Source organism: Pinus tabuliformis, chromosome 8, assembly GCF_031772625.1.
Source record: "Pinus tabuliformis cultivar Carrire ecotype Pingquan chromosome 8, CPIR1, whole genome shotgun sequence".
Lineage (NCBI taxonomy): Eukaryota > Viridiplantae > Streptophyta > Pinopsida > Pinales > Pinaceae > Pinus > Pinus tabuliformis.
The window spans coordinates 1,321,761,666-1,321,833,754 of record NC_142294.1 but is presented as its reverse complement, the minus strand read 5'-3'; positions in this window follow the sequence as shown (position 1 = coordinate 1,321,833,754).

Below are 72,089 nucleotides of genomic sequence, written 5' to 3'. Positions count from 1 at the left end.
CTGGGAGTATACGAGCTCATCCATTACATAAAGTTTATGGGGGAGCTAGATGTTTCATTTAGTGGCTTAAGTATTGCAATTGTATATATGTATATCTATTTTTAACCTTATGGTATTTTTGGTGTATTGGATAAATTTAAGTGAATTTGGCAATGTGTTAGACAATATTACTGCAGGGTATTTCGTATGGTTCTATTCCTTCTTGATTTTGATTGGAAGTTGCAGAGGGTGCACTAACACAGTTTTGACGATTTAGTGAATTTGGCAATTTGTCAAACAATATTACTTCAAGGTGTTTCTTATGGTTCTGTTCCTTCTTGACTTTGATTGGAAGTTGAAGACAATACGCTAACATGGTTTTCAGGTAATGCTATGCATCTCTTCTATTAGCAGAGAAATGAACCTTCGTTTCTGTATGGAAGGGCAGGTTTCTGCCTTGTCTTGCTGTGGTTTTCGGATAATTATATGTTGAAGTTTCTCTTGATTATAGCCATACTCAAGTCATTGTTTGACTGATTTGGTGAATATATAGTATTTGGGTAAATCTCTAGTAAATGGTCTTTCACTTCATTTTTGGACTTCTAGGTTCTATATTAGACCATGTGAAAGGAGGTAGAACACCATGTAATTCTTACTTCCAAATGTCAATGATGGACATACAAGTCCCATCATCAAACATTTATCTCAAATTCAGAAATAGCATGATGACACGTTGCTAATAAAACAATGTAACTGTATTTTTCTGCTTTGGCAGTCTTTTTGTCATTCTTGGAGGCAATTAAAAGACAATGAATCATTCTTCTGTGTTTTAAATTTCTAAACTATGTTCCTGTTTGTTATAACAAGTTAGCTTGCCAATTGCAGTGATGGAAACAACCACATTGCTAACTGCCAATTGCAGTGATGGAAACAAGTACATTGCTAACTCTTGGTTTGCTCAACCTGCTCCAAAAGATCATCCATGGTGCTCCATGCTAAACCATGCTATGACACCCCATATCTCTGGGACTACAATAGATGGCCGGTGTCTGATTTCATCCAATTTCACCCCTTTGTTTCTAGCAATTTCTTTGATTGACAAACGTACCTCATAAATAATTCAAAAAAAAAGTCAATTATATTGCATCATGGTCCATTGCACAAAGCTTTCATGCTGTCATTAATTCATCATTTTTGTCATCTTTGGAAGTAGAAAATAGGAATCATAAAAAGTACATAAATATTTTTGAGAGTTTTCTGATTAATTATTCATAAAATCTCTACTTCAGATAATGTATGCAGCTGGAACACAGGATATTCTAAACATATACTTCAAGGGAGAAGATTTTCCTTCGCAGAATTATATTGTGGGGGAAAGAAAGCTGGCTAGTCAATACCTATAAACAATTCATGTTGGATGCTAAAGCAGATGATTCATCCTGTTGAAGGCTACTTTATCTGGAATAACAAGCAAGAGCCCGAGAAGAGCTTGCTTTTCTCAAATAAAACAATGCATCAAATATTGGACTCTCAAATACATTCCTGAGACCAATGATGGTTCAAAGAATTATGCAGGAATGAATGATAGAAGATTAGCATGAAGCTCATTCCATCTTATTGATTTTATAGGTTAGTAGTTTTGAAATAAACAAAATCTAAAATAGAGTGAAGTCAGCGCTTTAGTCCCTTGTGGCTATTGATGCATGAAGTTGGCTCACAGATATTTCCCTTCACGGAATTATATTGTGAAGCAAGGAAAGTTGTCGAGTCAATACCTATAAACAATTCATGTTGGATGCTAAAGCAGATGATTCATCCTGTTGAAGGCTGCTTTATCTAGAATAACAAGCAAGAGCTAGAGCAGAGCTCTCTTCCCTCGAATAAAACAATGCATCAAATATTGAACTATCAAATACATTCCTGAAACCAATGATGCGTCAAAGCATTATGTAGGAATGAATAATAGAATATTAGCATGAAGCTCATTCCATATGATTGATTTTATAGGATAGTAGTTTTGAAATAAACAAAATCTAAAATAGAGTGAAGTCAACGCTTTAGTCCTTTGTGGCTATTGATGCATGAAGTTGGCTCATAGATTCAGGTAATGCTATGCATCTTTTCTACTAGCAGAGCAATGAACCTTTGTTCGTGTATGGAAGGGCAGGTTTCTCCCTTGCCTTGGTGTGGTTTTCAGATAATTCTTGGTCATTGTCTTTTCTTGGTATTTATTTTTTAGTGTTTATGTTGCAGTGTGATCTGTATAGAGGTTTGGTTTTTTCTTTAATATTTGAAATACTTTAAATTCTGGATGGCTTAGCTGACTTGCAGCCTCTACGTTATGAAATATTGTATATCATGATGGCTAAGATCAATTGTAGCCTCTAGGTTTCCATGCATGACATGCGTTTCTATCTATTCAGCAGAGGAGCACTCTATGTATAATTGTTTTGTTTACAATAAATATAAATAGTTGGCATTTGAATTTATGTTTTAGTTAGAAGTTTTCTTTTGTTATGGAATTTTCTTGAGGGACCAACATTGCCATTGTTGTAAATTTAGTTTCACTATTAAGAAGAAAACAATGGAAATGGGCTCAATTTCTTAATATCTTGATATATGATTTTTTTCATCCAAGTACTTTGAAAGAAGAATGGAAGTATCAAAACATTGGGAAATCACTGTATAGAGAAGGGATGAAAGAAGATTGGAAGTATCAAAATACTAGGAAATCATTGTATAGAGAAGGGAAGAATATTGGGATTATCACAATATTGGGAGTCACTGTATAGAGAGGCGAATTGCATTTTTTAATTTGGGACTTTTGGAATTGCATTTTTTTATTTTTTTATTTTATTTTTATTTTTATTTTTTTTTTACCTTTTATTGGCGTGTCATTGTTTTCTTTGTAGGGAATTGCATTTTTTAATTTGGGACTTTTGGAATTGCATTTTTTTTTCTTTTTTTTTCTCTTTTTAACTTGTACCAGGGGATTTGAACATTAAATCTCTTAATTTACACAATACTTCAAATTTATTTAAACTGCACCCTAAAAACAAAATATAAATAAGTTTTAATAAATGAAAAACAAATATAAAATTATATATATAAGTTCAATTTTATCTTAATTTTAAATAGTAACTCTAAATAGTTTTTACTTAAGAAATCAAAAGAAGACATGAAATATTTTCATTTGTTTAGTTGGGCCAACATGAAACATCTATTTGTGGTTGCACAAAGAGGGATCAAAATGTTGGTGCTAGAATCTAGGCTCCATTACTAACTGTATAGTGTTGTTTCTCAAGGTTTTCCTCTGCCACTTAAGGTCCACTAGGGTAGTCTTACATGTGTTTAGTTCTTTTTATGATGGAGAGAAACCCATTTTGAAATCACACAACTTCTCTTCTATGCTATTATTTCTTATGCATTGTATAAAATGTTGACTTCTTTTTCCTATACTATTATTTCTTATGCCATTGCCTTACAGCGTTTCCTTTGCAACATATGTTGCAAATGCTAGTTATGTATCTCCAGAACTTGAGTTGTTTTATGTAATTGTTATGATATAGACTAGCTCCTATGATGAATTAATGTAATGATTATTTGTAATAAATGGTTTAACTTTGTCTGCAAATAAATTCTAAGAAATTGACAGAATGAACATGTAATAATTGGTCATACATAGCATGAAGTATTACTGAAAAGATTTTATGTTAGGCAAATCTGAATAATTATAAGGAACATGTTAGTTCCAAATTGAACAAGCAGAATTTTGTCACTGGAAGAGTACATGTTCCTACATATGTATGTATACATGTCTTTAGAAGGAAGTATCTGATTAATCTTTCATCCTAGGCAGTGGATATCTATAGTCGGGAACTGTTATGAGACATTCTTTACAACTTGAGTCCTGTGAAAAGTCAATGAATGTTGTCCTAAACTTTCAAATTAATTGTCTATTAATAAAATTATTAAAAGACATATTACAACGCGAGTTTGTAACAACCATAAATGCCCAAAAATGTATATATATTCTAAAACGGCTACGGACTTAAAAAAAAAAACTAAGAACCTATCTTGGCACAAATTAAATATGTAACTATTTATACATTGCAAGTTGTACATATAACAATCAGTTACAGAGAGCTAGGCTGCCCAGACAAGTGAACCTACCAAAAGAGGAAGATATTATGCTGTAGAAGGAAGATACTGTAGCTAAAATATAGTGGTATTTCGAACTATATAGAATGAAAAAAAATCATGTTCCAAAATAAAAGAAAAAAAAAATAAAAAAAAAATATGTGTTAATATAGAGTCGGGTGGTAGCCCTATGTGCGTAGAAATTATAATTTTTTTTGTGAAATCTAATTCCACTTTTAAGGAATCCAATTGATGAACAATAATGTAAATAGTTCAAAATGACAAACACACTGGGTTGGACGAAAAAACCCTAGCAAACTCTAAAGCTCGAATCCCTTGTGCCAGATCTCCAATACAAGAATCAGACATATCAAGAATGGATTAACCTGTTGTGAGTTAGATAAATGTTGAAATTGAAGGTAAATCCATTTCCACAACTGGAACATTGCACACCTAGAAGGAAAATGCCAATGTATACATATTTTGGCTGGTGTAAGAATGAAGCAGAGTAATTGGGAACAAAGAAGGATTAATCACCTTAGATATTTCTTCTGGTAAAAAACATTAGATACCGCCCTAGAATAAGAAAGAGATCATGCCTTTAGTCGAAAGCTACTGCAAAAGGAGTATTCATTGTTAACCAGTGTAGAGTTTTTTTTATAGGACGACAATAAAATTTAACCCTTTAATTACCATAAAAATTGAGTGCAAAGGACTCAATTTATGTGATAATGCTAAGGGGAAACCTGTTCAGTCATGGGGTACCCACTTTGTAGCCAAAATTATTAGAAAAATTATAGATAAAACATATATATAAAAAATTAAGGCTGAGGGAAACAAAATATGAAGCCTATAATGAGACTACACTTACCTAACGAAACCTGAGCATCAATGTTGGCTTTACCAACTCTATTGTTGGTCCAGGTATAATGACATTTCTTAGGTTTATGGTTTAGAAGGTCCCATTTGAGATTCAGAGACTCCACAAAGACATGGAAGGGATATTTACCACTTACTCCACCTTTTTTCTCTTGTGGGTCTAGAGTGATGTTGAGATCCCCTATTAGAATGATGTTTTGGGGGGCATAGATTTCTAGGAAGTCTGAGAGCGAATTCCAGTAGTCCTTCTTTTCCAAAAAATTAACAGCAACATAAAGATTGAAGAGAGCTAGAGAAATCTTACTTGGGAGGTGAAGAAGATCTATATATATCCAGTGCTGGGTTGCAAAAGAGTTTTTAAGCTGGAACATATCCTCTGACCATAGGGTTGCAAGGCCCCCTGAAGTACCTCTGGCACTAACCACTTTCCCGGAGTTCTTTTTCCATTTGGTTCAACTTAGAGATAGAAGAGCATCTTCTTCTATCTTTGTCTCTTGGAGCAAGAGAATGTCTGAGGTTTCAATTTTTAATAAGTCTTTTACTGCTTCAGCTTTCAGAGGGTTTCCTAGATCCCTGCAATTCCAAGAGACAATCTGCATTATTTACTAGAGGGGGGCGGTGCAGACCCACCATTTGGGGGTCTGGTCCTTGTGTTCCTGCCTAGTGACATTTCGATTGTGGACTGGCTACCTTGTATCTTTGATCGCTCTACCTCTTCTTCTCTGATCTCCTTGCAAGACTTATTTCCTGCATTTTTGTTGGATTGCTCAAGAGGTTCATCTTTGGAAGAACGAGGACTATCTATCAGTTTTTTCTTTTTGGTCATTTCTGCATAAGAGGGTGGGGAAGTGGCGCCTACTATAGGGCCTTGATTTTCCTATTGGATTGCATCAATACAAGGATTTTCTGAAATGGCTTCTACAGTCTATTAAGATCCTGAGTTTAGTTCTGCATGTACAGTCTGTTCCATATTCTATTGCACCTCTCCCTCTTCAAGTTTTGGCTGGTCTTCTGGAGGGTTTAAAGCAGCAAAAGGGTTTGTTGAGATGGTGGCATTTGCAGTGGCATGATCTTTGGTTAAACTCTTAGAGGGTCCTTCGGTCTTTGGATTCCCTCCTTTCCTTTTTGCTATGATGGTATATTTAGTAGTGGTGGTTTTTTTGGCTTGTGTCCATTGTTTGCCCTTTTATTTTTCATATTCTTCCTCAATTTTCTTCTTGCAGTATTGAGCGAAACGACCATAGCCATGACAATGTCAGCACTTGAAGGGGAGCTATTCATAATCTAGTTCCTGAATGTGAGACCAGCCAGCTATGGTCAACTTGATTGCCTTAGGAAATCCTACCTCCAAATCGACTTCAACACATATTCTGGCACACGAATATTGTTCTCTCCTTTCAGCCCTATCAATGTATTTTCCTAATTTGTTCCAGATTGTTTCCATAGATTCCGGGTTCTAGAAATGAAGAGGAAGATGAGGTAACCTTACCCAAAAAGGGACGGCTGAAGGAGTGTCCTGGGAAGGGTCAAATTCTGACATCCATTTATTTGGATAGAGCCCTTGGGGGCCCATGAAATGTGGACCGTTTTAGAAAATGAGATCTCAATCTTCTGCTAATTTGAAAACAAAAACATAATAGCCTCTTCCTACCATGTGGCTTCGTATTTCTTTAGAGACAAGAGGCCTCCAATTTTGCTGGACACATCCATCAGTAGCTTTGGGAGAGGGCCATTGACCCATGAATTTTCCTATGAGCCCTCGTTTAGCTAGGTTTAGCGCAGTCCGGCACGAGTGTTTCGCAAGCAGCTCTACTAAAGGGATGGATTTGGCTTTCTTAACAAATTTTTGTTGGTTTGTGTTTGCTTTCCTCTTGCCACAGGAGGCTACCAATCTCTTGATGGCATCAATCTCAGGATGGGGGGAAGGGGGTCCCCCTCGAGCATCCATACTGGTTGGACTCAAAATTTTGATGAAAAGACTCCCTGTGCAAAGTTGTCTCCATCCATTGGTTGGTCTCAGCAGTGGCAGGCTTCCGAGAGAGCTCTGCAGGAGCAACGATGGCTAGGTGGGCGTGCTCCAGAGCCAAACCCTAGGCGAAGTGCATAACTTGTCGAGCCTTCATGATATAATATCATTAAATACCAAACATTATGAACACATTTTGATGAGATTTTTATCATCGAAAAATTCCATAAGTTCTTTAATACATTATTTGTTATTGATATAACCATTTAATATTATTTATTGAATATTTTCAAATAATACAATATGCATTAAACTTAATGTTTCTACACATAGTCTTAAATTTTAAAGAATATTTCATAGAGAAATCACCCTTATTATTTGATATCCCCATTTTTCAATGGAACTTGAGTAGAATCATTATGGATGGATAGTGAGTGATCTACTAACAACCATGTTCCATAGCTAATTTAGCTTAAAATGTGTTCCTTCTAGTAATTTAATATGATGAATTCTAGTATTATGTTTGCGGTTTTGAAATTTGGCTTTGAAAGTTATTTGATGGTAGTAATTATTTGTTTATGGTTTTTATTTACTTCGTCTAATAGAAAAACAAATCTAAAGAATCTAATTGTTCATAAAATTTGCATTGCTTAAGTATCTAGTTAATTAGATATTGGATAATAATGAAATTTAAGATTTATAACCATTCACAAATTATGAGTTCTTTGATTTTAACCATTTTTCTATATGGTTTGGACATGTCACTCGCTATCTTTTAGAAGAGAAATATAATATACATACAGTAAGAGAATATCTACTCATAATCCAAGAATATACTCAGAAATTTAATTTTATATTTTAGAAAATTCTCATTTCTCACTAATAAGTAAGACGATAATTCTTACAATAATACACTAGAGTTCTTGAACACATTTTTCAATGCATCATGACCCACATTAAAACAATCTAAAATGTATTATCAAGAGAACCTTGATCCAATATAAGAGTGGCTGGAAATTATGAAATAGGTTTGGATATAATGGGGAAATTTTTCAAATTTTAAGAAGCATTTCTTGAAGTTTTTGGAAACTGACAAATTATTATAAAATTGGTATTTAAATTCTTATAGATACTAGCATACACAACTTTCATTCTAGGCATAATCAACATTTTCTTATAGTAAAATAAAGAAAATCAATCTAGGCATAATCAACATGTTCTTATAATAAAATAGAAAAAATTATGTTTTCCTTTGGGCTGACTTAGAGTGGAAGAATGCATTATATTAAATAAAATAGAGTCTCTATTAATTTACAAAAATTTGGAAGTTCTAGGATAATCAAAATTTGAAGTCAAGGTGTAATCCTTTAAGTGAAGTGAACCATACAATCATTTGATACAAAAAACTTAAAGTGGGCATGAGATTTCCATCTAACTAGTACAATTAATGTTTTACATTCAAACACTATATGGTCAAACTAAAAAATTTGATAATATATGGGGAGCCACCAAAAAAAAAAAAACATTATATACACCCAAACATTGATATATATAGAGAAGTGATGTTGATCTATGTAGGCAATTGATAGAGTCCATAAAATAGTATTTTGGTGCTGTTGGGAGATAAATCCTTTATCCAACACCTTTCTTTGTCCCAAACAATGGACATAACAACAACTCCCATAATTCCAATCCCCACTCCCATCCCTAATGTTGTCAAAGATACTTTTTCATGTACATAGCTTAACCAACTTGTTTTATCATTACTCTCATTATCATTATTTCTATCCATTTTTTTCTTTTAACTATCCTTTTTCTTTCATGGTGGTAGAGAAATCCCACAGAAGCATTTATTCTTCTGAAATGAAGTCATAGTGGAAGTGTAAAATTGTGTGTTTGTTGGGATTGGCCAACATAGATTATTAGATGAAAGATTTAGAGAAGCCAACAATGATAATTTACAGAATCTTGAGGAATGTCTCCATGTAATTTATTATTAGACATGTTCAACTCTTCTAGAGTAGATATGTCACCAAGACTTGTATGTATTTTCCCCTCCAATTGGTTCAAAGATAAATTAAACAATCACAATATATTCGTACTTGTTATGCTTGCAGGGGATTTCCCAATAAGAATATTCATAGACAAATCAAATATCCCATCAATTTTCCATACATATGCCATAATATATTCAATCACTTTTATGTCAACTTCCATTTCATATTCATACTTAAACCCTTGTGAATATTTATTTATTGCAAATCCCTGAAGTCTATCAAGATCAGATGGAATTTCTCCACTAAATTTATTATTGGATAAATCCAACATAAACAACTTGCTAAGATCTATAATCCACTAAGGAATACCACCATGAAGGTTATTATAACCAACATTTAAAACTTGCAAGTCACCAAAATTTTCGAAGTATGGAGGAAGTTCACCTATAAACCCATTGTGTCTTAAATTTAGTACCAAAAGTTTGGTCCAATTGGCCAATGATGAGGGAAAAGTTCCAGAATATTTGTTGGAAGAAGTAGAGAAAATAATTAAATAAGTATAATGATATATTATTTCTGTAGGAATTGATCCCTTTAATTTTTTTCTAAGAAATTTAATTCCCGAAGTGAAACTAAACCATTGATATTGTTAGGAATGCTCCCAAAAAACCTATTATTATAGAGATAAAGTATACACAGGGATTTTAATTTACCTAAGCTATGGAATTTGAATAGTTAATTTGTTTGAATACAAAGATAAAATTTCCAATGATTGAGGTTTTCCTATTGTACTTGGAATTACCCCCATTAAACTATTGTTTGAGAGAAAGAGGTATTCAAGTTTTCTTGAATTTCCTATTGTACTTCAAATTACCCCAGTAAAACTATTGTTTGAGAAGATAAGGTATTCAAGTTTTCTTAAATGCGTAATGGATTCAGAAATTTGACCAACTAATTTATTTGAAGATAAACTTAAGAAAGTAAATGAATACAATTTTCCTATAAAATTTGGAATTGTCCCTATCAAACTGTAATGTGTAAGAGCTAAAAGAGTTAATTGATTCGAAGTTACTAGGGTTATAGGAATATTACAAGTTAATTTATTATATTCAAGATTTAAAGAAGTTAAGTTAATCAAATTGGCCAGAGTTGCAAAAATATTATTTGTAAGCATATTGGAATACAAAGATAAAGAGGTTAATTTAGTCAAGTTGGCAATGTGTTTAGGTGTATTCGTAAGCCTTCTCAAAGACAAATCTAAATTATTTCAGGCATATTCATAAGTGTATTTAAAGACAAATCTAAATTTGTTAATTTGGTCAAGTTGGAAATGCTTTGTGGAATTTTTCTAAGTATATTGGAATACAAATCCAAAGATGTTAATTTGGTGAAGTTGGAAATTCTTTGAGGCAAATTCGTAAGCATACTAGAAGACAAACCTAAATATGTTAATTTGGTCAATTTGGCAATGCTTTGAGGAAAATTTAAAAGCACATTTAAATACGAATATAAATATGTTAATTTGGTCAAGCTGGAAATGCTTAACATGGTCAAATTGATAATCGTCGTTGGTATGCTCCTTCCTATGAGGTTAAGACTAAGAATTAGAGAGGAGAGGGTAGAAAAAATATTTTTGAAGGAATAGAACCAGGAGTTAGAAAAATAAAAATAAATAAATAAATGAGTTAATAAAATATTTACAATCTTTCTTGGATATAGGTGTAGAGGGGAAATAAACACTTTCAAGGGGATAGTAGTTTCCACCAATGAATGAAGTGTTGGATCCATGTTTAACAATGAAAGGTACACATTATTACAAGGTCTCAATTTAGCCAATGAATTGAAAATAAGGAAGCTAATAGTGCTTGGAGACTCTAATATGATTATTAAGCACATGGTCTCAAATTATTCACCATTAGATATTCAATTGCCTCTTACTTGGCCAAGGTCCAACACATTTATGTAAAATTTGAAAAGTTGGAATGCTATCATACTCTTTGTGAACTCAACAGACTCCCTGTTCTAGATGGCCATAAAGATTTAAGGAAAAGCTAGGGGTTCTTTCCATTTATGGCCATCATTATGATCAATATATTCCTTAATTCTACCTTGCATCACTCATATTTAAATCATATCAACAAATGGAACTACCCAATGCAAACAACTCTCACACAACAAAGACAATGATGACAAGACAAGTATGTTTATGTTCCATGATATGATTTAATGCCATCTTATCTAATGAATGCCTCAAGGATTTTATCAGGAGTAGTGATAGCATAAACATTAATTGAAATTTAGTTTCAAACTAACCATCCTTGGACCCTTGTTTGGAATTTAGGAATGGATTCTAGATGCAACATAAATGACAAATGTAGTACTTTTATCTATCTCTTTGACAATCTTTCTTCCACCATTCCAAGCTAGTTCCAATCTTCCCTTAGTCGAACTTCCCTCCATTATTTTTCTCTTCATTTTTGACTTAACTGTATCCTTAGTGGAGATCAAGTTCCATGTGGGAACATTTTCAAAGAAAAAAGGTCCTCCACTTGGATTCTATGAATAATTCATCCATCCCTCTACTTATATTGTTCTATAAAAAACCTCAGTGGACAAACTTTGATGAACCCATGCAAACTTCCACCTATCCCTTTAGTGACATGAATTTTTCGTCACTAATATATCATGCTCCTTCAATTTATCTTGGATACTTTTATCAAGTACTAATTTGGCTCTACTTTCAAGCATGAAATCGCAATGGGAATTCGAATGCAACCATAAAAGAGGTTCAATTCATTGCAAAATAAGGTTCAAGAATTAACAAAGGGTCAAGTCCCAACATCAATATGACTATTTGGAAAATAAATTCTAGCTTCATTTGCAACCAACCCCCATTGTTTCAATTATTGTTTTCTCCCCCATCATTGAGTCGAGATCAAGATTAGACCTTTGAATCACTAAGAACCAAGCATAATCTTGGTGAAGGAAAAACAAAATTAGAAGAAACATTACTTCTAAATTAAATATGGATACATAATACCTAGTTTAATTCATGTGGTATGAGGCACTAGCCATGGACCTCTTCAAATTTATATAATAGGTAGGGGCCTCTTTTGTACTCTTAGCCTCAACTAGAATCTTGTTATTTAATAAAAATTTCCGTGTTTGTGAAAAAAAAATAAAAATTATGATCTTTATTTATTTTTTATTTCTTGGTACTTAATAGATTAACTTCTTAATAGATATTACATCAATTTTATCACATATGTTGTAAATTTTGACACATTTCTTTTACTTTTAATTTTTTTAATGAAAACCCCCTTAAAGTAGGATTATAGAAGTGAATTAATACGAATCAATAAAGCCATGTTCCTAACCAATTATTGAAAAAATGGCACACCTAATTTTTTTGTCTATATTGCTCAAGTGGATTCCATATTTAATTGTAACTATGTCATATTTCTAACTCTATCATAATCTTTGTTTTTCTATCTGTGAAAGTCAAAAAGTTAGAAAAAAGTTAAAGCCTCATAATATGGTAATGTTCCCTTTTATGAAAAAACTTCTCCAATTTTTATCCACTCTTGAGTCAAGTCAATACAAATAGAAAATAGCTCACATGTATTGAACTAAATTTAAAAAATTCCTCTATTTCTTTTGTCCATATTCCCCACTCAGCTCAACTCAATATGTACATATTTGATATTTTTCCTTTTTATTTTCCTTAACCCTTCCAACATTTTAACGCCATCACTATCTTTCAATTTCAAAAATTTGATTTATTTCCAACCTTTCAAGTCCATCACTATCTTTCATTTTTGGAGATTTGTTTTGTCTTTCTAACTCATAACCTCTAAGGGACAATGAACTTTGATAATATTCCTCTAATTATGTTTTCCTCTATATCCCACTCAACTCAAGTCAATATGTACATGTTTGATCTCTTTCCTTTGTATTATCCTTAACCCTTCCAACCTTTCAACTCCATCACTATCTTTCAATTTCCAAAATTTATTTTCTTTCCAACTTTTCAACTATATCACCATCTTTCATTTTTGGAGATTTGATTTTTCTTTCTAACTCATAATCTCTAAGGGACAATGAACTTTGATAATATACCTCTAATTTGTTTTCCCCTATACCCCACTCAACTCAAGTCAATATCTACATCTTTGATCTATTTCATTTGTATTTTCCTTAACCCTTTCTACTTTTCAACTCCATTACCATCTTTCAATTTCCAAAATTTGTTTTCTTTCCAAATTTTCAACTTAATTGCATCTTTCAGTTTCCAATTTTTTTTTTTTTTTTTTTTTAATTCATAATCTCCAAGAGACAATGAATTTGATAATATATCATTTTTTCCTTTTATCTATATGGATGAGTTATATATCATTAATATTTATAATTAAAAAAGTTATAATAAAAAATATTCCAGATTTTAATAAAATAAATAAACATATGAAATAAAATTTAGAATAATTTTTTTTATATTAAAAATTAAATTAGAATTTTTAATAATAAAAAAGAAATTATAATGTAATATTAAGACGAGTGAGATGCATGTCAAAGAAATAATTGATAGTAATAATTAAAAAATAATTTAAATATAATACGATAGACGTAAGTTTTGTTGATTGTGGTATTAGAATATTTTTATATTTATCTTTTTAATAAAATGATAAATGAAAAAATTAAGCTTTAATAAAATATATTTTTTTTAACTAATGGGAAACTTATATTTTTATTAACTAATGGGAAACTTATATTTATACTTCTTTTTAATTGATTTCATGAAATAGAGTGATAGAATTAAATAAATATTAACTATTAAAGTTAAAATTTTAATAAATTATTAAAAAAATATTCACTTATTTATTTTGTTTATATTTTTCAAGTAAAATTAAACATTTTTTTTTCATAATAACTGTCCCATATTTTATAATTCTATTAACATCTTTATGTCTTCTCACTCTTTCTCTCCAATTTACAAAATTAGAAGGGAACTTAGAACTATGATAATATTCTTTCTATAAACAAAATTCCCATTTCTTTGCCCCACTAAAATAAAATTAACATAAATAGCTTGCATGCTTTGCTATATATTAAAGATAAACTTTTATGATTTGTTTGTTGGCTTGATGGGCCCTAACCCAGTTTCATCCTTAATTAGTCAATCGAATCCCTACACTATTGGCCCTTTTGGCATCAATCCACGGAGCACAGACTGCAGTCTAACCCGAAGCAGTATGGGGGGATGCAGGAACCAAGTTTCGGCACCCAGAGATGGTAGTGATGTCATTTTATACCCTAGACATTCCTTCGTGCAGGTTCATAATCCTTTTAGGGCTTATCGATATACTCCTCTTAGTCGTCCTCTAAACCTCCACGAAGGTCTACGGTTGTCCTTCACGTACCATATATAGGTGGATCAGAGACTTACGTGCCTATGAAATTATCCTTACTTTTGTTTTACCTATATTATCTTAAGTATTGAATAACTTCAACATGCATTAAGATGATCTTCACGTAAACAAATATTCTCACTTGCGTTCATATAACAAACCAAAATATATGGATTCGTGCATCAATACAACATTAAAAAATAATCCCAATATTCATCAAAACATAATAATATGAATTTATAATAGACATAAAATAGTTCATACATAGATAATTCCAGAATAATTCCCTTTATTGATGCTTCAAATCTTCTTTATAGACTGCAACTACCCTGTTCACATAGTTGCAGGGGTCCACACACTCAGTCGTGGACTTCTACCCTAGGCCTCTACGCACACAGCTGCAGAGCCTCTTTCCTATGCCAAGACTCTTCCCTCTTAGCTCTCGCATACCCATTACATTCACCAATGACTCAAAACATGAATGAATTGCCTTAGACTCCTCTAAGAATCTCCTTTTATACAATCCCATGGTCTGCGGACCATGGGTGGATCTCTTAAAGCCGACATGACTTACAAAAACTAAGGGTGGAAACCCTTGATTACTCTTTACATATTCACACTCCACGGCCACAAAATGTGGAGAATTTAAATTGTTTATACAAAACTTGGGCTTTTAACCCCAAAAATGACCCTAAGGGACCCGTTCCCAACAGGTCTATTGGCATTATGACACAAATTTGGCACTATGACAGAGGTGTTGTCCTTGATGGCAACTCACTCAGATGAAAAATTACAGTTCAAACTCACAGATTGAAAAAAGAGAGCTATAAGCAGGTTCCCCATTGACCAAGCCACATGTACATGTGGGTTAGCAGACCAAAAGGAGTGTATAGCATACACATGCACTTTCACATAAGGAAAGGCGCATACATTTTGAAAAACTAAGTTTTCATCCGTGGTATTGGTCCAAGCTATCTGGTCCGAAGTGTTGACCCTAGGTATTTGGTCCAAGGTATTGGTCCTAAGTGGTTTTGGTCCATGGTATTGAGTAAGCCCTAAGATTATAAAAGGAGGAGAAAATCGTTAGGCAAAAGCACTCAAGTATTGAATATCCGATGAAGAGAAAAATCTAGAATACAGGTTGTTAGGTTATGGTGCATAGCTGGATCTGAATCAAGGACGAACCTTAGCGATTGATAAAGGATAAGATCTAATGATGGGTCAAGATCTTAAGGCTTGAAGTGAAGTATCTTTGTGTGGTTTTGATCTTTTATCTAAATAACTGGTGCATGTTGTAGTCTGTAAATATGATGATCTGGGTATAACTGAAGTCTGGAATTGTTGTAAAGTTTAAATCATCATTTACAGATCTCTACGCAGGTTCACTTTAGAAAAGGAGCGTATACACGCTGGTTCTGCATATCAAAACAACGTATAGATCTTAAATTTGATTTGCAGATCTGTACACAGTTTTGCCTTGAGAAAAGACCGTATGCACATAGGTTCGACACATGGAAGTAGCATATACCTCATAAAATATGTTTCAGCTACTATAACATTCTGAGTTCTGGTTACTGTGCTCTGGTTACTGTATTCTGGTTACAACATTCTAAAAAGTGGTTGATTGATTCAGTTATGGTTGGTGCAAAAGAGATTGGTTGATGCAGATATGTTTGATGTTTGAATGATGTTATTAATGGATCCAATCTAAAAATTTATGAAATGTGGTCCATGGAAGAAAAGACAAGGTTGTAGCCTTCTGTAGGTAGGCACCTATGTACTAGTAAACATATCAGCTAGTACAAGAGCTAGGGGGTTGTCGCTCCCTTCCTGGAGAAGCTGGAGAATGGGAGAAGGTTGTAGCCTTCTGCAGGTAGAAGCCTGCATACTGGTATAATACTGAACCAGTACAAAAATTGTAAAAAGAAGTTTCTTATTAAAAAAAAGATAGAGACGATTGCAGTAAGTGGTTTTCACCCACATTGGGTTTCCACCTTATATCTTGTGTTCATGTGTGTGATTGTCTGTTCTATTTTTACTGCACCTGGTTACTGCTTATATGGTTCTGATGCACTGATTAAAGATCAACATATGATGAATTAACTGAATCATAGGTTTGTAGGATATACATTAGTTGCCTTAAATACAGTTGTGTATACATGCAAGTTCCATTAACTGAAGTAGCATATATGAATCTGATTATGGAAATGAAATATTATTGACTTGCTAATATTGATTCACGCCCTCCTCTCAGTATTATTTCCAACAAGGTCCCCAACACAAATATGGTGACTCGACCCCAAGTCACTCTGCTGGCATAGAGATCTTGTCGCAAAGACCTCCTAGCTCCACTTGGACTACTGCAACTTCAGTGCACACTACGTTTCCACCTTCTTAGCTTGCTCTACCAGCTACTCCATTGTTGGTCCTATGCTATCTGCCTATATTTACTATTGTTTTTCTTGCAGACTAGCCAATTTTCCTTCAATGGTGGTCATGAGCACATAGGATTCATCTAGCCAAGGCCCAAATCTGGCCTTCAGTATTGCCTCCCTACGCTATCATGCGTCCACATGTTCCTTTAGTGCCTTTTCTTCCTACAGCTTTGTGAACCTCTATGTGATGGTGACAGTGTATGTCGTCTATCTGACCTCATCATACCTTTGTAGTAGTTCCCTTACCTCGGTCTCTAATGTTCATAGGTTGTCATCTTCTGGAAAATTAGTAACTACCTCAAGCGACTACTCAAAAAGCGCAGTGGAATCCTTCACTATGGCATCTAAAGCTACCACTTCATCTCTGATAGTTGCCTTGCACTATTGTCTGACTTCTGGTGTAATCAAAGGCTGGGCCTTCAACTCAAGCTTTGTGATCTTAAGGTTCAGCTCAAATTAAACCTTAGCCAGCTCTATCCTTGCATCATGCACTCCTGTAGCAAGCTTCTAAATTCTGGCGTCGGCCGGCATATCTTCTGGGATATACAACTCTCGAACGTGTCTGCATCCTTCAGCTACCACGTTTGTGGTGCGCTCATTCTTCTCCTTAATCTTCTTAAGGAGATCAATTTCGGAAGTCTTCTCTATAAACATCTCGGCATTATTAACCTTCTGTTCAATGATCACATTTAGTGGACTTCTCTTAGGCTCAAAGTTCCACGATCACACCATCTTGCAGGGTCTGAAGGGCTTCACTTGGAAGTGCAGCCAAGTTCAACCTAACCTTCTTGAGAGTGTTGACGGTGACCCTGTCAGCTTCCACTTCTGCAGTCAAAGCTCCATTGAGAAACATGATAGCTTGGGGATCCATAGATTGAACCATCTCCACTACTTCTAAGGTTCTAGGCTCCAAGCTAGTTGATGTCACGTTGTGCTACCCTACCTTGCTCTACATTTGAGTAGTCTGGATCTGCAGCTCACGCAGACTCGTACAAATAGTGACCAAGGCTTGTTTTTGTTGCTGCTCAAACTGTTACAACAGTTCCATGGTCGCATCCCATATTGTGTCCCCGATGTCATTCAAATCACCTTCTGTCAAAGTGATTGGGTTGAGTGATGATTTTCTAGCCTTGGAATTCTTCCATGACCCTTCCTTTTCCTGCTCCCTAGTGCGCTTAACCCAGAATGGAGTGGTCTTTGGGTCTGCACCACCCTGTCTTGATTATTTTTCTTCTTCCTCCATCTGCAGTGAAGGATACTTCTGACTTCTTTCAGAGTCCCAATCTTCCTCAACTTCCTTCTCTTCCGCCTACATCTTAGTAGCACGCTTTGTTTTATCTTTCTCCTCAGCCTTGTTTTTCCTTTTGTCAGCCAACTATTGCATCTTCAGCTAGGCATCTTCATTCTTCTTCTTTCCTTTTGACTTACTCAACCCAGCTGAAACATTTGAGGCTGTGCGACACTCTACTGGCCAATGCTCAAGGAATGCTACAATTGCATCATCTATCGCAAGGTATGGGAGATCATACCACTTCTGCTCAAGGTCCTTTCATGCCTGCATGGAGACACAGTGGAAGTCTCCCTTGAACTGCACATATCATGACAACTGCTCAAAGACAGTTGGTGATAATCGCGGCATGCGATTTATCGTGGCGTGGATTCTTTCTTCCATCAGCACCCAAAATATCTTACTATCCTTGACCCTTTTGGGGTCCTTTGTGGCCTAGAGTGAAGCGAACTTCACTGCTTCTGGTAGATCTAATGCAATCAGAGGAAATTGACTATCCTTTGGTAATTCCCATGCGACCAGTACGATTGATAGTAGAAGCCATGCATAATGGAAGGTCTTACTCTTGTCTTGTGCTTCTCTGCAATTTGCAAGGAACTCGCTACAGAGGTAGCACACCTAATTGAATTGTACGCCCTCCACACACTGGGCCGCTAATGACACAACTGTTGCCGACACTTCATATGCGTGACACTTCCTCATTATTTTTCCAGCCAAGATCTGGGTGGCTACCTTAACCATGGGGTTGGTTATGCTAGAAATTGAGTAGCTATGCGGCTTCTTGGCAAGCTTAAACTTGTCCTTCATTCTCTTGGCGAGGTCTCACTCGCCTGTATTTCCACCAAATTCTCTGTTCAGATTTAACCGTGAGTGTGGTAGCAATGTGATCCTATGGATCAACATATCGGTGATTGATATCGGTTCTCCTAACCATAGGCACCCTTTGTGCACCAAGAAAAACAATTGTTTGGTCACTATCAAAGTGATGGGCATGTGGTTGTAATGTGGCACCCATAGTAGGTTCAATAGTCCTGCCTTGTCCACTGCTTTAATCCACTACCTCGGCTCCAATGTAGTGACACCACAATCCTTATAGAAGATGCGAGCCATAAATATATCAGTTGCCAAGTGGGGGAATCACTCCGTGTCTACCAAGTCCCAATCCTCTAGCTTGAGATGGTGGATGGATGCCAAGTGTGGGCCTTCAAAGGTGATCTAGTCTGGCAGCAACAGGATATTCAACATAAGGTTTCCCTCATTTGGGTCCTTCGGGACTTTCACCTTGCCTTAGTGCGGCGAGGATGTATTTTGGTAGTTTGGAGATGGGATCTATCCCCTTGATGTTAATATCCTCAACGCCCATATTAGTGTCTTCCACACCCTCAATGGATTCTAGGTCCACCACCTTGCTTTTGTCCTGCACAGTGGACTTCTCTTTCTTCTCGTGCTTCCTTGGCGACTCGCGCATTGGCTGTGTTGCTTTCTGCTTATCCTTCTTTGTCTTTGGACCCTCTTTGGTTGACATAGTCCTCAACCTCGGTGACCTCAGTGATTTTGGTACTTTTGCAGGCACCTATACACTTGCAATCTTAGGGGCATCTCCCTCAGATACCATCAATCCTCCAGCACTGGTGGTTTTGACAGGCACCGACATGAGTCTAGTAAGAAGCTCTTGGTTTCCTTAGGCAAGTTGTCAAACATGGAACTCACTACCCAAACCTCGAAACTCTCAAGGTTCATGTGTGCCTCATAGCTCAACACCTTAATTATCAAAATGCAAAGTGTTTTTCATTGGGCAGCCATCTATAATTTATAGGAAAATTTGAATTCGAATCCAAACATTCCCCCCAAAATCCTCTCATGAATGCTAGATTGGCGGTAGATTTTCAAACATCTCACACTTAAATTCTGACTTAAATGTCGCCCCCTACTCCACGTAGCTATTTTCTCACTGTCAAATCATGAACAACGACCATAATGGTCACTTTTTGGCTGCCTATGCCATCTCCCCTTCAATAGCACAACTCCCCTCATGCTTTTGCTGATACCATGACGTTCCTCCTTTCCGCATAGTCCCTACAACCCGTGCAATGTATTTTATAGTCATGCACCTCCTTTCAATTGCCTGGAGCGCTAATACTATGCTTCCACCATATATTCATCTACCTGGATCCCTGGTGTATGGATTCAATCCGCTGCCATTTACCTTCCCTAGAAATGGATCTCCTTGATGACATAGGGCCCCAGCCAATGCATCTGAAATTTTCCTGGAAATTTATCAAAATTGTTGTCATATAATAATACTAAGTCATTTACCTTGAAGGTGCGTAGTTTGATGTGTTGATCGTGCCATGACTTTTCACGCTCCTTTTGAATTTGCTGGTGGAATCCATCCAAAAATCTATCCTCCTCCAGCTTTTTCAGTTGCGAAAGTCTCTCTTCTAGGGCATTGTGATTCACCATTCCTATGAATGCCATTATGCACAGACTAGGTACAATGTACTCCATCGTCATCACATCTTCTACACCATAAACTAGCCTGAAACGCATTTATCCAGTCATCTTTTTGCAAGTCATTCTGTAAGCCCATAGTACCACGGGTACATGCACATCCCAGTCATTCCTTTTTGCATTAGAAAACTTTGTTAGTGCATTCTCAAATATATTATTAAACACTTCCACTGTCCCATTAGTCTGTGGGTGATATGGCGTACTCTTCTAATGATAAACCTAGAATTCCTCCATCAGTGTCCTGATTGTTTCATTAAGGAAATTCATGTCGTGATTGCTCATCAAAATATTTGAGAAACCAAACCTAGTTAGCACATACTCAAAGATGAATTTTTTTGTTGTTGCCCCTGTACAGTCCTTCACCAGCTGTGCCTCCACCCATCTAGTCAAATACTTAGTTGCAGTGATGATGTACTACGCACTTGTCTTCTTTCTTGGAGACTCAATTGGTCCTACAAAGTCAATCTCCCACTTTTTGAATGGCTGCAATGACATCTACAGATTCAGGGGAAGATCATGCCTCTGTGATGGCTTATCCATCCTCTGATGTGCATCACATGCCTTACAATAAACCTTGGAATCCTTATGCACTGTCGACGACCACAACCCAATGCATAAAATATTTTGCGTTGTTGCTTTCCCTACATAATGTTGTCCCACACCTCCTCCATGAGCTTCAGTGAGGATTTTGTTTCATTCAAACTCAGGCACATAGCATCACAGTATTTCAACCGATCCCATTTTATACAAATGTCTTGCAATGACAAAAACGTTTGTCGTGCACACCACCAACTCCTTTTGTTGGCTAGTGTACTCTTCTGGAGCCATTCCCATCATTAGGAAGTGTATAATATCTTCAAAGTGGTTGTCCACAATGTGCACAACAAATAACTGCACGTCCGACATACCTTCCTCCATATTAGTAGGCTCCTCTCCTGTTTCAATGTGCAACAGATGATTTGTTCCAGAATTCAATCATCCTGGCTTCACAGTAACTTCGAAATCATATTCCTAAAATAGTAGCAGCCATCTGCATATCTTCACCCACAACAAAGGCTTTCTAACCAGGTATGTCAATGCAGAATGGTATGTACACATCTTGAAGTCTCTACCTAACAAGTAATGTCTGAACTTTTGGACCGCATACACCATAGCCAACCATTCGCACTCTGTCGTTGAATAGTTCTTCTAAGCTTTAGACAATTTTCTACTTGCAAATGCTGTAGGGTGATCCAAATCTCCCTCGTTGGCCTACATCAGTACTTCCCCCAGTGCAATACATGATGTGTCCACATGTACATGAAATTCCTTCTTCCAATCTGGGAAGACTAGGATCGATGTGGTGACCAAACAGACTAATATTTGTTGACACTCTTCATTCTAACAGAACATAGGATCCTTCTTTAGTGGCTTCTCCATCAGCATGGTAATTTGGGCATAGCTCTTAATGAACTTTCTATGCAGTTGTTTCGCACTTCTTGGTGCCTCAAAATTAATTATGACCACGATCTTGGCAAGGTATACCATCAAGCCTTGTCTTCATAACACGTGACCCAACAAGATCCCAAAAGGGACACAGAACAACCATTTCTTCAAATTGAGCGTGATCTGATACCTCCACCATGTATCCAACATCAGGCGTAGATTATCTATGTGGTCCTTTACCAACCTAAACACCATCCAATCATCGAATTATACCTCCAAATACTTGTGAATGAAGTCCTTGAATGCTGTGATGACTACATGAGAAAAGATAACCAATGCATTGTTAAGTCCAAAAGGCATTACAGCATACTAAAAGCATCCCATTCAATCGTGAAGGTCATCTTACTTCTATCCTCTGGCATGATCTTGATTTGATGGTACCTAGAGAACCCATTAGGCAATGAACACGCTCCCTGACCACCAACATTATCCAGCACTTCATCGATGAATGGAGTCGGAAAGGGATCATGTATGTAGGCATCATTCAACTTCCTAACATCTACTCATATCCTTATTTCATCATTTTGATTCTTTTCCTAAACTACTATTGGGCTCACCCAATCAAACTCTTTAACCGGTTCAATAATACCTGTAGAAAGCATTTTATCCAACTCTAAGAAAACCTTCTCTTTATACTTGGGGTTGAGGTGATAAAGCCTTTTCTTGATCAGCTTCATGTCTAGTTTTAATGTGATTTTCATGACTCCTAGGTCCCCTATTATCCCTTTCAAATATGAAAAATTCGTAGGGAATAATTCCTGATATTCGTGGAGCAATTCAGCAACCTTATCTACTGTTACATCATCCAAGTAGTCCAAAATATTTTCAAATTTCGGCTCCACTTCCATCCCAATGTTCACTTGTCTCGTTTTCAGTGGGGTGGTGATATTTGGATTCACAATTTGCGGTCCTTCAACTTCACGGTGACATTCATTCTCTAGGATATTAATGTTCCTCGGGTCCTCGTCCTCCTCTTTAGCAGTCACATTTTAGCACTCCAGCGCGTGGCACAACTAGGTGGTCTATTAAGGGATAAATTCCCCTAGGGTCTTGGGATGATACCCTAGCAGATTGGAGGTTATCTACAGAGAAAAGCACACATTCCACATAGCCATGATGCTAATAGAAACAAACTATATGAAGAGAGGTGCACCTGGGGGTCCTTCGTTTGGGAAGATCCAGCTAGTGTCCAAACCCTCTTGGAGTTCCTTTTAGTCCCTCAATTTGCAAAACAATCAATTCTAGAAAGTACAGTAGTATATTGACCAAGCATCATAAAGAAATCATCTTCATAGCATATTGAAAGGTAGTTAGTTATATAATTAAAACAACCATTCATATGTGAATCATAACATGGATATCATAAACATGAAGAAGATTTATATCGGGAACAAGACAAGTGTTTCTTTTGTTATAGATAACTAAAGTACGGAAAGGAATGATTTCACCTAAGTCTTCCTTTCGCAAGATCCAAGTGGAAACGTCCTCCAGATTCGTCCAGTCTCAAGCCTTCAAAAAACTCCTTCCATGACTTACTCCAAGATATCTCAAGTAGTAGAAAGACATCATAACACAAGGAAACAAAGGTTTCCTGTAATGGGGGAAGTGTTGGAAGCACAAGGATCTTCAGACCTAGTCAGGGATAATCTCAGCAGAGTGATCTTTCTCTCTCTCTTCTCCTCCTTTAGGCCTTCCCATTGAAGCCTTTTATACTTCTCCCAAAGTAGTTTTTTAGTTGAGAATTCGTTGGGAACAGTTGGGCCACGAGCACTAATAGGTAATCAACAGGTAAAACCCATGATCTCCACATGAAATTAAGGAGATTTAATTTTTTAAAGTGTTTTAAGACATATACACGGGTTGGGTATACAAAGACCCGCGTACACACACGTTTAGATCAAGTCAATGTCACGTATAGGGAGTAAAACATTGTTTTTCAAATATTTGGACTAGGTCTGGAAGGAGGGGTTGCCCTAGGCCATGAGTGCAGCATCACAAATGTCAAGAGTGAGATTTGGATCTATAACAGATGCCCCCTAATATATGAGGTCATAAGTGGTACATGATGGTCGAAATGTATTAAGCAAGTGCATGGAAAGGAAATCTATCAAAAACTGAGAAGGACTTCACCAGAGTTCAGCTTGCCAAGCCACAAAAGGAGATCAGAAAGAAAGAATGTCTGAGGCAGCCATACCCATGCTCAGAGAAAGTAAAGCATGTCTTCATATCAAGTACAAGCGGATCCACTATGTATACAAGTATAAACACCAGAAAATACATAATGGATCGTCTGATCATGATCGAACAAGTACATATCTGAATATCACATATAAGAATGTCAATGATGTTGAAGGATGAAGTGAATCAATGATATCAAAGACTAATCCCAAAAAGTACCAAATGAACATGATGGAGTAAGATAGTACTACACTACAAACTCAAGTGCCAGCATATAGAATGTCGCCATGAATGACCACAACATATAAGGTGGAGTGTTATCAACTAGTGCTGATGCAACTTGATGTCTTCACCGAAAACTGTGGTACATTTCTACACCATGGGAATAAATGATCTGAAGTCGACCATGTGAACAATCATTTGATTATCGGTCATTAATGTATACCGTTAACAAACACGAGACTACTCACCAATAATGATAATGAGCGTCAAGGTACCCAGTACAATCTAACAAGTGTGAATAGATGAGCTAAAGTCGAACACCTGTAAGAATCTATTGATCAGAAGATGATGATGGTTTCCCACTATTGATAGTGAAGGATCTGCCACTAATGACTGCAAACCCCAAGGTACTACCAAATGTACTCTAGATCTTTGCCCTAGAGCAATGAGTCATAGTTTATAGGGAAATATCTGCTAGAAGGAAGGCATTAAGGCATCCTTCATCAATCTAGCGTGAGTGTAACCCGTAGGCCAATAATGTGGAGGGAATCAGATGAAAAAATATGTAGTAACCCGACTGAAGCACGTTTGCAACATACATAGGATGTGGCTAGCGCATGATAGAAACCCTCTGAACCAACCAATAATGAAAGCTAGCACAAAGGCGAGGTATCCACCAATAGGGTCAAATGGAAACCAAGGTACTTCAAGAATCCCAATGTGTGATAGTGTAGGCTGACGTCAAACACAAGGGAAACCACTCAGTCAAAGACCCATGATACTAATTGATGCTGAGAACAAGGTGACCTATCAACAATGAAAATATGGCAAGGGTGTAGCTCTAGGCCTGTCCTCAGAGCAAGCTGTCGTCATCGATAAGGACAAGACCCGTCGGCAAGAATTTAATGGAGACCTTCTCAAACGGGCACGAGTAAAGGACCAATATAACTGATGTGAAGATAGAAAAGACACTGACAACCAAGGATGGCCAACTGATAAATGAGTCAAGAGACACCGCAGAGAGGCCGAATAAAGCTAACTTCCCTTGAACAAAATCATGACTCAATGTGACTATGTGGCAGCATATGATGACTCTATATAAGTTTATCATGCAGGAAGCACAAACAAACCCTCCATATGATTGGAAGAGATAACCAATCAGGGGAGAACTGACTCAATAACAAGGTTAAGGCATACCTTAGTCAAACTGAATCCCTCCCAAATGGATGAGACTTTGTTTTGAGTGCTTTGTTCAAGGGCGACATGACTGACTCTAGCTGCCAACAATAAATGGAAATGTTGTCCCGTTCCCGCTCTTTTTGGAATATATAACTTTTTTGTCTTTTTCTTTAAGCTAGAAAAAGAATAAAAGAATGCTATAGTAGAATGCAAATAATGAGTGTTGGTGAAACAGATGATCTAGTTCCTAGGATTGGAACAATCCTATGCTCAATGCAGGGAGGTGAAAACTAGTCAAAGGCACTCAATGGTGTGTTCCTTCCATGGATCAAGGTGTGTCAAGTTGCAGAAGTCAAGGGCATGCAAGTTTGATTTTGCAGTCGTCATGGTCAAAAGTTGGCTAAAACATGAGTCCAAGTGAAGCTAGCTCAAGGCCAAAAGGTGAAAATGGTCAAAATGCAATAGTACAACTCAACACAAAGGAGCCTCTAGGGTATAAGGTCAGAACAAAGCGAAGAAGCAAAGAGGAATAAGTCTTCAACGCATAAGTCATGGCGAGACTAAAGAGGACTCCTGAGCCTAGGGACAAAAAATTAGCATGAGTGCCAAGTGACAACAAAGAACTAACTAGCGCACCCATGATAAGGTAGGCTCTACCACCCAAGTCATGATACGTCTAATCAATGAGAAGGTTCCACACCATAACTTGGTGGGGTCGATCCTAAGGCCAAAATGGGAAAGGAAACTGATAAGTGCACAATGCAGGTGGAAAAACCTAACCTATATTCCAGTTTCGAGAACCAATACCTGTCAGAATGGACCAACCATAACAATTTCCAAAGGAGAAATCTTCCAAGTTTTGTATACATAAATAGGAACACTAGACAAGAAGTTAATACATCCCACATATAAACTTCATACAAAATCTTGTTTTATAGAATACAAAACTTGAAAATGCGTACCTTATATATACAATATGGTACAGGGAACCACGCAACCTTGCAGCTTATGCATAACAGTTCTTATGAACAAACCCCTTGGAGGGCTCAGGCCAAGGATTCCTTTGGTAGTCAAAACTCATGGCTTCAAAGAGTTCCTCCTGTGAAGGTAATACAAGTTCTGATAAATCATGAGAACTATAAGGATCAAAAGAGGGAATTAAAGGGTCCCATGTCCCTATAGGAAGAATCTCTTGGTCAACTACTAGGACGAAGTCCCAAGAAGGAGAAATAATAGTTCAAAGGATCCTTCTCAAAAGCGATTGAACATTGAGGATTCACTACCACATAATTGACCCGTGGCGGGGTAGAGTCTACTTGAACACTCGGAACAAACCAAGGGGTATTCTGTAGTAAAGTCGAATTAGGGTGGTAATTATCAGATGCAAGCTGATCAATAGTGACAATATTCCCATTATGAGGAAAGCAAATTAGTCGAAAGAGTGAAGACACCACAGCATTCATAGCATAGACATAATCACGCCAAAGTAGCATATTAAAGTCTAAAGGGCTATCAACATATCGATGAAGACAGTCTTCCCACCTAAAGTGATAGGCAATTGAGGAAGAACACCCATAGATTCACCAGGTCTTCTATCATAGGCTAACAACTAACTCTGAGCTGTCAATAACTTTGGGGAACCCAAAGCTTTCCAAGTCAAAGAGGATATAATACTTGCAGAGGATCCTTCATCCACCATACATCGATAGACATTTGTGGAATTAACTTTGACCTTTATTTGGAAAGGTGTAGTGGAAGGAAGAAGAGGCTTGACAAGACTATCCCAATCAAAGGAAACATTCCTAGAACTTGGAGGGGGAACATTCGAAGAAACCAGAATGCCCCCTATACTAGAAGACTCTGTACTAGAAATCAAGCAGACTCTTTTATTAGGCACTTCACCCCCCAAAAGAGGAGTGTAATCAGCCAGCGATTGCACTGGCTCAACCACATTATCAACTAATGGTTGATGGGATTGATGAGAAACCATATCAGATCTAGGAGTAGAAGTACTTTCAGACTCGGACCATATCCTTTGAACCTCTGGAATACCAAGGCATAAATGAGTAAGATGGTCTCCCTTGCATATCTTACAAGGGAACTCAGGTTTAAAACTTCTACGTCCAAGTTTCTTATCAATTTCCATTCCACCAACATGACTAGCAGTGGTTTGTGGAGAGTCTTGAACATGACTTGCAGGGGATCCTGACTCTTTGCTAGTATGACTTGTAGTGACTAGATGTGTGCCCCCAGCATGACTAGCAGCGATTGAAGGCTCATCTCCAACATGACTAGTAGAGGTTGAAGATGAAGTGCTAGTATGACTTGCAATGAATAGACTTATGCCCCCAGCATGACTAGCAGTAGCTGAAGGCTCATCTCCAACATGACTAGTAGAGGTTGATAATGAGGTGCTAGTATGACTTTCAGTGACTAGACTTGTGCCCCCAGCATGACTAGCAGTGGCTAAAGGCTCATCTCCAACATGACTAGCAGAGGTTGATGATGAAGGGACAAAATTATTCTTCTTCTTTGACTTCCTCTTTATCCTCGTTTTAGATTTCTTATTACAAGAAGGAGGAGAAAAAGGAATCCCAGATTTCTCTTTGAAAGAATATGAACAATTAGCACCCATGTAATGCCCCTAAAATAAAGCATTCAACTGAGAAGCTTCAAGAGCAGTAGGAATATTCGGAGTGGACCACAGCCAAACTGGTAGTCCAACATTCAATCCAGGAATATTCAAAGTGGCCATCAAGGGAGTACCAACATTTCCAAAGAAAGGAAAAGCACAAGGATCTCCTTTTGGAAAGGTACCTTGGTTGGTTTCCACAGGAATATTAGCCATATCTAACTGATTCGCAGACCCTTCCCTTACGGGAATGTAGAAATAACTTTTCAAGGAAGATAGATAGGTAATCAAAACCTTTGCCCTTGAGGAGGCAACTCCACAACTTCTGAAAGAACGACCAAAAGCATTTCAAGATCGGCAGAGCGGCAAGTCAGTCACTTAGGATACAAAGTCCAACAAGTGACTAGACAAAAATACCTAAAGCCAACTATATACAAGGAGCAAAGATCACTCACTAAAAAGTCCCTAAAAGAAGTCAGCCAGTCAAACAACTTCCAAGTATTTCCACTCTTGGTGATTAAGACCGGACACCAAAATATAAGAAAGTGAAGTAAGGGGCCTTCCGAAGATAGTCTGGGATAATGATGGCCCAGTCCTACAAGTGAAGGTAACAGAGGAAGTTACACTGACCTCTTAATAACTGCCTACGCCGAAGCAAGCCCCCAAGCTTCGCAAGGGTGCCATCCAGTAGTACCATTGAGAGTGATACAATGTCAACCTCAGGTGCCACGGGATTCCCCTCCACAACCACCTATGTAGATCCCTAGGAGAAGAAACTAAGGTTACCTACTCGTGTCACAAGCCAGGCATAACAATCTTGAGGTAAGATTGGACAAGTAGGAGAGGGGGTATCTCTCTTCCTTATCTTCAAAAACCCTTGTGCTTAACTCCCAGATCTGGAGCTTTCCTTGTCTCCCTAATGCTATCGGATTTTCACTCACTATTTAAACTCCTATGTTTGACATTTTAAATGGCATTTGAGAGTTTTCTCTCCACTCACCTAATCCAAGGCCCTAAAATATCCTAAAACTTGTTGGTGTGTCTAACTTGACAATTCTAAAAAAGTTTTAGTGTATTTTAATTAGCGCTTATTTTTAAATGGGTTGTTCTTAAGTCGAGCGATAAGCAGAAATGAAACTTGTGGTGTTTTGATGCAAAAGAAATTAATAAAAACCAAACTATATGCAAATGCACTCGTTTTGTTCTTCGATGAAAGAAATTTCTACTAGGTTCAGAGGAACTTCAAAGAAAGCAACAAATTTTTCTTTTCTTTTCTTTTACTCAAGCTTCACACTCACAAAAATTAACAAAACTATGGATGTCCTAAAAAATCCACAAATTTATCCTAATGCAATGAGTACATGCTGATGCAAAACTTAAGACTACTGTAAATCAAGAAATGAAAGTAACTTGTTTATCAATTCTAATTTGCCACTTAAGATGTTTAGATAGAATATAAGTTGCTAATGCTCATTTTCGTCCAAACACTAAAAGCAAGTTTCAAGACAAACAAAAATTCACTTTCACTCAGAAAAAGAAACTAAATCAAAACAAAGTTCAAGAAAGCAAAACCAAGTTTTCAAGAAGTTTTCTTCAAAAGCAAAAACAAAAATGACTTTTCAAAAGTACTCTAAACAAGACTAAAACCTTATGATCGAAGAATACGCAACAAAACACTTTGCAAGTTGACAACACAAAACGAGTGAAAGCTCATAAAAAAAATGTGTTTCAAGATGCTCTTAACAATCAAAAAGCAGCAACAAGAGCTTGGCAATAAAGACCAAAAGATTGAAAAGACAACTTTCAAGAAAGTGTGAATCAACAACTTTCGGAAAGTAAGAAAAACTGATGGTCATAAAGATGTAGTTTTGACATGCAAAAAAAAAGTCACCAAAACAAGATTTGACACAAAGATTGAGATCAATCTTTCTACCCTAGAAGACCAGAGAAGCCAAGATTCCCAGCAAGAAATCTTGTGTGCTTAAACAAAAAAGATGACGCTTGCAACAAAACAAAACAAGACCAACACTTTCCACAATCGGAGAGAGTTTGAAATCATGTACTTGTTGTAAAAATAAAGACTGACACAGAAAAGTAACTGTTCAAGACTGATTTAGACTAGCAGATAGATCTACAGACACAACAATATTTGAAAAATCTTGAAAATTTTAGAGTATACGCAACTATGTTAGTGCACAGCTGCATGTATACACTATTCAGCCTAAGGAAACCTGCGTATACGCAGGTTGACTTAAGGAAACTTGTGTATATACACTTCTGTAAATTGGAAAAATAGCATATATAAAATATTACAATAAAAAACAAAAAGCAGTCTAAAGAAATTGATCAAACTTACAATTCAAGTTCCTACAGGAATAGACTACACAGTAACAACATGCAATAGACAGCTGAGCCCTGATTGGCTTGAATAAACCCAAACTAGTAACAACAATACTGTTGTCCCCAGTGGAGTCATCAATTCTGTTAAGGGATAAATTCTCCTAGGTTCTTGGGTTGATACCCTAGCAGATCGGAGGTTTTCTACAAAGAAAAGCACACATTCCACACAACCATGATGCTAATATAAACAAACTATACGAAGAGAGGTGCAGCTGGGTTTCCTTCATTTGGGAAGATACAGCTAGGGTTCAAACCCTCTTGGAGTTCCTTTTAGTCCTTCAATATGAAAAACAATCAATTCCAGAAAGTACAGCAGTATATTGACCAAGCATCATAAAGAAATCATCCTCATAGCATATTGAAAGGTAGTTAGTTATACAATTAAAACAACCATTCATATGTGAATCATAACATTGATATCATAAACATGAAGAACATTTATATTGGGAACAAGACAAGTGTTTCTTTTATTATAGATAACTAAAGTACAGAAAGAAATGATTTCACTTGAGTCTTCCTTTCACAGGCTCCAAGCAGAACTGTCCTCTGGATTCGTCCAGTCTCAAGCCTTCAACAAAATCCTTCCATGACTTACTCCAAGATATCTCAAGTAGTAGAAAGACATCATAACACAAGGAAACAAGGGTTTCCTGTAATGGGGGAAGTGTTGGAAGCACAAGGATCTTTAGACCTGGTCAAGGATAATCTCAGTAGAGTGATCTTTCTCTCTCTCTTCTCCTCCTTTAGGCCTTCCCATTGAAGCCTTTTATACTTCTCCCAAAGTAGTTTTTTAGTTGGGAATTCATTGGGAATAGTTGGGCCACAGGCACTAATAGGTAATCAACAGGTAAAACCCATGATCTCCACCCGAAATTAAGGAGATTTAATTTTTTTAAGTGTTTTAAGACATATACGTAGGTTGGGTATACAAAGACCCGCGTACACACGCGTTTAGCTCAGGGAAATGTCACATATAGGGAGTAAAACACTGTTTTTTAAATATTTGGACCAATTCTGGAAGGAGGGGTTGCCCTAGGCCATGAGTGTAGCATCACAAACATCAAGCTGGGATTTGGAGCTATAACATGGTCCAATCTAGTTGAATTACATCCAAGGGTTCCTGTGGAATCTTGAAGATCACTGCATTGACTTCCTGCAACGCCTCATCAATACATTCAAATCCATCCTCAAAGCTAAACATCATCAAGAACCCCTATTGTAAAATGTCCCATTCTTCAATGTCGTGGTGGAGCTCTATTTTTAGGTACCAGTTCACCGGTATTACATCCAAAGTATGAGAAAACAGATGCACCCATTCAGGCTGAGGCTCCACTCCATAAACCTTAGTCATTTGGCCACGTGATCATGTAGATCATCCCTTCCATCATATTTCTTTGTTAGCTGCGCTTGTAGGTGACCAAACCACATTCTCATAATCTTTTTGTACATGCACCAATCATCAAAACTGTCTTTGTGTGTAGCCCACCAGCTTGAGGCATATCATGCAACACCCAATCCAAGGCCTAGAAGCGATGCTTCTCTAGCACTTCCCTCTGAAATACATCTAAAAATTTATCAACATCAATTAAACCATTGATAATCATATTACAAAAGAAAATTTTAAAGGTGGAAAATTGTCTTGAAGTTTAATAACGTTGGCGAATCTCTCTAATCCCAAATATGAAAACTATAAAAAAAATTATTGATATATTTGTAAAAATTTTCAAATTTATAATGATTTTATATATAGTCTCTATATAATGTTGGCAATTTCTAAGGTAAAATAATTTTATATTCTAAAATATGGGCAAATCGTCTTTTATAAATATTCGAAATTGGTAAATATTTTTTGTGGAAAAATCATGGAAAATTAACCCATTAGGCGAACATTAGCACCTAAAATTTTCCATCCATTTACAGTGCAACATGGATACTTCATGCAATCAGTTCTGCCAGTGTTCCAACTTCTCATCTGAATCTGAAGTGCAAGAACTTTCGCGGTCCCATGCAATACATCTATCCACTTTCAAATACACATCATCTTGGTTTCATGTCGTTATCTTATAAATATGGTCCAAAGCATCATCTCTTTCATAATCATGGATAGGTTCAGTATAGCACGGTCCTTCTACAAGGTCTAGGGGCACTACTATACTAAGTTATTTCTTCTCAAATATCATCTTCCCCTTCTTCAAATTGATTACCCCATTCATGTAAGTGGCCCAATCAATCCCAAGGAGTGCAGGGTAGGGATGGTTGTCATCCACAATATCTATCACTTTAAAGTCAGCTAATGCGCGCGTGCCCTCAATATTTGATTGTCACTCCCTGCAATCTTCCCATGGGGATGATCTTCTATTGCTTTTCCATTCTTAATTGAATTGGAGACCACTATAGCGTAGGTCTCTCCATCCTTTCCCATGCCTATTTAGGCAAAACATTCTTGTCTAACCCCTGATCCAGAATCAATTAATCCATCTCATGTTCTCCTATCTGTGCAGTGAGCCTCATCTCACACCCCGTTCTTGCCTTGTGTTTACCAATCTTCCTAACTATGCACGGTCCGTCAGGAGCGTTTTATTTTTTGGTGCACTTATTTATCAGCTCCTGCAGTCCCTTCACAGCCTTGCTATCGCGCAACAACATCATATGAGATTCCAAGAAAGTAGTAAGCATGGAAGGGTCCATCTCTTCAGCTAACTTATCCTAACATCCTGTGGTAGAGGCCTCAGTGAAGCTTTTATTTTCTTCCATAAATGTTTACTATGCAGGCTCCAGATAAAACTCGACCTCCCTTTCTGGAGCTTTTCAGACCCATTCACTTTCTTCAGATTGCTTCCCCTATCTTCTTTAGTCGTCATTTCACTTCGCAGAACAATATTTACCTTAGGATCCTCTTCATGAGGCTCAACCATCATCATCTGCAGGTTTTGAGTCAGCTATGGAGGCTGCACCCCCTTTTGACATATCTTAGCTAGCAACACCAGGAAATATTTAGTCGTGTGGTGAAACTGAGTACAATATCGACATGAAATATGCATTGGGTTTGTGCATTCTTGTGCATAGTGTCCCAGTCCTCAATAATTGTAATAAATGTCTTGTCCCCAACCTTTACCAGGTCCTCCCCCACCTCAGCCGTATTTGTGCCCCTGATATTCACCTCGCACTCCCCCAGTACCTTGGTCAAGAGGCCGAATTTCTTTCTGTACCCTATATGCAGGCGTTTTATCAATCATTAGCTCATAACTACAACAATTATGGTCATCATGACCCACCGATTGACATAAGTTACAGAAGAGATGTTTCAGTGTTTATACAAATTTCTATAGCAAATGGAAATTGTTTGTAGCATTTTTTCCAGCTACCTGACAGATAGCACACCATAGCATGGGCCCTTTACTTGGCCCTGCTTGATATTTCGGCATCAGAGGCATCGGTCCCCCTACTGCAACATAATTCGTGAAGCTTGGACATTGATATTTTTCATGTCCTTGACTTTTTCATTTCAGGCACCAAATTTCTTCGTGCACCTTCAGCTGAACTCTCCTATCTTTCTTCAAATTTTGAAACTCTAGGCACAAGTTTTGAAAATATGCATGAATCTTCTGAACCGACAAATTAGCATCTTGCATAGGAGTCTCGTGCAATCTCATTGCAATATCCGGGGCTTCTGCCTGGGTCCTAATCTTTTGCTGTGATAAAGCAACCCTTAGATGAGGCAAAAGAAAATCCACAAACCATTCGCAGTGATGCCCATTCGTAAGGTTGATGTTGGCTTCATGGATTGTGCACTTCAACCTCTGATCCAAATCCTAGGGTGTCTTGCCAGGCTTCATCATGATCTCCTTAAATCCCATAATTTATTTCTCTTAAGACTTACGCCTATTAAATGCCTTATTTAGTGCGGTATGAATATCTACTAATGAAGCCATCAAATTATCAACGCAATATTTAATGTACCATGTTAGCGCGTGTTCTTACAAAGAAGTAACTAGCATTTATTTCTTCATCTGATCATATGTAATACCCTGAGCTTCCCATAGAGCCTTCCTGATGAACTGAAATTTGTCCGAGTCCTCAGTTCTTGATCGCTTGAACATGGAAAAGTTTACCTAATTTTCCATATTGGATGGTGGCATAGGTGGTGGTGTTGTGGGTGAAGGTGTATGCGGTGGAGGTGAAGATGGAGGTGGTGTGGGTGGATCTGGTATTCACGGGAACCCTTGTCTTATCAGTTGAATAATGATCTACGAAGAAGCCTGTGTTGCTTCCTCATCATCACTCAGAGGAGGTTCAATCAGCGAGCTCTATTCAGGGCATGTTTTCCCTCTATCCCTGAAGATTTTTCCACTTCGTGTAGCTCCAAACATCAAGGTGATGAGCCTCTAAATTAGAGATAAATTCAGGCCCATTCCTCTAAATTAAAACATAAATTAAGGCCTATGGCCATCCTTCAGCATATTAAACCTCTCTTTATGAATTAGATTATTTATTCTTAACTTTAATATATTCATTAGGAAGGTTTATGAATAATTGGATATTTGTGCCTAATAATTTTTTATTTTTGTGGAATATTATGAGAATATTGGGCAGATTATGAAGATTTGGAGGAGGAGATAATTTAGGGACTTGTTCCCTTCTATAGGAGGATCGATAATAAATAATAAATAAACAAGATATTATGGAATTATGGCATAGATTGTGGAACTCCAATGATTGAGAAAATCTAGGAATGTGTTCCACTAATCAAAGGACCAGATCCACTAATCAAGGGACCAGATCCACTAATCAAGGGATTTTGGTGGGAAAAGATTCCTCCATTCACGGGGAATGATTCCTAATCATTTTGTATAAGTACCAAGTCGAATTTGCCTCTAGAGGGAGATTTTCATTAGTGTTATTGTGGAGAGAGCTTGTATTTTTGCAGCTCCATTGTATTTTCTTGCAAGGATGTTATTCTATTGATGAAAACATTGAATATTGGTGCCATGTTCAGCTTTTAAATCTTTTTCTCCTCCATAGGTCTCTAATTTTCCTTGGGCTTGGCCATCCTAGGAACCTCAGAGCCCTTTTGTATCATTTTCTTTCCTTCTTTTCATTGCTTATTCACATGCATCTCTTGTTTTTATTTCTTTCTATTTCTGCATTTAGTATTAATGATTTTTTGTTGTAGGATTGAGTTAAGTGGTTGATGTAAGTTCTTTTGCAGGATCACAAGCATTATTTGATCCTTATAAAAATTTTGGAAGATCATAGTAATCATTGAGCAGCTTGGATTAGTCTTCTTATTCCCAAATCTAGATTGTTGGACCTCCTTTTTAGCAAAGAACATTAAATTTCTACTATTTTTTAGAGCATGCTAACAAGATTCAATCAATTTGGTTCTACTTGCATTAGATCACAAAAACATTATAGTTCATAACAAAAATTACCCCGTTGCATTTTCACTTGATTTGGTTAGGAATTGTTTAGATTTACTATCTCACTAATTCTTGAATTTATAGATTTTCAACTAGTAATGTTTTTATATTTTTTTGCATGGGTTAACATAGGTCTTTTTGAGTGATTACACTTGGAATGGGAATCTAAGACAGCCTAGTTAATAATTTTTTTTTCCATTGAATTTGGATTTGATTTTCTTGGTCATTCGATGAATTATAGTAAATTTGTACATCCTATAGTAAATCATTGTAGCATCCTATAGGAAACCCTGTTTTGAGCTTGAATTGAGAGAAAACATCATTGAAGCTGGGATCAGGCCTCTAATTGACCTCCATGTGATCAAGACCATTTTAACCCTCTTTCTCTGCACTTAGGTTAGCATTTTTCTAGTTTTGAAGAGTAGGATTTGATTTCCATTTCTTATATCTTCAGTCTTACATTAGATCTCATGAATGTTTTGTATCATTCTACAAAGCTTTCCTCACGCATGAAGTAGACATCTAGCTCATGAAATTCTGTTTCCTTTATATAATTGAAATTTTTCTTGTTTGCATGATTTTTGGGTAAATGTCAATGTTTGATGCAGTGCAAGTGTTTTAGGAGTACAGAGATATTTCATAGTCAACAACTTCGTCCCAACTTCATCCACCCATGGTCCTCACTTTCTTTCACTAAAATCCTCACCAATTTCATCATTTCACAAGGAAACTTCTCCAAGATTTTTGAGAAAATCCAACCATCTCCCAACTTCAGTTTTGAGTTTTGAAGTGGTCCTAGGCACTTTCTTGCCTCATTCCATCCACCAACCACCTTCCCTAAGCTTTCCATCACCTTCAACATCCATCCTTTTTCTCTCGGCTGTATCTTGTAGGATTTCAGGGGATCCTGTAGGTTTTCCTGTAGTGGCCCATTTTGAGGCCGAATTGAGGAAAAAGCCTCTAGGAAGCTAGCAAAGGGTCCCTACTTGTCTCCCAAGACTTCTAACCATTCACCATAATCTCCAAGCCACCTACCACAACACCAAAAGAGATTAGATTTCACACTCTCACATGAGAAAAGGCAAAAAGAAAAATAGATTTATTTTATTCATTTACATGCACAGCAGCAGAAGGTTTGATGCTTTGAATCTGCATGCTTAGGAAAGTAGGATTTCATACATGTTAACTTATCATTCTTCTGAAGAAAAGCCTCTAAGAATTTAGTTAGAAAATGGTGTGTTTTAGCATTTGATTTCAGTCTCTCATACTTTATTTCTTGAAATAGGTTAAGGTTCCATTTCGAACATTTCATTCTCTGCAATTAGTTTAGCATTTTGCTTCAGTACATGCACTCCATTACATCATTATAGCAAAGGAAGGACACATTGTACGCCGCACATGTAGTGTCGATACGTCTTAAGTTTGTATGAACCTCGGGTTGATAATTAAGGTTGATAGCCTTGGGAGTTGCTGCATTCTTGTTGCAATACTGAGGCTCATCACTTTTTGGTGCCGTTGTTGTGGAGGTCTCAAAGTATGCATTGTTTTCTTCCCTAGTTGATTCATTTCTTTTTACTTTTTGCAAAAAATAAAAAATAAATAAAAAAATTTCATTAGGCATATTTCATTTAAAAAATAGGATAGTGCATTGCATTAATGTTTTCATTCAATCATAAAAACAAAAAATCTCCATCACCAACCACCCCCCCCTCATTTGATCACGTGGAGCAGTAAGATCCACATCACTGTTCACTTTTGTACGTAGAAGAAGAAGATGGTAAAGAACGTAGAATAAATGGATGGAGATGATGATAATGAGGAAGATCCTCTTGGATTTCCCATTCAAGATACTGATGGTAGATTGCACATGAAAAACATCCCTCCCTCTTTTCTTCCAAAATTTCATGGTCTAAGGTCAGAGGATCTAGAAACCTTTCTCTTTGAATTTTAAATTGTTTGTAGATCTTATGGTTACTTATTAAAAACTCAAAAACTGAGACTATTTCCAGCAACATTGAAGGATATAGCTCTTAAATGGTTCATGAGTTTAGGGACTAATTCAATAAGATCATGGAATGATATGCAAAAGATATTTCTATAAAAATATAAAGATCATGATCTTAAAGAATAAATTTTTAGAATGAGTCAACTAGAAGATGAGAGCCTTGAGGATCTAATAGAAAGGTTCATGTACAATGTTAAGAGGGGAAAACTACATCATTTAGGATGTGACACACTAAAAACCCTCTTACTTAGAACAATTAGGGATGAGTGCATTGATCTCCTTGATCTCATGAGTAGAGGTGATGTATATCAATTATCATTTGAGGAAATTTGTGAAACATGCAAACACATATCAGGAGGAAAAGCAAGAGTAGGTAAATCACCATCAAGATTGGTAAGTCAAGATAAACTTGGAAATTTGTTTGATGACTTTAAAACATAAATTCTTAGCAATCTAACCGAGCAAGTAGAAATGTTAAGAATAAAAAATGAGAAAAAAGAAGATGTTTGTGTTGTCCATGCTGAATCACATGATGTTAAATGTTGCTCCTTATTACCAAGGTTGAAGGAAGTTCAACAAGAGGACAATGGAGCAAGTCAATTTCCAATGCAACTATGTTATGTAGCTCCAAGAGGACCATGGTGGCCTATTTAGGCTGATATGATGCAAGAGCGTAATTCAAAATTTCAAGATTATGCATATCCACATAAAAGTAATTGGAACACACTTTTTCCTTCGCAACATTGGGCACAACCCCAAAACCAATCTTGGCAAAAATGTTGGCAAGGAACTTATGGGAGCCATCCACAATATCCTCAGTATTTTCCTCAATATCCTCCATACCCAACTCCATGTTATCCCTGTCATTCATCTCCACCAAAAGAATAACTTTCGAATTGGAATGTGGTATATGAACACTTCCAAATGGGAAACCATAAAAAGAAGTTGATCCACTCATCATGGATGTAGAGACGGCTGATGGTATATTCAAAGGAACCAAAGGAAGACCTTGAGAGGGCATTCCATAAGGGAAAGATCCAAAAATGGATGCATTAGCTTGAGAACTTCCACTCGTCGATAGAATGGAAGTAGACCCAAATATAGTTGTGTTGGGAGTATTAGAAGGGATGGAAATAATTCCTCCCCCTTGTACAGATATGGGAGTCTGCATGCTTGCAACAGTTGTTGTGGATGCCATGCTTCCAACAGTGGTCATCGAAGGGATAGATGTATGTAAACCTGAGATCGAAGGCAGTTATACAACGAATTGACCTCCTCATCAACTCAGAAGGGAAAGACATGATAGCTGAAGCAAAGACCACAATCACAAGCCTTGATTCCACACCTATGCTGGCTTAACAACCTACTTTATCAAGCTTGTCTGCATGCCTAAAGCTGTGTTAGTGACCCTACTAAGCCAAGTTTCTAGTAAGGGAACAGTGTTAGTGAAACTTGGTGAAGTTCGAAGGGTCAAAGGAATGAATTGAATCATAAATATCTAGATATTTTTTCCTAAAAATACTCAAGAAAATCAAGGAAACATCCAAAATCGACCTATTTGGAGGATTTCTAATCCGAAAGAAGGAGGAAAATGGGAAAGAGATGAAAAGCATGGAAACTTAATTTCTCTTAACGTAGGGAACCCAAGGAGGAACTTGGCAACGCTAACTCAATTGCTGCAAAGTTAACACTATGGTGATAGAGGTCAGAGCATTTGAAAGGATAGCATTCTTGGCTGTTGAGCATTGTCTCAAATCATAAGATGTTGGCAAGAAGGGAGAGAGAGAAGTTGGAGGGGTAAAGGAAGTTTGATGCAACAGATGGTTGTAATCACTCTTCCAACATTAATATAGAACTGTAGTTGTACTGTCTACTCTGTCGTGTTGGTACTATCTGTTAGCACCTAAATCTTCCTTAGGCTAAAGGAAGGCGAAATTCAGGGTAACCACAAACCACGCTCAGTCTGGTAGCTAGCCCTACTAGAACACGAGAGGGCTCTCTCCGAGTCACACTCAGCAAATAAGTAAACGGAATGGTCTGAGATGACTAATAGTGAAATATTGATCTTAGGCTAGTAAGTAAATATGGATACAAGAAGCAATTTTTTATGAATGACTGAGTTTCTGGGATGCTATGGGACCAACGGACAGCAATGAGCAGAGAATTTAATACAGAGGCATAGATTACTTCGTGAGGAAAGGCAGGTGGAAAGCCTAGCAATTTAGTTTGAAATAACGCAGAATGGAGGAATTGCTTAGGAGGGTGAAAAGGCATAAGTACATGAATCCTTTTCAACAGAAGAAGAACACTGAACATGAAATTTTCCCATAGGCAGAGCAATAAAAATGAATTCTACCTTATCTAACTTAGAAAATTTCACTGGAAATGAATATGAAATGAACTATGAAACATTACGAAATACATATGAAACATAAGAGACACATTTGCTACACTCACAACCACATGAATGTCATGAAACAGAGTTGTTGCCTTTCATCAATCCTTTGTCAAAATATACAATGAAGAACTGAGTTTCTCTCCCATAGTCTCCTAGAAATTACAAGCCAACCCTTTGCAAATGGTTTGCATATAATAAATAGACTATGCCATGAGGAAATCGAACGACCAAGAGTTGGGGAGTTTTTCGAATCATTACAAAGTGGAAGTGGAAAGCCAACCATTATTTATAGGTGCAGCATTACAAAAATGACAAATGGATTGGGTGACTGCTTGTCTTCCTTTGCCACTTAGATAGAAGCCAACCTTTAGTGGAAATACTTTAAATTTTTCCTTAGGTGCTGAAAAAAGTGTAGTGTATATGAGCGGGCCCACTTGGAGAAAGTCACGAATCGAAATTTCGCGAAGCGGGCGCGATTTTGGCCTTTTTCTCTATATGCGCCGCACCCAAATCTATACACACCGTGCCACTTTGGAGGTGATTTTGAGGTACCTTCTGGAGTCCAAATTGTGCCCAAGTGTGCTTGTTGGAAAGCCTGGCCTGTCTACTTTCCAACCCAAGTGGAATTTCTGAATTTGGTGCTCATTTGCCCCTCCAAAACTTCATTCTCCCAAGACTGCTTCCTGTGTGTCAAAATAGGGGCAGAGAGGTCATTTTTTGAGTGTTTTTGACCTCCTGGGGACTCAAATCATGCCCAAATTTCTTGTCCATGCACCAGCAGGCACGATTTTTCATGCTGAATCCAAAAATGCAAGCCATTTGTGATTTTGAGCTCCCAATCCTATGTGTCGCGCCAGTGGCGCGACACACAGGGAGAAAAACCTTGTTTTTTGCACAAAAATGTCTAGGTCCGCACTTTTTCTTGACATTACCTGCGGTCCTGCACCTAATGGTCATGGATCCTATGGACCTGACCGCACTTTTTCTTTGTGATAGGTGCGGACCCCTGAGTGCGCCACGCCTTTCTGAAGATGACTTTTGGAGGCCTTCCCGGTGTCCAAATTAGGTGCAGGATAGCTCATTGGAAAGTTATTTGAGTCTACTTTCCAACCCAACTAGAAGTTTTCAATTTTCAGTTCATTTTCCCTATCAAAAGTCAAATCTCCCCAGACTGGTCAAAATGTGCAGAATGAGTCTGCCTCAAGGCAGAGTGATGTTGCAGTCAACTTTGAAGGTCTTCCTCAACTCCAAATTGAGCTCATGATAGCTCATTGGAAAGATATTTGTGTCTAGTCATCGTTTGACTCATCAAGTAAGTCATTTGGCCAACCAAGCTAGGATAGAACTTGATTTTCACAAGGTCACTCCAAAGGTGCATTCAATTCCTTGAGGCAACGATATTTTTGACATTTCTCTGAAACCATGACACCTGTGTAAAAAGTGAAGGATTTTTTTCTTCCTTGGCCTGTTTTGGACAAAAACCTCTCTCAATTTTCCAAAATGAATCTTTTCTTGCTTGGAAACATCATTTGAGTGAAACCTATCCTGATGTGTGGAACAGGGGATTTGTCGAAATGAAGCGAAACGAAGGGGATAGGGGGCTTATAGATTCTTGAGGAAATTTTGCTAGGTGGGGAGGTATATTAGGAAGCAGGGGAAAGTGGAATTTCAGAGATTGAGTGAGGGGAAGGGGTCCAAAAGGGCGAAACACAGGCCTAACCTAGAAAATTGCCAAGTTGTAGCAAGAAACTAGGGTTTGTGCAAAAATGAGGAATTTGGGGGATCTCAGTGACGGGAAGTGTTTAATAAGGTACATTAAGGATAGGGGAAGGTGTATGAACATTAGGATACAAGTTTTGTCGATGATTTGACCGTCCAAAAGAAATTTCGTTCAAAACCCTAGGAGAAGGAAATGACCTTACCTAGATTCAATTGAAGCATGAACAAGGTGTAAAATGACCCAATGGAACTTGACATGATAAAGACAACCCTTTGAATGATGGCACACTCATCTGAATGGTGACATGAACCGAAATTTGGACAACTTTGACAAAAGTAAGAGCAAACCCTAGACCTAATACCTAGTGACCAAATTTTGCTTGAAGACTTACTGAAATGACAAAATTTGACCTTGACACTCTGAGACCACTTTGTAAGAGCATATTTGATCACTGGAGGAAGGTTGCAAATACTGACACTAACACTATCATTCATTCAGTTGTTTTTCCAATACCTTTTAGCATGAGTAGCTTAGTTATATGTAAGTAGATGTTTTTTTATGTGTTCATGTATTAGTTATTAGAGTTGTATGTTGTTATTATGCTTGTATCTTCTATGTGTAGGACTTGATCTGGAGCTAGCTCAAGGGACTTCCACCAAGCTACATTGTGCTCTCTGGAAAATTTACATGGAGGCTTGAGGTAATCTCCTTCTCCTACTTTGATAGTTAGTTATTGTTTATGAACATGCATGTAACTTTCTGACAGTTGTAGATAATCTTATAGCCTGTCGAAGGTCCTAGGAAGACCTTTGAGGGTATCTTCATTCTCCATACACCGTGCATTTTATCTTATAACAGAATTCATGACTTGACTAGGGACTATACATCTAGTTCTCGGTTTTCCCAGACAGTTCACGATTTTCTCCTCCTTCTAGTAGCTCCCCATACTTCTGCAATCCTTTTCTGACCCACCAAAAATATTGCTACATCTTGCCTACATGTATTCATCTCTGAATATGATCTAGAAAGCCCTATTTTTTACTGATTTCCGACACTAACGTAGGTTAGCATACTACATAGTGCTTTATAAAGCACTATGTTTGCTCACATGGAGCATTAGTGGACCTATTAACTCTCGGTGGCCACTGCTACAGAGCATTAGTCTCCCAAAACATTGATTTCCATTTGTGTCTGTAAGCCAAAAGGGATAGGAAGCCTTCTCATGGACTGAAAGAAAATCTATTACTGCATTTTGCTAGCAAAATAGGTGTCCTAAAAAGTTTCTTTTGGCAAATAAGTTTTGTTTTTATTTCGTAGAAGCATTTTTTACGAAAGAAAGATCCACATTTTTTATTCATCCTTCTCTTTAGTTGGTTAAAAGTTGCTCTATTTTTTGTTTCAAGTAGTTGTTAAGAAACAGTGGAAAGAATTCCTTTGGTTATGCATGTGTTAAATGACTAAGATGCACAGAAATAATATGAATATGTGAAAAACTCTAACCTATAGAATACAACTTGTTTTCATCAAATCAAAATTTTTTAAAGCATTGTCTTGTGCATGATTTATTGAGTCTAAGTCTCATAACATTTCATACGTCAACTCCCCTACCGAAGACAAGAATCAAGTACACATAAAATTGAACTAAAATCAATCAGTAACTCTTTATTGAGCAAACAAACATTAGTGTAGGCTAGGATCTTGGGATAGGCAATGTGAGTAAACTACCCAAGCTCAAAAAACAAACTAGTGTCATTAAAAGAGATAAAAATTCCTTCTGCACTCATACTACGAGGAACACTCTAGAAAAAGCATAGCAAAATACGAGACAACATCAGACTGTAAGTGAGGTAGATCACCTTCTCTTACAACTGCTTTAGGTATTCTATGTATTGGGGATCCCTTCTGGGATTCAGGGACTCAGGTATCCTGCCCACATAGCGTACTATTTGTGACTATGTCCCCCCCGGTGGTGTCTATGATCTGAGGTATCTTTAGTGGCCAAACTTTTAGGGTCTTACACAAGGTTACTGGGATGGGCCGTCTTGGTACCTAACACAGATGGATCTACTCTATCTTCAGTTTTTGGGAGGGTGGTCATCTTCACGAGAGTACTTGGCCCCTCAATCTAAGGTTCAGGTGAAGCTCTAAAGTAACAATAACTGTACATTTGGCCAACCTTCTTTGTTATTCATTGAGATGTTGGGTTTCATCTCCAGTGATCGGTGCTTATCAAATAGGGTAATTTCCCTCTATTTGTTGATTGATCAAATTAGTGTATTTTTTATATTTTTTTAGGCACCCAAGTGTTATCATTTTAAGACTTTAACAAATATCACGATAAAATTTATTGATAAAAATTAACAATCACGTGGCTACATTTGGTCCTCGTCATAAATCTAGATGATTGCTAGGACTTCCTCCACTCATTATGAAGATTCACCGAGCTCCAATGAACCGGATTCCCCATCTTCATGGAATTACTCTCCCAAATCGTACACGGAATCTGTTTGGACCACCAACGATTCAAGTTTTCCGAAAAATTTCTTTACCAAAGTATTCCTTCCTCCCTTAAACCCTCTGCTTAGAATTCTTCGGACCCAATCTTGGCTCCCGTGGTATCTGTACTTCCTGCTTCGGTATTTGGAACATTTCCATCTATCCTGTCGATAACTAATAGGTCGTGGGACTCTAGGAACACTTTTGGTCCTCCACCACTTCCCCAGTCGAGAGTCACCACAACACCCTCGATGGCAAACCCTACTATCCCATTTGTCCTAGGTACGACCACTCACATGACACCCTCTACGAGTGGAACCTAGTTGATGTCGGGTTCCACCCCTTTAGTGTCAACCTACATACCTTCGAAAAGTGCTACATACAACGCTCCCTATAATGCTCAATATAGCAATATGGGCATGGTTCCCATCCACCAACAATATTGTTGGCCGCCATTGTGCAGTTGAAACCCCCAGACTCTAGTATCTAGGGGCATTCCCAATATGCACATGCTAGTAGGGAACATAACAGTTCCCCCTCCGTTCTCAGGCATGCATGGTTAGTCACTAATTGTCATGAGCATTCCTTATGTCAATGAAGGACAAATGGTTAGTTTTGTGATGGGTGGGAATCATCAAGGAGGTCCCAACCAATCCATGGGGTCACCCTACTCACAAATTCTAGTGAGTCAAGCGGGCACCACTTATCCTGGGGGAAATTATATACCCCCAGTATCAAAATACCCATGGAAATCCACACTAAAATGGGACTCAAATGATGGGAGAAGCGCAAGCCTCCTCAAGTCAATTGTCATTGCCCCAGTCTGACTTGGGGGCTCCACACTCTCTGCCTTTCTTGGCAACATTGGATATACCTGAGTTGTACAAACTCACAAATGACCCCATCTACCACAACTTACCTTGGTTTCTGATCCCGCATAAGAAACCAATGGACATCCCCAAGTTTAAAGGCAAGCAAGGGGAGGATCTAGTCACCCATATCAGCACCTACCATCTTTGGTGCATTCCAAATTCTATGGTGGATGATAGTGTCTGACGTCTTTTTCCTCGCACCCTCATTGGCAATGGAACTAAATGGTACATTGAGTTACCACACGTGTCAGTAAACACCTTCGACACTCTAGCGATGGAATTCCTAAAGAACTTCCAGATACCCCTCCATTATGAGACTAGGATAGAGCTCCTCACTTCATTACATCAGGATACCTCCACCCACATCTTCGATCATATACATGAATGGAGATGTAGGCGGAAGCTATTCAAAGCTCGCCTCCTAGAATATCTCTTAGAGGACTGGTTCTGCAAGTCCTTACTCCCGTAAATCACTAAAGATGTCACTTTAGGTGGTGCAGTCATACAAGACCAATCCCCAATATATTCATAGTCTGTCACTCTTTACGACATAATCCCCAATGCTCCTCGTAACTCCGATGTCTCCGCTACTCAGCACCCTCGAGCGCATGCCGATGGGATTGTCAATGCAACCTCTAGGGCTACTGTAAAACAACTTAGTGGTCACATTGCCCAGATGACAATGGACCCCTCTACCAAATTGATTGCTCTTCCTACCACCGGTATGAACAAGAAGAATAAGAAAAAGACCGCTCCTTTTGAGGAGCAATCAACAAAGCAGCCAAACCCAAAATAGAAGACCGCTACGCCTCCTCACGATGAAATGAATAAACCTGCCAGATTTCCCTGCAAAATCTGTGTTTAAGACCACATGACCTATCGGTGTCCACGTCTTCAGGAATTCACTGAATACATTACTAAAAGGGATACTGACTGAACCTCGCTGTCCTCAAAAATCCTTTTCCTGCTTAGCAATAGAAAAACCTTATTGCCAACCAACCTCAACCCTCGCAAGGGGACAATGATGGTTCGAAACATCCTTCAGCTGGTGAAGGATATTCTACCATTTACACATTTGAAACGGTAGATCTACAAACATGAGCCAAATCTTATGGAGCTCCTATCACTCATGTAGAGGAACCTTCCTCAAGTCCAAACCCACCACCACCTAATGATTTCTAAAGGCCAGTTGTGGACCTTGTAATTCGCCCCCCCAAAGGGGCACTTCGACACACAATGCACAATACATCTGCATGTGCCACCCAAAACTACAAAATTGTAGAAGACTTGGCGTAGACGCCGTCAGCTATGTTGGCACTCAAAGTATTACAAACATGCCTAGCACAAATGAAAGCTTGCTTTCGACTATTGGTGGTATTGACCCACAGGATTCCATGCCTACAATTTTCAACATGGAAAAGTGTAAACCTCCCCTTTCTCACCAACTTGCATTTCAAGTGAAAATTTCTTCGAAAGGTAAAAGCATACATAGAACTGTCATTCACAAAGGTGCTTCTACCTGCATCATGTCAGCTTCATGTTGGCTTGCCCTCGATTCTCCAACCCTATCCCCACCATTGAACTCCCTTAAAGCTTTCGATGCCCACACTTTCATCCCAAAAGGTTACCTGGCTAGCTACCACATCACTTTGTATGGGAAAATGGTAATGGTGGACATAGAAGTCGTAGACAAAAAACTCAACTATAATCTCTTGCTGGGTTGCAGTTGGACATATGCCATGACGGCCATTGTATCTACTGTCTTTCGCATCATCCAATTTACATTGGATGGAAAGGTAGTTACAGTAGATCAGTTGTCTTTCTACACCCCTGATTATTCACCATTACCAAGTACCTCCATACCCCTAGTAGTTGGTGTACCTGACTCTTACATTAGTCTCAGTACTGGTCTATTAAAGGCTTCTTCCATCATGGGTTGTTTTCCTCTCCAGCCGCTCAAGGTTTCATAGATGGTCAACATGCTTTCATCTATTCCTCATGAACAGACTGATCCATGGGTCCTACCGGCTCCTTAAAAGCTTAACACATATGGATACCAAATGCCATTGTCACTAGCTGAATTGGCCTACCAAGCCATTCAATCTACATCCGCATCTCTAGTCACATTGGTTATGGCCAACAGTACCACTGCCCCTCCCACAAACACGTCTTATTTCGATCTACTCGATCAAGTGCTACCTACAGACGAAGCTATTTGATAAATCATGAGTTTAGGAGAGAGACCTTGGGAGGATTGGCACCGTCATGTTTCGATAACTGATTCGGACATGATGCCTCTTCAAATCCTATCCATTGATATACAATAAATCATTTCCTCACTCTATACGACCATCCAAACTTTGGAGGTAGAAGGAAACATGGGAAATATTTCAAACATATTGCCCATCGATATTTCTATCAAGACAAGCATCGTAGAAAAAATCTAGATTGGAGCCGATTGCAATCTTGAGAAAATTGCAAGATTCACCTGCCTATTTAAGGAATTCCGTGATGTATTCACCTGGTCTCATGAGGAAATTCCTGGCATAGATCCTTCTATCGTCACACATGGGATCAAGCTTTGCAATAATGCAAAAACCAATCGAGTGTCGAACCCATTCCCTGCAAATAACCGTTGAACTCCTGCCCGACACTACTACCGAAGAAGAACGCTTACTATACCTTAATTAGCTGGACAAAACCCGTCAAGATGTCAAATTGGCACTCAAGGCTCACAAGCACAGGGTAAAATCCCAATACGACAAAAAGGTTAAGGTTCGTTCTCACCAAGAGGGCGACCTTGTTTTTCTCTATGATCAGAAACATGATCTCTTGGGGGCAGGAATGCTCCAACCCTTATGGCTAGGTCCTTATATCGTCAAGAAAGTCCTCTTAAAAGGGGCATATGAACTACAAGACTGGGAAGGATTCCTGCTCGCGGAGCCTAGAAATGGGCTCTATCTGAAAAAGTATTATGCCTAGTATTGCACTAGGCATGTGCTTTGTAATTTTATGTATTCATAATTTTTGCTTCCCTTTTTGGTGTGATGGGATTGTTTTGATATTTATTGTGGTACTTGTCTCATGCATTCTTCTCTCAATGCAGATGTCTTTGCTACCCTTAGCATACATAGGATACGCGGATGGGGCAAGTCATTACACACAGCACATTGCATCCGCTACTTGGGTCATCTACACACCCGAGTCGAAACTATTTTGCTTTGGGGGAGTCTTTCTTGGTACTGCCACCAAGAATATTGCTGAGTACATGTCCGTTATTTCACTTCTCATAGAAGCGTCATCAAGGGACATCTCCAATATGGTGGTCAAGTTAGAGTCCTAGCTAGTCATTATGCAATTGAAAAATTGTTATCACATTCGTAATCCAACCTTGTTACGTCATTATCTAAGGGTACGACTCCTGGAATGTTAATTTGAAATAATCACATATGAACACATTCCTCAAGAATTAAGTACAGTTGCTGATTCATTAGCTAACTATGTATTATAATGGCATCTCTCTCATTCTTTATAAAAGCATGCATGAAAACTAAAAATTTACTGAGTTAAAATTTTTACAAAAAACATTTAAAAAACATTTATGCCATCAAAATACCAAAATGTTTGTATGTATGTATGTATATATATATATATATATATCTATATATATATATATATATATATATATATATATATATATATATATATAAATCCATTCTATTACATCAAAATATTCCAAAACTTGGATGTTTTAAGTACAATATGGCTACTAAGCCTAGCTACAAACACCCATTTGGCTATGCCAAAACACCTGCTAAAAAGAGCCTATTGCTCTTGAAATGCTAAAATTTCTCTAGCTACCATCCAAATGGGAATAAGAAACCGCTAAGGTACATTAACTGTGTTCCGATGCATATGAGTAGGAATCTCCCTCATTAAAAGGGGGGGACACCCATGGTCAAACCCTCCAGGTTCCTCAGAACCTCGCGGAGACTGTCGGCATCACCCCCCACAACAGGTAGTTGGCCTCCTTGTCGCATATGGTGAGGTTCGACTGTAGGTCGTAATGGCTCCACATTTGTGTTAAGCATAAAGTTTCATGTCAGTACTTATTTCACCTATAAAAACATTACATAAACATTCAAAAGCTAAAAAATACTTAAAGTATTGTCAAAAATTCATTCTCACCTTGAGGACCCCAATTGGTCCCAGGAAGTAGCATCAAGTCTGGGTCACCGGTGAAGTCCATGCCCTCATAAGAATAGTCATCAATTATCAAAATTTGGCCACGAAGCCACTGGAAAAAATTTTCATCGAGGAAATGCCCAATCGATCCCCCTCCTGTGCGAGGATTGAGTGATGACCAGCGACCCTGCCTCGGCTCCCTCAGATCAAGGGGACCTAAGCTCATCCTTGGGTGCATAACAAGTACCCTCTCAAGGAAGAATGAAACTATCATAGTACCATACCCAAAACTATGTTGGGTACAAGTCTTGCATGCTGTTAATTCTGCCTTCAACTGGTGAAGCACTACTTCACACCCGTTGAACATTTGTGGTTGGACACAGTCAACTATAAGCAACAGTTGGGCCTTTGCCACAACGTGGGGAGTCTTTGACCCCACCAACCACACAATCAACTGTAAAACTACCCTCATGGACCTGGACCTTATCCTCTCTATGGGGACTTTGTTGCTAAATAGTCCACTCTCAGGGATGCAGTAGGATTGTACCAGCTCTAAGGTAGATCGTGGATCTGGCCTACCACTGGTGAGGTTTTTGTGTAATCCATAGCACGACAAACCAGTCAAAAAATATGTGTCATGACGGTCAATAACAAGCTCTTGATCTCCAATCTTGAACACTTGCTCATGTTCATCCCAGCACTGGACAATCCATCTCAATAAATCCTCTTGCCCTTTCATCAGCTCTAACTTTGCATACTTTAGTAAAATGCAGTGGCACAATGCAACTATCCATGCTAGATCATTTCACATCAGCAATTCCTGGCTACCATGGGCCTATTCTCTCCATAGGTGACTCATTATGGCGTGAAACCTACACAAAATAACCCTAAAAATAGTCAAAATAGGGCAAAATAACTTTAGGAATCCTTGCATGAGGTTTTCAACTGTGCCCTTCAGCTCAACTTCCCCCCTAGTGATACACAAGGATGATTAACACCCTCCATTAGCTCGTACAGAGCATTTAACCCTCCCTATAGGCCATTTGGAGGGTGTTAGTGTGCAAATAGGGCTTTACGGCACCTCAGATCTACAAAATTCCACCTCTGAAATTGTCAACAAAGGTTAAGAAATGCATAGAGCAAGGTTTTAGCCTCTACCTAGGACTGATGGCACATCAAATGGTTGCCCGGATCTCCTTTAATGGTTCGTAGAAAATCTACTCCTCTTTAGCTCCAAAATGCTCCCACAAATCTCAAATAGTGAAAATGATGAATGTGAAAGCTCAAAACATTTCCTTATATTTATTTTCGGAGACATGATTTTTTGAAATCATTAAAGAGAAAGTAGTCCATTCTCCATGATTTTTTATCATGCATGAACCCATATGCTAGGAATTGCTACCTTTTTATACTTTTTTCTGCTTTTGATGAAAGTACCTTTAGGAATGAAAAGTAGTAAAAGCTGCATGCAATTCAAAAAAAGAGCACTTTTCTTTTATGGGATATTTTCTTGCTCTCAAAAAATGAAACATCCCCAAGTTTTCCATCATTGGGCTTGTTAAACATATACGATGATGGTCTGAGAAACTCCTTTTTGCTCTTTTTCTAGCTCATTAAACTAAAAAAGACCATTAGATCATTCTTTCTAGGCAATTTTGTTTCGCTCGTTAAACTAAAATAATCCCGAGTTTCGTCTTTAGGCTCGTTAAACATTTATAAAGATGGCTCGAGCATTATTTTAGGTACTTTTCTCACTCATCAAACTAAAAAATCCTGAGTTTTGTCTTTAGGCTCATTAAAACATTTATAAAGATGACCTGAGCATTCTTTTAGGTACTTTTCTTGCTCGTTAAACTGAAAAATCCCAAGTTTTTGTCACCAGGCTCATTAAAAATATACAACAGCAACAAGAGCACTTGCTTTTTTGGGACCATTTCTCGCTCTTAAAATCGAAAAATCCCCGAGTTTTTCCCCTCCTTCAAGCTCTTTAAATATATGAAGGAGGAATGAGCAATTCTTTTACCTCTTTTTCCTCGCTCACTAAACTGAAAAAAGATACCTTGAGTTTTCTTCATTTGACTCATTAAAATTTGATGAAGGCATTCAGTTTGTCATCGTGTGACTCATTAAAAATTCACGATGAAAAATGAGTTTAGTCTATCTCCTCATACTCATAACAAAATGAGGTCAACATCTATTAAACATAGTTTTCTCTTTATCTAGATTCAATAGATTAACTAACAGAAAAGTAACCGATCCAGGTATACCATTAAACTTTTGTCACACTTGGTTAACAACTATGACAAAGGGACCACCATGGAGTCGTTCTTTACGATCTTTTTAGACTCCCTAAATATGAAAAGACCACCGAGTTGTCTAGTCTCGACTCTTTAAATTACACAGACAAGATATAGAGTCACTCTTTTTTTGTGGTCCTTTTCTGTTAAGTTATGGTATGTTCTATGCTTATAATAGTTTACTTCTTTTCCTTATTATATTCCAAATATTAGCAATCACACGTACATAAAGTAAAGTGCAGATAGAACATTAAACGATCGACAGAAAACAAGCCAAGACAAGAGACACAAGATGTGGCGGCTAGCGAGGGAAAAACCCCACAATGTGTGGGGAAACCCTTTGATCAGATATTCTTTTATCTTCAATAATTCAGCAGAGAGAAATAGTACAATAAATCTGATTCATATCCGCAGTAGAAAACCCTAGATCAGTAGCATCAGCATTAGCAGCTTCATTATCAAACTAGGGCAGACCATATCTCACAAACCGACAGTCGGATTGACTTCATTCCACCACCAAATGTTTCCGCTTCTAGAGGAGGTTCAGATGAACCTACAGCGCATTTCAGATGAGGAGATCTTCTAGGCCACGCAAGTCAATCTTTACTTCTGCAGTTGCAACTTCAGTTTCAGCAGTTTCCGGCTTCAAACTAGGGCAGTCGATATCTTGCAAACCGTTCGTCGATTGACTTCATTCCACCACCAAAAGTTGCGGCTTTCAGAGGAGGTTCAGATGAACCTACAACATAGTTCCAAAGAGGAGATCTTCTAGGCCACGCAAGTCAATCTTTACTTCTGCAGTTGCAGCTTCAGTTTCACCAGTTTTCGGCTTCAAACTAGGGCAGTCGATATCTTGCAAACCGTTCGTCGGATTGACTTCATTCCACCACAAAAAGTTGTGGCTTTCAGAGGAGGTTCATATGAACCTACAGCACAGTTCCAAAGAGGATATATTCTAGGCCACTTAAGTCAATCTTTACTTCTGCAGTTGCAGCTTCAAATTCAACAGCTTCCGGCTTCACATGTGAGAGAGAGAGAGACCCATTTCAGCGCAATAGAGAAGAGACTCATATCTGCGCAGTAGAGAGAGAGAGATGTGATGAGATGAGTGAGTCCAAATGAGGAAAAGTCCTCTTATATTTATACACAACGTTGGTGGGTGAATAGATGCGACTGTTGGGCTTCTGAGCCTACATGAGTTGTAGGTCGGCTTGATAATAATTCCATAATCAAAATAAATTCATATCTCCATGAATACTTATCGGAATTGGATGATCTTTATATCAATCCTAAACCTCTCGATGAGAGGAATATAATAAAAATATTATTAGCCATGAATAATATGACCCACATAAAGTTTTTCCCTGGTTGCCAATTTTAACACTCCCTCTCAACTATGGAGAACTTCATCTGCAATCTGTCTATCGGTCGTTACTATTCATCCATCAAATGCACTGCCTTGTACAGCCTAACCCTTGCCTTGCTCTGCTCTATTTTGCCTGTTCTGCTTTGTCTTGTTCTGCCTTGCATTGATTTGTACTGTTTTGTTCTGTTCTGCTCTGCTCTTGCATTGTTCTGTTCTACTCTACTTTTGTCCGAATTATGAAGAAGAAGAAATGATTGAGGATGTATCATACTGACTCAAAGTCAGTCTCAGAGTATGTACCATTGGTCCCAGACCAGTCTCAACCAACCCAAAGTCAGTGTCATAGTGAGTACAACTCCAATGGTCCTAGACCAATATCATCCTCCACTGACTCAAAGTCAGTCTCAGAGTATGTACCACCGATCCCAGACCAGTCTCAACCGACCCGAAGTTAGCGTCATAGTATGGTACAAATCCTACCATTGGTCCCAGACCAGTATCGTTGATCCCAGATCAATGGAGTTCATCCTAGTTTAGGGAGTACGGTAGCTACAACGATGTGTCCATCGGTACTACTATGGTCCCTAACTTCATTTCCCTGCTCATTCATTAGATGAGAGGTACTTCCAATGAGTCCCAGACTGCATGGGTAGGATGCCTCGACAGGAGAACTAATCAATCCTGTCCTCACAGGAGAACACATCAATCTTGCTACAATCGCCATGGAGAACACATCAATCTAGGCTGCCATGGAGAACACATCAATCCAAGCCTCACAGGAGAACAAATCAATCCTGCTATAGTCGCCATGGAGAACACATCAATCCAGGCCTCACAGGAGAACTAATCATCCTGCTACATAGGAGAGCGAATCATCCTGTTCCACAAGAGAGTGAATCATCTTGTCCCACAAGAGAGCGAATCATCTTGTTGCAGTGCACACCACCAGGGGAGGGTGAGTCACCCTGTGGTCTTATGTTGCTCCAGTCAGAACCACAAGCCCTCAGAGCTCCCAGAGCTCAATGTATGCAATATGCAGGACCCTTGTACAAGGGTTTCTTGATGACTCCAAGTCGTTTGGGAAAATCACAGATTAGATCTTTCCTCGGGGCTTTGACAAGGTGTATCAACCTGTACATCATCTTAATACAATGGAGCATCCTTGCTCATCGTCTTACCATGTCCCAGATGATGTCTATCTGCTGGAGCAATCGACGAATACGGGATTCCTCAATAATTGAATCCCACCTCTGGTTGTTACAGAGAATCACAGTGGTATGTGTTCAAACAGCTCACTAAAGAGCTTCCCCAACCAGGCAGCTTCATACGAGATCATACTCGTAGATATGTATCCGATCTCGGTGGTGCTTATGGAAATCGACTTTTGCTTCCTGCTCATCCATTATATCGAAGCAAAATCCAAAGAGAAGCATCACTAAAAAGTGCTCCAGTGATCCTCCACACTACCTGCCTATTCAACATTCAAATAATCAAGCAGTTTCATATTTCTGGCAGTGTATCTCAGTCCATGACAGATTGTGTCCTGAAGACATCTCAGAAGATTCTTGATACCAATCTAGTGAGGCTCAACCAAATATGAGCTCATAATGCTAACTGCAAAACATATGTTCAGACGGAGGTTCACCAAGAACATCAATGCGAATGAGTTTTGAGACTCAGATGCATTTCCAAAATCTGGTCCGACATCACTACCATATAACTTCTGAAAGTTAAGATCCTCGAGGTAGTCATAAGCTTGCAGTCAACCATACAAAATCTTTCCAAAATCTTCACCACATATTTTCCTTGAGATAGGAAAATTTCCCTTGGCTTCTGCCACACTTCAAGTCCTTGGTCCCTCATTTCAAATTCAGAAGCCAACTCCCTCTTACATTTTGAATGAGAGGGTCTGCACCTGTTAGAAAGAGGTCATCCACATACAACACCAGTATGAGAGGCTTGTCATCTTCAACCTTAAAGTAAAGGTTAGGATCGGCTTCACTTTTAGTGAATCCCAGCTTCATAAAGTAGCTATCGATCCTCTCATACCATGCTTGGGATGCTTGCTTCAGCCCATAGAGAGCCTTCTTCAACCTGCATACATGAGATTTTCAATCATAAATCTCAAATCCTTCGGGTTGGTCCACATAGACCTCTTCTTTGATCGAACCATGCAAGAATGCGGTCTTGACATCCATCTGATGTAGGTTCCATCCTGGTGAAGCCACAAGGGCTATGATCAAGCGGATGGTCGTATATCTAGAAACAGGTGCAAGTATCACATCATAGTCTATACCTTCCTTCTGGGAGAAACCACGAGCAAAAAAATGAGCGTTATACTTTTACGTACTTCCATCTACAGCATGCTTTATCTTGTAAAGCCATTTAGAAGCGAAAACTTTCTCGTCCGGGGGTCTGGGAACTACTTCCCAGACATCATTCTTCATAATAAACTCATGTTCTTAGGCCATAGCATCCTTCCATATTTGATGCTCGATGTCATCTAAGAATGATGAAGGCTCATTTTGTATAATCGTGCTCATGATGGTCAGGTATTCCTGATACCTGTTAGGTTTCTTATTTTCACGAAAGGTTCCTTGGGGTGTAGCATGTCCTTCAGCATCATCAAGTATCCCCCTAAGCCATGAAGGCCTCTTCCTAGAAGAGGGAGGCTCAGATGGAGAAATAGGATCCATGGGTTTTTCTACATCAGGCATTGATTCATCATCCTTTTCTTTTGGTTCCCTGGTGTCAGCTTCTTGAGAGCTCCTCAAAGTTGGAAGATTGATCACCTTGCTGAGAGCCATATCTTCGTCAAAGGTGACATCATGACTAATTATGACTTCCCTTTGACTGGCTACATAGATTCTATAGACTTTAGTATTTTCACCATAGCCCACGAAAATTCCCTTCTTTCCAGATGCTCCCAATTTATTTCTTTTCTCTTTCGGCACATGAAAGTATACAGGGCTTCCAAAAGTTTTAAAATGAGAAACATCAAGTTTCTAATCGGTGAATTTTTCTTCAGGAGTCTTGGAACCCAATGCTTGATGAGGGCATCGATTTTGTACATATACGGCAGTGTTTGCAGCTTCAGCCCATAGAAACTTAGGAAGACTTTGATCATGTAGCATGGACCGGACAGCTTCCATAATTGTGCGGTTCTTCCTTTCTGCCACACCATTTTGTTCAGGAGTATATGGTGTAGTAGTCTCCCTCTTGATGCCAGCCTCTTTACAAAAATCATGGAACTCATTAGTTTCATATTCAGTCCCATTGTTAGTTCTTAAGATCTTGATCTTCTTTTCGATTTGATTCTCGATTAGGGCTTTGAAGTGTCGGAACCAAGGGAACACTTCATCCTTCTTTTTCAAGAATCATATCCAGGTCTTTCGAGAATGGTCATCTGCAAAAGTGACATAATATGAGTATCCTCCCAAGGAGTTCACAGGCATCATACCTGATATGTCTCAGTGAACTAGTTGTAATATATCGGAGGTCTTGCTTTGGCTTGAGGGGAATGGTCCCCTTTTGAGATTTCCTTTGGCACATCCTGGATATACACGTTCTTTCTCTACTTGGAATTCGGGCATTCCTGTTACCATCGGTCTTACATCGGGTAGAGCTTTGTAATGAAGGTGGGCAAACCTCTGATGCCAAAGTTCGGACCGAAGAGTTGTGTCACAAGACATGACACCTAGTGGACTTCCATCGACCTAATATAATGAATCAACAATAAACCCAAGAGTAAAGGCATCTTTAACATTATTTTTCCATATACATACCTTGCCATTGCTGAAGGTTACCTTGTAGCCTTTGTCTTCCATTTTCGAGATGGACGCTAGGTTCTTTTTGAGGTCAGGTGCATTTAATACATCTTGAACTTTCTAGCCTTCTTGAATGGTTGTCCTCTTCCTCAATCCCCAGCTCTCCTCTTACCTTTTCTGTTGAATTTGTCATTCCTTTGATTCGCCATCAGAGGGAATTTGATCATCATCACAGTGAGAGTCCTTTCTATCAGGGCATTCCCTTGCATAGTGACCTACTTTATTGCAAATGAAACATCGTCCTTTTCTTCCACCCTTAGGTCCAACCTTTCCTTTTGATTTAGTCCCGGAATTATTTCTTTTCTTAGCATGAGAAGAAAAGGCAGCAGGAGGATCTTTAGGCAAGGGCATTTCTTGCTCTTCTACCCTTCTTTCTTCTTGAATGCATCTAGCCATTAATTCCTCGAAACTAGGAATTACATTATTTTTCAAAAGAGTAGTCCTGAACACGTACCATTTGGATGGTAATCTTCGAAGAGACGTGAGTGCCATTTCCCTGTTAGTAATAGCCTCCCCAATAGATATGAGATCGTTCTTGACTTCAGTGATCCTTAAGAAGTATGCTTGCATACTCTCATCTTTACCCTTCTTGATTTCCCTCAGCTTATTTCTAAGAAACAAAACTTGATTTGCATCTTAACTTTAAAATAAACTCACCAGTCTATTGTAGATTTCCTTGGAGGTGTCCAGTTCAAAGATGTAGGCCACCAAGTGCTTGTCGATAGAGTCCCGGATGATCTTCTTTGTTTTGACTTCTCCATTTTTCCATTTGTTCCAGGCAGCAACGGATGCATTTGATGGAGGCTCAACAATATTGCCTCTTACATGGTCCAGCACTCCTTGATCATCTAGGGTTAGATCGATAGACATCTTCCATCCGTGATAGTCAGCATTCTCACGAAGCTTGCCTTCGGTAGAGTGTTGCGGACCCCATAGTTCTTTTAGGATAGCCTCGCCAATCTTCTCTTCGGTGATTGCTCTTGCTCTTGCTCGGGCTTTGTCTTCACCTCAGCTCTGATACCATGTTAAGTTATGGTATGTTCTATGCTTATAACAGTTTACTTCTTTTCCTTATTATATTCCAAAGATTAGCAATCACACGTACATAAAGTAAAGTGCAGATAGAACATTAAACGATCGACAGAAAACAAGCCAAGACAAGAGACACAAGATGTGGCGGCTAGCCAGGGACAAACCCCACAATGTGTGGGGAAACCCTTTGATCAAATATTCTTTTATCTTCAATAATTCAGCAGAGAGAAATAGTACAATAAATCTGATTCATATCAGCAGTAGCAAACCCTAGATCAGTAGCATCAACATTAGCGGCTTCATTATCAAACTAGGGTAGACCATATCTCACAAACCGACAGACGGATTGACTTCATTCCACCACCAAAAATTTCAGCTTCCAGAGGAGGTTCAGATGAACCTACAACGCAGTTCAGATGAGGAGATCTTCTAGGCCACGCAAGTCAATCTTTACTTCTGCAGTTGCAGCTTCAGTTTCAGCAGTTTCCGGCTTCAAACTAGGGCAGTCGATATCTTGCAAACCGTTCGTCGGATTGACTTCATTCCACCACCAAACGTTGCAGCTTTCAGAGGAGGTTCAGATGAACCTACAACGGAGTTCCAAAGAGGAGATATTCTAGGCCACGCAAGTAAATCTTTACTTCTGTAGTTGCAGCTTCAGTTTCAGTAGTTTCCGGCTTCAAACTAGGGCAGTCGATATCTTGCAAACCGTTCGTCGGATTGACTTCATTCCACCACCAAAAGTTGTGGCTTTCAGAGGAGGTTCAGATGAACCTACATCACAGTTCCAAAGAGGAGATCTTCTAGGCCATGCAAGTCAATCTTTACTTCTGCAGTTGCAGCTTCAAATTCAACAGCTTCCGGCTTCACATGTGTGTGAGAGCGAGACCCATTTCAGCGCAGTAGAGAAGAGACTCATATCTACGCAGTAGAGAGAGAGATGTGATGAGATGAGTGAGTCCAAATGAGGAAAATTCCTCTTATATTTATACACAATGTTGGTGGGTGAATAGATGCGACTGTTGAGCTTCTGAGCCTACATGAGTTGTAGGTCGGCTTGATAATAATTCCATAATCAAAATAAAATCATATCTCCATGAATACTTATCGGAATTGGATGATATTTATATCAATCCTACACCTCTCGATGAGAGGAATCTAATAAAAATATTATTAGCCATGAATAAGATGACCCACATGAAGTTTTGCTCTGGTTGAGAATTTTAACATCCGTCTGATTTTTTTAATGAATCTAGACGGGTAATCTCTTTGATCTTTTTATATTTAAAGAGTCTGAAAAGGACCGCAAAAAGAGCGACTCTTTGCCCTATCTGATTAGTTTAATGAGTCTATATAGGCAAACACATTAATCTTTTCATATTTAAAGAGTCTGAAAAGGACCACAAGAAAAGAGTGACTCTATATCTTGTCTGTGTAATTTAAAGAGTCGAGACTAGAGTATTAAACAAAATGAGGTCAACATCTATTAAACATAGTTTTCTCTTTATCTAGATTCAATAGATTAACTAACAGAAAATAACCAATCCAGGTATACCATTAAACTTTTGTCACACTTGGTTAACAACTATGACAAAGGGACCACCATGGAGTCGTTCTTTATGATCTTTCTAGACTCTCTAAATATGAAAAGACCACCGAGTTGTCTAGTCTCAACTCTTTAAATTACACAAACAGGATATAGAGTCACTCTTTTTTTTTGGTCCTTTTCAGACTCTTTAAATATGAAAAGATTAATGAGTTTGCCTATCTAGACTCATTAAACTAATCAGATAGGGCAGAGAGTCGCTCTTTTTGCGGTCCTTTTTAGACTCTTTAAATATGAAAAGATCAAAGAGATTACCCGTCTAGATTCATTAAACAAATCAGACGGGAAAAGTGGACAGTACAACTGTATTTGATATTAGAAAGCATGATTTGGTAGCAGTTTTTCCCTTGAACATGGCACTCCCTCAGATAAACCTTCATTGTGACAGCCTCTCACTATGAATCCTACCATCCTGTTATCACAAAATCTGACCTTGATAGGCTGTGTAGACTCTGAGTAACTTTTTCAAACCAATCTTTTGGCTGAGGCTTAGCCTCCTTAGCCTGAGATGGCTCTCTCAAGGGTTAATGATATTGATTAAAGATATAGATAGATGACTAACTCTATGGTTTGTGATTTTATATGTTTATAGGTTGAATGATGGAGACTTTCTACCATTTGGTTATGGAGTTAGTGACAGAGATAAAGATAACAAATATCTCTTCTTATAAAATTAAGGCTTGTATATACTTCAATGAAAGAGTAACACATTCAGGAAAGTCTAAATAACTTGAAGTTCATAGAAGTCAGAGCATGTGGGCATGAATTCTGAGTAACAAGTATTAAAACGTTGAAGAAAAACGATCCAAAGATAGGACCCAAGAACTCAATTCACCATAGTTTAACACTTAAAGGAAGTCAAAGCATGTTCCTCCATGAATTCTGAGTGATAAGCATTAAGACTATGGAATTAAAACATATCAAAGATAAAAGATAAATCTCACGAAAGTACACTAAGAATCTCAATTTTAGAAAAGTTAAACTACTTCTGTATATATCACTCCCCTCACAACATTTACAAAGTAGTCCTTTTCTATAACATTTTCCAACCCTGAGGAATTTGACTCTCAAGCTTTATATAGGGTTTTACAACCTTGGATACTATTATCCATGTTTAGGGGAACTCGAATTCTTAACTTTGACACCTATCTATTCCAAAAACAAACTACTTAATTACAACTTGACAACTAGCTGCCTTTAAGAGTCCTAATACAAATAGGAGTGAAAATCCTAAAACATGCTTTCAACAACTTTTTATATGACTTCAATACATTCTTTAATCTGCTACCAACCCATGTCTTTGAGCTTGATGATGTCCACAGTGCTATTGCAAAACCTACTGAGTCATGACCTAACTGTCCTGAAAACTAGGAAATAAAGTTCCTCCTTTTAAGGCCCTTAATCCTTTATGCTTATCTTCAAGCAGTTTTTTTGGTGTACATGTCGCATGCATTAATAATCCATAAAAACTTCATTTTTCCACATGTGCACGAAAATAACTCTTGAATAGATGAAAAAGAGAATGAAACATGATTGTGTTGCTAAATAGCTTGTTTTCGTAGCACAACTTTAATATCATTTATGGAATACTTCTTTGAACCATTATGCATCACTGCCATCTAAAACTTTATAAGTGATCCTCATATGTCTACCAGAAATCATCAAAACTTGGACTTGATCAGACCTTACACTCAAAATGCATCTATAAAATGCTAAAAAGTCACCTTCAACATGGCCTTCAAAAATATGTAGTTTTGGGAGTTTTTTCAAAATTCCATGAAGAATGATATGATCACCAATAATTAAAACATCTTACTCTTATAAGATGTTCTTGTTCAAAATTTGGTCTTCACCTTAATGAAAGACTGACCTTTAAATTTATCATTTTCTGCACTGTTTTTATCTGAAAAATAGGTGTTGAGACAGAGCTTATATATTTTTATCCCTGATGGTTGTTACAAAAATGGATGAGGTTTTTGTAGATAAGAATGTTTATAAGAAAAACCTCTCTCAGTGTTTTCAAAACCAGCTTCAGTTGTTTGGAATATGCATTATAAAATGATGTATAAAACAATAAAATTCAGAATTATGCAAATAGGTCTCAAAGGAAACTTTGAATATCCAAATTGGTAGTACCTGGAATAAATTTGAAAGAGGCTTTTGTTCCTTGTTATGTTCTTAGAAAAAAAATCCTTCATATCTTTGAAACTCATCTTCATTTGTAGGAAAATTCCTTTTGAAATCAACAACTCAAAACAGTCCAAGAAACACACAAATCCCCTTGCAGCTCTTGGTAGAAATACATGTAACTTGTCTGGATGAAAGCTTGTGTGAAGTTGAGGTCATCCATGATAGAATTCTTTTTATTCTTTCATCTTCATGGAAATTTCCCTTTATAACCCAAACTTCCATCTTAAAATTATGACAGCTGTAAAGAACTTTTTGGACAGCAAGTTGTTTGTCACAAAGATAACTTTTCAAAGGTGATAGCTGACTGACACATGCAAAGGTTGAAAATTAAATGATAGAGAGGAGCTTGGGTAACCTTTTTAAGGAATGATATTCGATTGTGGAGAGAAAGGTGACAAAATGAGGGGGTGGAAAGCAACAACCACTTCATCAACCAATAAAAATAACTCTGTTTTTCCTAAAAGAGAAGGATGCATTCCTGAGCTCCTATATCTTGATCCTTGATAGCTGTTACAAAAATGGAGGAGATATTTGTAGGTAAGAATGTTTATAAAAAAAACCTCTTTCATTTTTCAAAAATGAGTTTTCAATTGCTCAGGAACCCCCTTGGAAGTTTACTACTAAAAACAGAACAACAGGGTTTTTGTCTCATAGTGCGCTATGAAATTAGCTTGTTATCGTAGCACTAATCACCTTTTTTGAACTAGTTGCACTACAAAATTGCAAATTCCTGTGTATGCACTTTTTTCAACGCAATTTTTAAAATGGTTAAAGATATGGGTTCTAAACAACATGTGAGACTTCTAGGACATGGAATAAGGTTGATTTAACTTTATTTGGATATGAAAATGAGACTCTTAACCTGTCACCTTTCCATTATCAAGACTAAAATGGTCTTTAGACCTCCTTGAAATCATGACCAAAAGCAGAGTTGAGACAATGATGTTTTGAGAATTTTTGGGTGATAACAATGGCTCCACTATGGATAGTGTGCCCGAGTGGTACACTAAGAACCAGTAGCTCCAGTGCTGCTATCCATCCTTTAGAATAAAATTTTGAAATTCTGCCCAATCTGGTCCTCAAGCTTTAATTATTTTTGCAAGAGGAACTCAAATTGCACCTAAAAAATTCTCAGTCAACCTACCTTGAGCTTATTTGCATATTCCTACCTACCCTATCAGCTGCAACTTCCATTTGTAGCTCAAGGAACATGAAACTTCTAATGAAGTCAGTGATTGATCTAATCTGACACTTGAATCTCTTGTCTGTGCTTGAAGCAAAAATAAACATGATACTATAATAACCGAGGTAGCATGAGATGTAACCGATCTTCAAGATGAAAATATAAATGGAAATCTAAACAATAAATCTTTTCCATGTAATCAGCTATAGGGTCAAAAAAGACATGATTAGTTTGATGATCATCATAGCATTCTATATCCCCAGACAACTTATTCTTAGTCATACAAGATTCCCTTGATATGCTATCCAACTACTTTTCTGAATGATTCCCACAAACAATGTAATTTTCCTCATTATTATAATCATTCATTGATGTAAGCTACTGCAAAGTATGACATAAAAAATCAACCTTTTCCTCTGCCTGAGGGTTATAAAATCTATCTTCTAGTATTTATTCTTGGTGTTTGCAATGATTTTCATACTCTTTATGATCAAAAGACTGGCAAGTTTGCTACATCTTTACATTAATCATAGAGGATGTAACATGGTTTTCATAAGTAAACCCCTGCTGATTTTCATGTTGAATTTCATGGGATGTTATCCTTTCTTCTTGGTGTTGAAATGTATTGTTATGAACAGCCTCTAAAATTTCTTCATCCATGAATTCATCATCATCATAACAACCCTCCAAATATTGAATAAAACTCACAGAATGTTTACAACAATCTTTGACCAACAATAAGGAGGGATGACACTCTTTATACATCTCATAGAATGCATCATGGAAATTAGCAAGAGAATGTATTCAACCATTTTCCAAACCTTTACACCAAGACCATGCTTTTCCTTCTGAAGTGGTCATAAAAATCTTCATGAGACAATTTTCAAGGAACTGAACCTTAAGACTGTGTACATGCATATGGAACCTAACCAAATGAAGAACAACATTGTCTTTCTTTTCATCTTCGAATATTGGAATATCATCTAACCATTCGACCTTTTTCATAGGGTTTGGAAAACCAGGGATATGAGACTGATTCATAGGGGCATACCTGACATTCATTCTTGCAATGGCACTCATCTTGAAACCAATCTTTTGGCTGAGGCTTAGCCTCCTTAGCCTGAGAGGGCTCTCTCAAGGGTTAATGATATTGATTGAATATATAGATAGATGACTAACTCTATGGTTTGTGATTTTATATGTTTATAGGTTGAAAGATGGAGACTTGCTACCATTGGGATATGGAGTCAATGACAGAGATAAAGATAACAAATAGCTCATCTTATAAAACTAAGGCTTGTAAATACTTCAATGAAAGAGTAAGACATTCAGGAAGGTCTCAATAACTTGAAGTTCATAGAAGTCAGAGCATGTGGGCATGAATTCTGAGTAATGATACATCAAGGTATTTAAAAGGAAAGTAATTAAAAGTGATTCATCAAATTTTAATAATTAAAGGAAGACAGAGCATGAATAACCATGAATTCTGAGTAATAAGTATTAAAACATTGAAGAAAACAATCCAAAGATAGGACCCAAGAATTCAATTCACAATAGTTCAACACCTAAAGGAAGTCAGAGCATGTTCCTCCATGAATTCTGAGTAATAAGAATTAAGACTATGGAAGTAAAACATATCAAAGATAAAAGATAATGCTCACTGAAGTACACTAAGAAACTCAACTTCAGAAAAGTTAAACTGCTTCTGTATATATCAGTCCCCTCACTACATTTACAAACTAGTCATTTTCTATAACATTTTCCAACCCTGAGGAATTCTATTCTCAAGCTTTATATAGAGTTTTACAACCTTGGATACTATGATCCATCTTTAGGGGAACTCGAATTCCTAATTTTGACACCTATCTATTCCAAAAACACACTACTTAGTTACAACTTGACAGCGAGCTATCTTTAAGAGTCCTAATACAAATAGGAGTGAAAGTCTTAAAACATGCTTTCAAAAACCTTATCTATGACTTCAATACATTCCTTAATCAGCTTCCAACCCATTTCTTCGAGCTTGATGATGTCCACGGTTTTGTTGCAACACCTGCTGAGTCATGACCTAACTCTCCTGAAAACTAGGAGACAGAGTTCCTCCTTTTAAGGCCCTTAATCCTTTATGCTTATCTTCAATCAGTTTTGCTAGTGTGCATGTGGCATGCATTAATAATCCATAAAAACTTGATTTGTCTACATGTGCAAGAAAATAACTCTCGAATAGTTGAAAAAGAGAATGAAACATGACTGTGTTGCTAAAATAGCTTGTTTTCGTAGCACAACTTTAATATCATTTATGGAATACTTCTTTGAACCATTATGCATCACAACCATTTGAAACTTTATCATTGATCCTCATATGTCTACCACCAATCATCAAAACTTGGACTTGATCAGACCTTACCTTCGAAATGCATCTATAAAGTGCTAGAAAGTCACCTTCAGCGATTTCCTAGCGCGCTACGAAACTGCTTTGTATGCTCCTTTTCAACATGGCCTTCAAAAATTTGTAGTTTTGGGAGATTTTTCAAAATTCCATGAAGACTAATATGATCACCAAGAATCAAATAAAATTACCCTTATAAGATTTTCTTCTTCAAAATTTGGTCTTCACCTTAATGAAAGACTGACCTATAAATTTATCATTTTCTGCACTATTTTTATCTGAAAAATAGGTGTTGAGATGGAGCTTATATATTTTGATCCCTGATGGATGTTACAAAAATGGATGATTTTTGTTGTAGATAAGAACGTTCATAAGAAAAACCTCTCTTAGTTTTTTGAAAACTAGCTTCAGTTGTCCGGAATCTGCATTATAAAATCATGTATAAAACAGGAAAATTCAAAATTCTGCAAATAGGTCTCAAAGGAAACTTTGAATATCCAAATTGGTAGCACCTGGAGGAAATTTTAAAGAGGTTTTTGTTCCTTGTTATGTTCCTAGAAAAAATCTCCTTCATATTTTTGAAACTCATCTTCATTTGTCTGAAAGTTCCTTTTGAAATCAACAGCTCTAAACAGTCCAAGAAACACACAAATCCCCTTGCAGCTCCTGGTAGAAATACATGTAACTTGTCTGGCTAAAATCTTGTGTGAAGCTGAGGTCATCCATGATAGCCTTATTTTTATCCTTTCATCTTCATGGAAATTTCTCTTTATAACCCAAACTTCCCTCTTAAAAATATGATAGTCGTAAAGAACTTTTTGGACAGCAAGTTGTTTGTCACAAAGTTAACTTTTCAAAGGTGACAACTGATTGATACATGAAAAGGTTGAAAAGTAAATGACAGAGAGGATATTGGGTAAATTTTTCAAGGAATGATATTAGAATGTGGAGAGAAAGGTGACAAAATGAGGGAGTGGAAAGTAACAACCACTTCATCAACCAATAAAAATAACTTTGTTTTTCCTGAAAAAGAAGGTTGCATTCCTGAGCTCCTATCTCTTGATCCTTGATATATTTTACAAAAATGGAGGAGGTTTTTATAGGTGAGAATGTTTATAAGAAAAAACTCTTTCGTTGTTCAAAAATTAGCTTTCAATTGATCAGGAACCCCTTTGGAAGTTGACTACTAAAAACAGAACAACAATGTTTTTGTCTCATAGTGCGCTACAAAATTAGCTTGTTTTCGTAGCGCAAATCACCTTTTTTGAACTAGCTACGCTACGAAATTGCAAATTCCTTTGTATACTCTTTTTTCAACACAATTTTCAAAATGGTTAAAGATATGGGTTCTAAACAACATGTGAGACTTCTACGACATGGAACAAGGCTGATTTAACTTTATTTGGATATGAAAATGAGACTCTTAACCTATCATTACCCATTATCAAGACTAAAATGACCTTTAGACCTCCTTGAAATCATGAACAAAAGCAGAGTTGAGACAATGATGTTTTGAGAATTTTTGGGTGATAATACATCTTATGAGTTTAGCCTAGATACCTTGATGTTCTTGCATCTTTGTATCCTAACACTCTTTGGTGTTCATGAGTCTAGTGCTTCCTGGTTAAAACTGTTGTCATGCCTTCTATTGTTCAAGGGTTAACCTTTTGTTTCCTTCATCTACCCATCAAGCATATCCTTTCATCATGCCCTCTATTTCTTAGACCCAAATTCTCAAATATTCCTCAAAACGAATCATTCTTGTCCCGTTTCATGTCGATTGATGTAGGACACATTATTGCCTACCTTTCGACAGGTTTCTTCCTATCGTCTTCAACACTCTATCTAGGAAGACAACCCATAAATGCATTCAGTGCCTTGATACTTGCAGACATTAGTGGTAGTTTTCCTTGTGTTTGATCAGGGGTTCTCATTATTGGCTCCTGGTTAAACTATTCTACGGGTGCTCGATGAAAAAGGCATCTCTCACACTCATTAGATTGTACTATGCATCTTGGACACCATCACCATTATTGGTGGCCTTCCTTGCGTCTGTTAACAGTCTCCATTATTGATTGGTAATCATATGATTTCGTGCATGTTCAATGTCAGCGCATATATTCACATGTATCACTCTATGTTGTTCGGTTAAGTGGAAATCAAGACCTTGGGTAGAGGCTTGCATCACTCAACCTTGTTTCCTCTCCCAAGTTGTGGATATTTTTTTTTGGAGACAACTTATCAGGATGATTCTATTATGACACAGGATCAGCATTGTGCTTTTTGGCAGCTAGTATTGTCATATACTTTTAGATAAAAAAACTCTAACATAGCTATTGAGCATGGGAATGCCTGACTCGGGACATGATTTGAGTAGTTATATATGTGTGTGTGTGTGTGTGTGTGTTTGTGTGTGTGTGTGTGTTTGTGTGTGTGTGTTGTATCAAGTTTCCCGTACCACCCAAAGCTTCGATCCTCTCTCTCTTTCTAAAGGAAAATTATAGTTAAAGTAAAGTATTTCAGCCATCGTCACAACCTCTAATCTCATAGTTTAGGGGGCATCTGTTACACAACAAATTGACCTCCTCATCAACTCAGAGGGGAAAGACATGATAGTTGAAGCAAAGACCACAATCACAGGACTTGATTCCACACTAATGCTGGCTATGCACTAACAACCTGCTTTATAAAGCTTGTCTGCAAGACTAAGGGTGTGTTAGTGACACTACTAACTCAATTTGCTAGTAAGGGAACATCATTAGTGAAACTTGGTGAATTTCTAAGGGTCAAAGGAATGAATTGACTCATAAATATATAGATATTTGTTCCTTAAAATACTCAAGAAAAGAAAGGAAACATCCAGAATCAACCTATTTGGAGGATTTCTAATCCGAAAGAAGGAGGAAAATTGGAAAGAGCTTAAAATCATGGCAACTTCATTGCTTTTTCCCTAGGGAACTCAAGGAGGAACTTGGGAACCCTAACTCAATTGCTACATAAGCAAAGTTAGGGCTATGGTGATAGAGGTCAGAGCATTTGAAAGGATAGCATACTTGACTGTTGAGCATTGTCTCAAATCATAAGAAGTTGGCAAGAAGGGAGAGAGAGAGAAGCTGGAGGGGTAAAGGAAGGTTGATGCAACAAATGGTTGTAATCACTCTTCCAACATTAATATAGAACTGCAGTTGTACTGTCTACTTCGTGGTGTTGGTACTATCATTCATTCAGTTGTTTGTCCAATACCTTTTAGCATGAGTATCTAGTTATATGTAACTACATGTTCTTTTATGTATTCATGTATTAGTTACCAGAGTTGTATGCTATGATTATGCTTGTCTCTTCTATGTGTAGGACTTGATCTGGAGCCGGCTTAGGGGACTTCCACCTAGCTACATTGTGCTCTCCAGCAAATCTACACAAAGGCTTGAGGTAATATCCTTCTCCTACTTTGATAGTTAGTTATTGTTTATGAACATGCATGTAACTTTGTGATGGTTCCAGATAATCTTACAGTCTACCAAAGGTCCCGGGAATACCTTTGAGGGTATCTTAATTCTCCATACACTTTGCATTTTATCCTATAGGAAAGGCCTATGAGTTAGAGTTCCAACGTATAACAAAATGTATGGATTATTAGAAGGGAGAGGAGAATTTGGAGCCGCAACCGACTATGAAAGCTCTTCTATTTCAATACTATCTTCTGACTGGAAGAGTACTAGAGAAAGAATAGTGTGCGTTCCTCTTTACCTTTGTACTAGTACCAGGTCTATCTTGTGAACTAATGCCCCCAAGCAGAGGATCAATCTCTAATGCGCCTACTACCATTGGTTGGGAACCACTAGCAAAATCGCTCCTACGCCTTCTAGGAGAAGGCTCTAGAATCATAGGTGAAAGCCCACGAAGTCTCCAAGACCATTGAGATGGTCGGTCAGCCACTTTGAATTATTTAAAATATCTACTTAAAGACTCAAGAAAATTATAATGCTAAGCCAACTAAGAGAACAAAACACTCACTAAAATGTCCCTAAAGATATCAGCAATCCAACAAATTCCAAGTATTTCCACTCCGTGTGATTAGGATTGGACACCAAAATACAAGAAATTTAATAATAAGGGCCTTCCAAAAATAGACTAGGGTAATTACACCTCAAGCCTACTAACAAAGGTATCAGAGGTAGTTACGCTGACCTTCAGACAACAGCCTTTGTCGGTGCAGACCCCAAAGCTTCGCAAGGGTGCCCTCTAGAAGTACTGTTGAATGTGATACAATATCAGCCTCAAGTGCCACGGGATTCCCCTCCCCAGCCACCTGTGTGGTTCCTAGGATAGGAAACCATGGTCACCAACTCATATCAGAAGGTGGGTAGAACAGTCATGAGGTAGGATTTGACAAGTAAGAGAAGGGGTATCTCTCGTCCTTATCTTCACTAACCCTCGTGCTTTACTCCTAGTCACGAAGCTTTCCTAGTCTCCCTAATGCTATTGGATTTCTCTCTTTAATCAAACTTCTATGTTTTACAATTTAGAGCGGCCATGGAGAGTTAACTCTCCTCTCGCCTAATCCAAGGCCCTAATAAACCTAAACTTGTTGGTGTATTTTGATGACACTACAAACATTCTAGTTTATTTTAATTAAGCGCTTGATTTTTAGTGGTTGTTCTTTTAATTCAAGGGTATAAATGGAAATGAAGCCAATGGTGTTTGTATGATGGAAAATAAATCAATGAAAACTAACTACATGAATGCAATCATTTGTTCTTCGATGAAAATAAATCTCTACGTGGGTTCTATGAAACTTCTATAAAGCAAAAAACTTTTTCTTTTCTTTTCTTAAAACACACTTTACACATACAAAAAGTAAAAAGACTATTGATGCTTTAATAATGCAAAACTACCCTAATGCACAGTGTAATGAAGATGCAAGATCCTAAATTACTCTAAAAAAGAATGAAAGCAATTGTTTATAACTATTAATAAGCCAAATTAATTGTTGAAAAGAATACAAATTTTGAATACAAAACTCTCTCCAAACAAGAAGGACAAATCCCAAAAGATCACAATTCACTTTCAAAAAATCAAAAGAAACCAAAATCAAACTTGGCAGAGGAACACAAAAACAATGTTTTTAAGATCTTTTCCTTTTCAACAAACAATCAAAACAACCTTTTGAAAGCACTCTAAATGCCACTAAGACTCAAGGACTGAATTAAGAGAACAAGGAGTCTTTTCAAGTTACAAATTTGACAATGAATGAAAACTTGAACAAAAAGGCTTCAAATTGTACTAAACAACCCAAACAGTGGCAAGGAGCTTGACAAACTGACCAAGAAGTCAGGAAAGAAATACTTTCAAATTCATCAAAAAAGATTTCCAGAAAGAAAGAAAAGGTATAAGGCCACAAAATGACAGAAAGCAAAGCAAGTAGAGCAACAACCAAGCTTGACACTAAGATTGAAAACAATATGTTGTTCTAGAGGACTAGAACAATCAAGAACCTATGTACAAAGTCTTGTGTGCCAAAAAAAAATCATAAAACTTACTCAAAAGCAAACCTAGGCCAAATCTTTTCAAAGTAGAAGAGACTTCAAAATAGTAAGGTCGTAGAATAATAAAATTCTAGAGATAGAAATTGACCATTCAGAGACTAAACAGACCAAGAAACAAATCTTTCTAGGCAGAGAGATTTGAAAAAACAATGAAAAAAATGGTATACATGACTGTGTTCAAGCACAGAGGCATGTACATGTGCTTCTGATAAAGGAAACTCACGTATAAGCGGGTTCACTTCACATAAACTAGTGTGTGTACGCTACTTTAAACAGGCTAAAGTGCATATACAAAGCTTTGCAAGAAAAATAAAAAACAAAGCCAGATAAAAAAGATCAGACTTAAGGTATGAGATTCTACTATACCAAATAATATTGTTGTAGCAAACAAACCAAGAATTGAACCCTGATTGACAATAAAAAACCCAAACTAGGAATAACAAGATTGTTATCCCTAGTGGCTTTGTCAATTCTATTACAGGAATAAGTAACCTAGGGATTTGGGTTTGAACCCCAACAAAGCAAGAGAAAACTACAGTAACAAACACTCATACAACTCAGGAAAAATTCTTAAATAAACAAACTATGTGAGAGCGACCATACCTAGATGTCCTTCATTTGGGTAGATCCCATAGAGTTCAGACCCTCTACAACTCCTGATGTTCTCCAAACCGAAAAATTATTCAATTCGAACATACATAGTAGTATATAGATAAAGAATTTTACTGGAACTAACTTTATATCATATAAGGAAATTATTCGTTATACATTGTTGGGTAGCAGATCCCCCCGCGTAATAGTTTTGGGGCTTAAAGCCAACAATTTTTGGTAATAGTATGGTAAAGGTTCTATGAAGTGCAT